This window comes from Spermophilus citellus (assembly GCF_964194105.1).
Source record: "Spermophilus citellus genome assembly, chromosome: 15".
NCBI classification, from domain to species: domain Eukaryota; kingdom Metazoa; phylum Chordata; class Mammalia; order Rodentia; family Sciuridae; genus Spermophilus; species Spermophilus citellus.
The window spans coordinates 36,357,335-36,429,423 of record NC_138195.1 but is presented as its reverse complement, the minus strand read 5'-3'; the positions used below and the strand labels follow the sequence as shown (position 1 = coordinate 36,429,423).

General features: G+C 35.5%; 1 protein-coding gene across 2 annotated transcripts; it reads left to right on the top strand.

Moving 5' to 3' along the window:
* Positions 1-20,244: 20,244 nt before the first annotated feature.
* Positions 20,245-62,714, top strand: TMEM26 (transmembrane protein 26; the record flags this gene model as incomplete). Of its 2 annotated transcripts, none has more annotated exons than XM_081267299.1 (6): positions 20,245-20,465; positions 37,031-37,109; positions 41,733-41,843; positions 44,453-44,673; positions 59,601-59,677; positions 62,323-62,714. In XM_081267299.1, exons 1-6 carry the CDS (start codon positions 20,275-20,277, stop codon positions 62,712-62,714), a joined length of 1,071 nt encoding a protein of 356 aa, XP_081123425.1. In that variant the 5' UTR covers positions 20,245-20,274. The 2 variants fall into 2 exon arrangements, with proteins under 2 accessions (XP_081123425.1, XP_081123424.1); XM_081267298.1 differs by having other exon boundaries at positions 37,031-37,157.
* Between the last annotated feature and the right edge of the window lie 9,375 nt (positions 62,715-72,089).

The window sequence follows — 72,089 nt, the reverse complement described above, 5'->3', positions numbered from 1 at the left end:
CAGTGAGAGTATCTTCCAGTCACATTTATATACATAGTTTTGCTTTCTGCTACAACCTCCAAGTAAGTTTTTAAAAATTAGTTTCTTACAATAATCTTAAAGTTTCAGAGGAAGAAATATTCTATCCCCTTGCTAGAATGTAGGTCTCTTACAACAATATGACCCAGAGGTAAGAACTTGGTCTGCTTTTATCCTATTGTGTCTCTTAGGCTCAGCATAAGATAGGCGCTCAGTAGAAACTGGACGATTGCCTGTTCTCTTTCCCAGTCATCCCCAACTATTGGCAATTTCACCATGCTGCTTTGAAACAGCATGATGAAACTTTCCCCTAAGACACAGAGGAATTTATGATCCATCTCTGGAAATGCCAGGAAAATACATCCTGATTTTTTTTGTTGTTGTTGTTTTGATTTTTAAATCCTCATTTAAGGTCTCTGTCTAGTCTGGAAATTTAAGAGAAAAGATAAACACAAGCAAATAATTATGGGACTTATCCTTTTTAAATAGATTTTTTCTTCTATGATACTGAGAAATACTCCAGGTTGTACTTCAGCTATTGTGTTAGTCAGCTCAGGCTGCCATGACAAGATAGCATGGATATGGAGGTGAATGTCCCAAAGTCAAGATTCCAGCAGGGGTGATTTCTAGTGATGTCTCTTCCTGGATTGCAAAGTACCTCCATAATGTCTTCTCTTTATGTCTTTGCATAGTCTTTCCTCTGATCATAAAGAGAAAGAGGGAGGAATGGAGGGAGGGAGGAAAAGAGAGGGTGGGGAGGAGGGAGCCTATTGTCTTTTCTTATAAGGATTCCAGTCTTATGGGATTAGAGCTTCACCATTATGACTTCCTTTAATCTTAATTACCTCTGCAAAAGTCCTGTCTCCAAATACAATTACATTTCAGGGTAGGGCTTCGACATATGAATTTGTGAGGAAGGCACAATTTAGTTCAGAACATTTTGCCTTCATAGCACTTAAGTGATGAGATATCAAGGAGAAGAGCAAACATCCCTCAGGGAATTCACATCTTCTTCTGGGGAAAGAGTTGGCATGTTTTTGGTTGTATGAAGGATAGTTGTAGCATGTGGTGGAAGTAAGACTTGGAAATTGTCCTTAATTTGAACATTATGTATGATTTAAGGAAATATGTAAGGAGTCAAGTTGACAGAGTGGAATTTTGATGGTTAACTTTACGTTATAACTCGACTGAGTCATGGAGTATCAAATATCATTTTGAATGTTTCTGTGAAAATGTTTGGATGAGATTAATGTTTTGATTGGTAGATTGGATAAAGGAACTTGTCCTCCATAATGTAGGGAGGCCTTACCCAATAAGTTGAAGAACCAAACAAAATGTAAAAGGCTGGCTTTCTCCCAAATAAAAGGGATTTATCCTAATAGTCTTTAGACTGAAACACAGGCTTTTTTTTTTTTTTTTTTTTTTTTTTTTTTTTTTTTTTTTTTTTTGCCTGGTGGCCTTTGAACTGAGACACATAATCTCTTCCTGGTTCTATGGCAGCCTATCAGCCTTCAAAGTTAAACTGGATTTAGGCTCTGGAGATTTTGCAGAATCCTGTTGATTTTGCTTCTTTGGAGAATTCTGACTAATATAGACACTCATTTCAAAGGCCAGCTATCTCTCACTTGTCATTTAATCATGTGTATTGTAAATGTTTCCTATTTAGTCATGTTTATATTCTGCTGTTGCAAAATTTAGGAATCAGAAAATGTCAGCCATAGTTCCTACAGTTTTCTGACTCCTAATGTGAGTCAGAAACTTAGTGATTACAAAATATTTAAGTGTCTATAAATATTTCCTAAATCCTCTAACCTACTAGCTGAATGACCTCCTGGGAATCATTTACCTGCTCTGACATCCAGTTCCTCATATGTAAAAATGTATCCCATTTTTAATCTCACAGAATCACTTTAGTAACTCATGGGATGGCACATAGAAAAATTTTTTAAAGATACAAAATGCCATCCTGTGAATGAGTTTAGTACTATTACTACATAACAGACACATGCATTCATTATTGTGCATTTATCTTGGATTAAAAATTCCAAAACCTGGGCTGGGGATGTAGTTCAATGGTAGTGTTTGCCTAGCATGCACAAGCCACTGGGTTCAAACCACAGTACCCCCCCCCCCACGAAATCCTAAACCTTAGGAAACATTTTTTTTCCCCTGTACTGAGGACTGAACTAAATGTCTTATGTGTTTTAGGCAAGGGCTCTACCACTGACCTACATCCCCAGCCCTTTTTATTGTTTATTTTAAAACAGGGTCTCACAAAGTTGCTGAGACTGACCTTGAACTTATGATACTTCTGCCTTAGTCTCCTGAGTAAGTGGAATTGCAGGTGTGCACCACCACACTGGAAATAGACCTTTCAATGACACACTCCTTTGGTTAAATCACGAAGAGCAATTAAGAGTACTCATGCAGCTATTGTCCCTTCCCACTGCCTTGGAAGACATCTGAAATCCACCAAGACACTTTCCTACTGAGATGTGAAGGGCTTTGGAATTCTTCTAATACCTGCTATTATTGGCAGTTACCATAAGTAGGCATATATATTGATACCTTGTTGCCATCTCTAACTTATTTCATAGTTGATCAATTCAGTGGTCAGCCTGCTGTCAAAGTGAAGTCTAGCTTACTATTAATTTATATAATAAAACATAGATTGTTGATAGGGTGGAGAAAATCTTATTTTCCACTGGTACTGGGGATAGAACCCAAGGCCTTGTGCATGCTAGGCAACTGCTCTACCATTGGGCTACATCACCAGGTGCACTCCCCCATCTTTATTAAATTTTGAAACAGGGTCTTGCTAAATTGCCCAGGCTGGCCTCGAACTTAGGATCTGTAGTCCTTCCACCCAAACCTCCTGAGTAGCTGGGATTACAATTCTGCACCAAAGTGCCTAACTAATTGTTACAGTTGGTAATGGGAACCATAACTTCTTCTTCATCAGTTTTGCTAAGACATTTCCAGCATAACCCTCAGTATTTTAAATCTTTGTGGTCAAAAACACAGATAATTCTTCTCTGCTTTGCAAATTTTCATGAACTCTAACTCGTGGGAGTTGCTTTTGCAGAAAAGAGTGGTTTGAAAGGAAAAGAGAAATCAGACAGATTATGTGCTAGGAGAAGAAATAGGCTAAACTATCCACCTTCCTCCCACCGCTATGATCATAAGGAGTCCTTCTGAGAATATTTTCTCAATCCTTGCTCAAATTACATGGAAGAAGCCAGAGTTCTCTGATTAAAGTAAGCAGAAGGTTTTATGTTTCCTTTTGTCACTGAGTCATAAAAAAGAAACAAACAAAACACATTCGGCTAAATCAAAATCTAACCAATCGCATAGCTTTATTAAACATAGCATCGGCAGAAAGAAAATATGTAGTCCTTGCCCAGGAAGGATGGATTCCAAGAACAGAGTAATTTTCTGGCTTTGTCTTTGATATCTATAAATTTTATTCTTTGTGCAACTCACCATGTTACTGAATAGCTGTTGATATTAAACATGAGGGGAAACTTACAAATGGACAGTGAAATGCATTAGGGATTACCAGATGTTAACTAGCCACACTCCAGGAGGACCCTACTCACATCTGTTTTTAACCTCAGAATGCATAAAACACTTTCTTTTCTCTCCTATTATTCTATCTCCTTATTTTTTGTGGCCAAGTGTATATTGGATACAAAACTTGTTCAGCCCAAAACTTGGCACATGAACTCTTGATTTGGCTGCAGTTGGGTTACCACCAATTTGCAAAATAAAGTATGAATAATAATCTAAGCTGTAAGAGTGCAAAGTAAAATAAATCTTTACCATCTTATCAGGGAATATAAATCAAGCTGGCATGTAAGTCAACCTTAATTTTTATGTAAAATTTCCAGATGTAGTTATGATTCTATTTTATAAATATAACCAGCATGTTATACATATTGAGAACTAAAGATGCCATGGATCTCATAAATGGCCCCTGCTTCATAAACTCGATCCAAGCCGAGGGCCATGGAATTCAATTGAGTTTGCTTGACAACTTTGCCTCTCTCCAGGTTCTCTTTATCTCTTCGCTCTTGTACCTTTCAATTCAACTTCATTGATCTCTACTTATTTGGGGGGTATACATTTGCCTCCTTCCAACCTACAGGCAATAGATTAGCTATTTGAAAGCAATTAAATTCAAAGGGGAATTATTTTTAGGATTAGTGATGTGGGATGTTGACCTCCACGATTTTTTATTCTCAAAGTAGGCTTGAATATTAGATGTGCTGATTTTTCAAACCTTAGCCACAACAGATACTTACTAATGCCCTGCCCACTTGCCATGAGGATGACATTAGCTTTCCATCCACTGTGTGAGAACCTTGCACAAACTAGCAAAACCACCTAGGATCTTCAGCAACGAAGTTGAGAAAAAGCCAGTGACTTTGAGTTATTATGTACCTACCACTCACCATGGTACAGGAACATCACCTTCTCTAATGCCACAGCAACCTGTTAGAGTGATGGTCAACAAAAAGAGAAAGGAAGCTTAGAGGTATTAATGTACCTGCCTGTCGTTACATACTCTTGTCAGCCTGATGCCAAAGCCCAGAGCTCACCTTGTTTTGCTACCTTCCAGCCATAGCAGAGGCGATCTAGTCCAGTTGTTCCTCTCATTTTGCAATCCACGGTTACTAAACCAAAGGCATCCCCACCCCATGTTCTCTCTTTGGAATGTTTTCATCTCTTTCTGCTTTGCAATCCTGCATCCCCAATGACTTCAATATCCCAGGATGTGTTCTCTTGGCACTCAATTGAGCTTCTGCCCTTTTCTAAGTGTTTCCCTCTTTCAGAGTCAATGCCACCTAATTTTAATATCCAGTACTTCTCTTAGCACCCCAGGTATCTCCTTTTACTCACTCAAAATCTTTGCATAGGAGTTAGTATCATTTTTTACCAAACTTGGTTTCAAGAGATTACCTTTTCTTAACTTTTTAGAAACACTGGATTTCCTTTCGTGCCGTCTCTATTTTCTTTGAATATGTGAAATTCCTCCATTTCCCTTTTTTGCCCCACCTGTCTTGGACTTTACATCTGATATTGGAACAATTGACAGTAGCATCCTTGGTTCCTTTAGATCCTCACACTTTGCTGACTCTGCCCCCCCACCACAAAAAATGGAATCCCAGATAAATGTTAGGATCAGATCCACTTTCTCTACCCATGGCCAGCTGAGGCCTGCTGGAGGAAATGGCACATTCTTATTATACACTGGTGTCAATCCAGCTCAGAATTGTTCATTAACCCTTTATCTACCTTTGCTTGGATTCCACTCTATTTCCCTCAGAGAGAAGCACAAGTCTTTAGCCCTCTCCTCAGGGTCTCTGTCCGACCCCACCCTTTGCTCTCAGCACATGGCCTCCAGTCCTACTTTGCTGTGATGTCTGAAGTCATCAGGTCTGATCCATGCCAATTTCCTGTCTCCCTTCAGTCCTCATCTTATCTAAGCTCACACCCTTCCTCTCTCTCTGCAATCGCAGAGTGCACAATTTCCTTCTCCTTTCCTCTTCCTCTCCATGTGGCTAACTTCCCACTCATCTTTTGAGGCATCTCACGCTGTCAATATTCCAAGAAGGGTTTCTTAAGGACAGTCCCTTAGTTGGGTTGGGTGACTCTCCTTGGAGCCTTCCCAGCACAAGATGTCTATTGCTGTGTTTATGACATTCTACCATGAAGGTGATTAGGTGCATCCTACACCAGGCTGCAAGGTCCTCAGGTGAGGGGCCAGAGTCCACTTGTGTAGGTATACTCTGCTGTGACTTCCCAACATTTCACAGATCCTGTTTCCCTCCAGCATTTGTTTTTTTGCCTATAAATCACCAATGTTTAATGCAGATCTATCACATACAAGAGTATTTCCTTAACACTCTAGACTGAAAACAAAAATCAAATGAGACTTGCTGTATGGGTGTAGCTCAATGGTAGAGCAATTGCCCTGCATGTGTGCAGCCTGAGTTCGGTCCCCAGCCCTATAAGACAAGAACACCACCCAAACAGAAAATACAAAGAAGACAGATTACAGATCCACAAAAGAAAATGTCTCATGCTTTTACATCTTACTTTTTACTAAATATATATGTGTGTATTCATATTTATATGTCCACACATACCTACTCATATATTTTCTTGTACCGTGTAATAAAAAATATCTTTTGTTCCTCATTTTTAAAGCTACAAAACCCAAATAGGCCATGCACACAAACCACTTTCCTTTCCTGGGCCTCAGTTTGTAAAGTCAGAAAGTTAGACTAAGCAAATTCTGTACCTTGCAGTCCCAAGACAATGATTTTTTTAATGACATTAAGAATAAAACATACTACTTGCATGCAAGAGAGCAGAAATACAATTGATTCTATTATTCTCAAACTGTTCTTAGCATATCACATGATACTTCCTTTACCTGCCATTTCTAAAATCAGTTTTTAAATTTATAAGCTGCTGTCACATAAAATGAAATAACCAAACAAAATCTTTTATGGTTTCCCCTTCATGTCCATGGGTTCCTCATCTTTGGATTCAAGTAACTATGGATCAAATATATTTGGAAAAACAAATTCCAGAAAGTTCCACAAAGCAAAACTTGAATTCGCCAATTTCCAAGCACTGCACTGCATCCATATACATGAAGTGGTGTGTAGGTATACTCTGATGCAACTTCCTGACATTTCACAGATCCTGTTTCCCTCCAGCATTTGTTTTTAGGGCCTTTCTTGCCTCACATCTCACTCCATACTATGTAATTAGACTTAGGATATTTGGATCTGCACTAAACATGCTCAGACTTTTTTTTTTTCTTGTCATCCCCTTAACAATACAGTATAGCAATCTGCATACCATTTACATTGTCTTAGGTTCTTATAAGTAAATCTAGATATGACTTAAAAGTGTTTGTGGGGAGATGTGATTAAGTTATATACAAATACTATAGTATTTTTTTGAAAGAACTTGAGCATCCATGAATATTACTATCCTGGTCATGGAACCAATCTCTATGGATACCAAGGGACTGTGCTTTTTATAAATTGTTTTACTTTCCAATAATATAATTTTAAATTTTATAATAGTTTAAGATTTATACAAAATTTGTAACATAATACAGAATTCCTGTATAACCTTTACTTATTTTCCCTTTTATTAACATCTTACAGTATCATGCTATGTTTGTCACAAATATGAAACAAACATTAGATTATTATTGTTAACGTACCAACCAAACTCCAGGACATATTTAGATTTCACTGTGTTTCCACTAATGTCCTTTTGTGTTCCAGGATTCCATCCTAGTCATCATATTACTTTCACTCACCATGTCTCCTTGATTTCCTCTGGTCCTTGAGACTTTCTGTCTTTGCTTATTTTTTGTAACCTTGACAGTTTTGAGAAGTACTGGTAGGTTATCCTGCAAAATGTTCCTCAATTTGAGTTTGATGTTTTCGTCTTGGTTAGACTGTAACAGATCAGATCTGGAATGTTTCCCAAAGGCTCATATGTTGAAGGCTTGTCTCTAAAGAAGGCATTTTCCTTTGGGAAAGTGATTTAAACATAAAGGCTTTGACCTCATCAATGGATTAATTCCTAATTTGGTGGCATTACTGGGAAGTGGTGTAAACTGTAAGAGGTGGGACATAATTGAAGGAAGCATGTCACTGAGAGTCTGTCCTGTACTCTACTCTTCTCTCCTTTCTCTCCCCACCCCCAGGCTCCGTCTCTCCCTCTGTCTCTCCCTCTCTGCTTCCTGGTTGCCATAAGATCAGTAACTTTATCCCACCATATCCTTTCATCATGACGTTCTTTCTTACTATAGTCCAAAAAATGATGGAGTCAGCTGACTTGAGGATTGAAGACTGAAATTAAATTTTCCTCCTATAAGTTTATTTCCTCCAGTATTTTGTCACAGCAATGAAAAACTAAACAATAAACTGAGGATATATCTTTGGAGGAGGAAGTTTGCCTAGTTAGAATGCCATTCTCATCACATTACGTCACAGGTACATGCTATCGATATGATTTATCACTGGTGATATTAATCTTGACTTCAGTGTACAAAACATTTAATATTTATTACTTCATGTGACTCTTTTAATGATCATGAAATGAATAAGGCTGATATCCTCCACTCTGTTTTTACTATAGGAGACTTTGAATCTGGGGTTGTAGCTAAGGTGCTGTGACTGTCACCTGCTGAGCTCTTCAGAGAACTTCCTGATCACCTCCTCTAAATTAGACATAAAAGAAACATTTGTAAGAAGAAGCAGCTTACAGTGCTTTCTAGTGTAAATTCACTTGAATGTTCCTGTGCTTAGCAATGTATGTGAGTCAATGATTCATGTTATCTTCATACTGTAACTAAAACCCTAGGCATTTTAACAAATTCGGATCAAAATGTCCAACCAATCAAATAATAAACAACAACAACAACAAAACTAAACAAAGAAAACATCATGATTTAATTTATGTTTAAAATGATCTTTTCTTTTTTTCAAATTAATTATTTTAGTTTAGATAGTCATACTTATTTTCTTAAAGATTCAGGTCTTTGTACCTGACCCCCCAAATCATTTAATAGCTTATTTCCTCATCTGTAAAACAGATTTGTGGGCTGGGGATGTGGCTCAAGTGGTAGCGCGCTCGCCTGGCATGCACCACATACCAACAAAGATGTTGTGTCCGCCGATAACTAAAAAATAAATATTAAAAAAAATTCTCTCTCTCTCTTTCTCTCTCTCCCTCTCTCACTTTCTCTAAAAAAAAAAACAGATTTGTGAGTACAAAAAGGTATATATATTGTGTGTTTTACAAAGTTGTTCATTTTTCAATCAGATAGGGAGAGGGTCTGATAACTATCTCTCTGGAGACAATTACAACTAGAACAATGATTGCAGCTGTTACAAATATATTACACAAACAATTATATAATGTTATAATAAAATTAGAATTTTAGTAATAATAGTAGCTAACATATTTAGCCCTCAATGTAAGGCAGACTTTGTGCTAAATGATGATCACATTTCATCCTCAAAAATCTGCAGGTTAAATCCTACTAATGTTTTCATTCTTTAGATGAGAAAACTGAGGCTGAGAGAGAGAGAGAGAGACATAGAGAGAGAGAGAGAGAGAAACTCACACAAGCTTATGCAAATCATATGTTTGGAGCTATATTGGTTTGCCAGGGCTGTAATAACAAAATACATAGACTGTGAGGCTCAGCCAAAAGAAACTTATTTTCCTATATTTGAGAGGCTAAAGGGTCAAGATGAAGTTATTATAGGTTTGGTTCCTTCTGAGCCTCTCTCCTTGGCTTGCAGATACCTACCTTCCCACTGTGTCTCCACGGTCTTTCCTTTAAGCATGGACATCCCTGGCATCTCTTTGGATGTTCAAATTTCCTCTTCCTATAAGAATGCCTCTCAGATAGGATGAGACCTACCCTAAGGAGCTACTATGGTTGGAATGTGTTCCTTCCAAAATTCAGATCATGCCAATGTGATAGTATTAAGGGGTGGGACCATTAAGAGGTGGTTAGGCTACAAGACTCTACTGGATGGGGCAATTCATTCATCCCTTTTGCCTTCTGCTTTCTGTCAATTAAGGACTCAGTGTCCTCCCCTCTGGAAAAGGTTATCATAAGTTAACTGAATGTATGAGTGTCTCAATTTTGGACTTCCCCAGCCTCCAGGACCTTCAGAATTATGAAAAACACATTTCTTGGTTTTTATATAAATTATATAAAGTATCCAGTCTTAGTTTGTTTCCTTTTTTTTTTTTTTTGGTAGTAGAACAGGGTCTCATTTTAACTTAATCACTTTTTTAAAGACCTCATCTCCCCATACAGTCTGAGATGCTGGGTGGGCTTCCATGAATGAATGGGATGGGGAGCACAATCATCCTACAATGGGAGCCCAGATTCAAACCCTGGCATACGACTCTAAAGTCAGAATTTTATCTACTCAGCTATCCTGATAGAAGAGCCTCACACTATTCATCGTAGTAAAAACATCAGCATTTTCAGTCTTTCTTATCATCCAGAAGATGAGGCTGGTTCTTTTTTTTCCTTTTTTTTATTGTTGGTTGTTCAAAACATTACATAGTTCTTGATATATCATATTTCACACTTTGATTCAAGTGGGTTATGAACTCCCATTTTTACCCCGTATACAGATTGCAGAGTCACATCAGTTACACTTCCACTGATTTACATATTGACATACTCATGTCTGTTGTATTCTGCTGCCTTTCCTATCCTCTACTATCCCCCCTCCCCTTCCCTCCCCTCTTCTCTCTCTACCCCCTCTACTGTAATTCATTTCTCCCCCTTGTATTATTTTTCCCTTTCCCCTCACTTCCTCTTGTATGTAATTTTGTATAACCCTAAGGGTCTCCTTCCATTTCCAAGCAATTTCCCTTCTCTCTCCCTTTCCCTCCCACCTCTCATCCTTGTTTAATGTTGGTCTTCTTCTCGTGCTCTTCTTCCCTAGTCTGTTCTTAATTACTCTCCTTATATCAAAGAAGACATTTGGCATTTGTTTTTTAGGGATTGGCTAGCTTCACTTAGCATAATCTGCTCTAATGCCATCCATTTCCCTCCAAATTCTATGATTTTGTCATTTTTTAATCCAGAGTAATACTCCATTGTGTATAAATGCCACATTTTTTTTTATCCATTCGTCTATTGAAGGGCATCTAGGTTGCTTCCACAGTCTTGCTATTGTGAATTGTGCTGCTATGAACATCGATGTAGCAGTGTCCCTGTAGCATGCTGTTTTTAGGTATTTAGGGAATAGACCAAGAAGGGGAATAGCTGGGTCAAATGGTGGTTCCATTCCCAGCTTTCCAAGAAATCTCCATACTGCTTTCCAAATTGGCTGCACCAATTTGCAGTCCCACCAACAATGTACAAGTGTACCCTTTTCCCCACATCCTCGCCAGCACTTGTTGTTGTTTGACTTCATAATGGCTGCCAATCTTACTGGAGTGAGATGATATCTTAGGGTGGTTTTGATTTGCATTTCTCTGACTGCTAGCGATGGTGAGCATTTTTCCATGTACTTGTTGATTGATTGTATGTCCTCCTCTGAGAAGTGTCTGTTCAGGTCCTTGGCCCATTTGTTGATTGGGTTATTTGTTATCTTATTGTCTAATTTTTTGAGTTCTTTATATACTCTGGATATTAGGGCTCTATCTGAAGTGTGAGGAGTAAAGATTTGTTCCCAGGATGTAGGCTCCCTATTTACCTCTCTTATTGTTTCTTTTGCTGAGAAAAAACTTTTTAGTTTGAGTAAGTCCCATTTGTTGATTCTAGATGTTAACTCTTGTGCTATGGGTGTCCTATTGAGGAATTTGGAGCCCGACCCCACAGTATGTAGGTCGTAGCCAACTTTTTCTTCTATCAGATGCCGTGTCTCTGATTTGATATCAAGCTCCTTGATCCATTTTGAGTTAACTTTTGTGCATGGCGAGAGGAGGGGATTCAGTTTCATTTTGTTGCATATGGATTTCCAAGAATCGTGTATCCGGCGAAATTAAGCTTCAGGATGGAAGATGAAATTAAAACCTTTCACGATAAACAAAAGTTAAAAGAATTTGCAGCTAGAAAACTATCTCTTCAAAAAATCCTTGGCAAAACATTACAGGAAGAGGAAATGGAAAATAACAATGAAAACCAACAGTGGGAAGTAGGACAGTAAACGGGGGAAAGTAATCAAAGAGGAAAACAATTCAGGTTTAGTAACATTAATAAACAAATATGGCTGGAAGAACAAACCATATCTCAATAATAACCCTAAATGTTAATGGCTTAAACTCACCAATTAAGACACACAGGCTAGTTGAATGGATCATAAAACAAGACCCAACAATATGCTGCCTACAGGAGATGCATTTGATAGAAAAAGATATACATAGACTGAAGGTGAAAGGTTGGGAAAAATCATATCACTCATATGGACTGCGCAAACAAGCAGGACTGTCCATACTCATATCAAATAAAATAGATTTCAAGCCAAAGTTAATCAAAAGGGATAAAGAGGGACACTATATACTGCTCAAGGGAACCATACAGCAACAAGACATAACAATCATAAATATATATGCCCCAAACAATGGTGCAGCTATGTTCATCAAGCAAACTCTTCTCAAGTTCAAGAGTCTAATAGACCACCATACAATAATCATGGGAGACTTCAACACACCTCTCTCACCACTGGACAGATCTTCCAAACAAAAGTTGAATAAGGAAACTATAGAACTCAATAACACAATTAACAACCTAGACTTAATTGACATATATAGATTATACCACCCAACATCAAGCAGTTACACTTTTTTCTCAGCAGCACATGGATCCTTCTCAAAAATAGATCATATATTATGTCACAGGGCAACTCTTAGACAATATAAAGGAGTAGAGATAATACCATGAGGCTGGTTCTTTAGTGACCGAAGATCTTCTTCATATAATGGAAGAAAACATTGAGCTGATACTAATGAAATTTAGTAGCTTTATTCTTTAGCCCATCGTTTACAAGCAGCTGGCTTTGGAAGAAGGCTCAGTGATGGAAGCAGCTGAGAAATAACACATTTCTGTTTGGGGTGTTGTTTACTCAATCCTCACTTATATCTTTAGTTATTTGTTCAGCAAATGTTTACTGAGTGCTTGCTATGTTTCAGGCATTTTTCTAAGGACTTTTGAAATATCAACCAATGTATTCTAACAGCAGACCAGAAATACTACCATTACTCTTTTTATCCATGAGAAGTCAAAACTTCAACAAATTAAGTAACTTGCTCACTGTCCTATCACTTAAGAAGTGACTTAAAGAAGGCAGCATCCTCCAGATGCCCCACCTGCCCTTCAGATTTTTCTAGTTTTCAAAATGTCTAATGTTGATAGTTAACACTGACCTTTACATTTTTTTTTTTTGCACTGGGGATTGAACTCTGGAGTACTCTATCACTGAGCCACATTCCCAGCCCTATTTTGTATTTTATTTAGAGACAGTGTCTCACTGAGCTCCTTAGCACCTCTCTTTTGCTGAGGCTGGCTTTCAACTTGCAATCCTCCTGTCTCAGCCTCCCAAGTCTCTGGGATTACAGGAGTGCACCACTGCACCTGGCCCTTTACTTCTTTTATGAGAGTAATTTTTTTCAGTTACAGTTAGCTTACTAAAGCTCTATTGGTCTTCATATTATACACAATGCAAAACAGATATAAGTACAGTTTCTATTTAATCTATGCATTCCAGAACAGTGAAGGAATTTGAGTTTTCTGTTTCAAATTTGTGAACTAGGAGCTAAATCTCCCTTTGAAATGGCAGGAAAAAGTTTTAAAACCCAGAAAGGTACAATAAAAGCAGTGCTAGAAACGATGAGTGGGTCGGATGGAAATTTTGAGGAATTTCAGGAGGACAGAATACAGATAGAATTAGGTCAGTGGAGGAGCCAGAGCAGAAGAAAACAGGCTATATATCAGAGCTGAGTACAATTCCTTTTTTTAGAGCCTCCAGGAAGCTCAAGTCTTATCTGGCAAGTACAAAGAGCAGTAATGTTCAAGTTATTTGTTAAGTACCTATATTGAGAAGAGTAGAAATGGTTGGAGATCATCTCTGCTTCCTATTAGAGGTTGTTACCAATTAGATATATATTTGGTATTAGGGATTGAATCCATGGTTACTTAACAGTGGAACCACACCCCCCCCCCAGCTGTTTGTATTTTTTATTTTAAGACAGGGTCTCTCTAAGTTGCTTAGGCCTCATTAAGTTGCAGAGGCTGGATTTGAACTTGCAATCCTCCTGCCTCAGCCTCCTGAGCTGCTGGGATTATAGGCATGTGCTACTGCCCAGTGATATTTTCCCTCCAATTAAAATCTGAGAGTTATTCTTTAAGGGAAGGGTTAGAGGATGAGGCTCCCTTTAAGAGTGTAGACAAAATCAGAGTATTCTGTAGATAGATATGGATCTTCACGCAGCCAGAAGCTGTGGAATGGGGTAGAGGAGAGAAGCACAAGCAGTTCTACCAAAGACTTAATGAGATACACCAAACACCTACTATCAGAGGAACTGTCCTTATCTCAACACCTCTACCTGTTTCTCTTCATTGCACTCCACAGGAAAGCAAACCTGATAAGTGGTCTCTGCCCCAATTCCAAGGACCACAGCACATTCAGTAGACCAAGAGCAACTGAGAATACCTGTTTCACATATACCCTACCTCCAGCCTAGTCCCCTATTTGCAAATATGAGTGGATAACAAAGAATTATCAAATTATCTGAAGATCACTAGATTATAAAACCCTAAAAGTGAAGGTTGGATTTGAATACACCAAGCAATTGACAAAATAAAGACAAATAGTTCAGGAAGATGGAATAATTAAAAACTATATGTTTCCTCAAGATACTTGAAAAGTTATTGGTATCTCCCAAACAAGAATAAGCTACTGTGGAAATGAGGTATCAATTAATAATTAAGGCTTGTTGAAAAAATAAGGTGACAAAAAATCACTGATGTAACTCAACCATAAAATAATCTGAAGACTAAGCTAGACATCCAGATGACACAATTAAGAAAAACTAACAGAATATTGATGAAAAAGATGAAAGTAAAAAGTATAAGGTATCCCAGAAAGAGAAAACAAGCAATAGAGAAGAAATAATAAAAGAAGCTACAAAAGAAGATTGACTCAACTTAACTAAAGATACAGAGTATGACACTAGAGAGGGTATATTAAGAAAAAGTCCAATATGTAGGCAGGGTCAAATAAGAAGCACTCCATGATAAAGAAAAAATCCTGAAAAATACTAGACATTTAAAAAAAAATACTTATTTACAAAAAGAAAATGATCAGACTTTTTAGTTATGTTGGATTCTAGAATATAATGGAGAAATGTTTTCAAAGTTCAGGGGCAAACCCACTATATCTAAAAATATATATTGAGAACTAATTATATATTTTAATAGCTTTTTGATCTTCATTTTTAAGGTCAATTAACAAGAGATTATAATCATAGCTAGAGAATAGAATGTTACTGATATAGAGAGCATGATTGGCAAGATTTAGATAATGGAGAATGAGTAAGAAGGTGTTGTGGGAGTAGTGGATTCTCCCCAATTTCAAACAAAGAAGTCAAGAGTTCTATAAGTTGGTAAATGAATAAAGGAGTATAAAATGTGTTTGTTTGTTTTGGTACCGGGATTGATCCCAGGGGCACTTAATCACTGAGCCATATTTCGTCTCCTTTTTTAAATACTTTATTTAGCGACAGGATCTCACTAAGGTGCTTAGGTCCTTGGCTTTGAATTTGAAATCCTCCTACCTCAGCCTCATGAGCCACTAGAATTATAGACGTGTGCCACCACGCCCAGTTATTTTAAAAGTATAGTTTTAATCACTAGAAAAAATAAAAATGGAAAGTGTTAGTGATGAAAAATCCCTCTGGGGAATAGACTTGCACTTGCCTGTAGTGATTGATGTTTTCCATGCATGGTATTACACATACATGCACACACACACACACACACACACACACACACAAACACTTACATGTAAGGGTGATGTCTGAATAGGATAATAAAGGAGCTAAGCGAAGAATGACAATCATCAGGAAACTGCAGCTTCTGAGATCAACCTGCGGCTTGGGTAGCCATAGGATAGATGTGACTGAATTGCATCTCTGTTTGAAAGCCACAGGTGGGTGGACAATTGTATGCCAATGTTTAGATAGAATTAGTTAGGGACATTTTGGCATTGTAGGTGTAGGGTATGTACATGTCAGCTCATAGCTGGATGGTATGAGGCAAGCTGCTCAACATGCCTACGATGTCCCATTTCTCTCCTGTTCAAACTCTACCCAGAATCTAGCAACACTAAACTTGTCTTTGCATGGGGATGGCCAGTGAAAGCACTGAGGTCCACTGATTGCCAGTGCAGTGATTTATGATGTGACCTGGTATCTAAAATTAAAGGAAGTCAGTTGAAGTTCTTTTCTCAGGAACCTGAACTCAGCATGGAGAAATTGGCTGGAAGCCAACGTCAGAGAGCTGCTATTGCAAAGATCCACAAACTGTACTCATGTGATCCCTGGTGCTACTTGAGTTGGCTTCCAGTTCTAGATGGCTAAGGTCCTGTTATTAGACTTCCTGTTCTTAATTCTAAGGAGTCTAGTTCCATTTTTAGATCACGCATTGCTTTCAAAAAACTACTACTTTTACTTGAGCTAGCACGGGAAAGTTATCTTTCTTGCAACTCAAATCACCCTAATTTGAAAAGAAGTCTGACAATGATGATGCCCACTTTGTACTGGGAGAGGAAGAAAAATCTGGTGATGGTTCCCCATGAGACAGTGGTCTGAGCAAGTTCTGCTTTAGTATAACCTCAAGAACTGGGTGCATGCTGCTGAGATGGCTTTTTCAAGAAGAGTGGATTTTTTTTTTTTAAAAATAACAATTACAATTTTTCCCTCTTTTCTAAATATTACTGGGCTATTAGGTTGAAGATCTCAAGATATTTCTCAAAGCCTCCAGTTCTTGTAAATGGGCTTAGGAGAAAATTAAAAAGAAAGAAAACTTTATATTCTTTTTAATGATAGTTCTTGTTTTTCAGATCCAGAGACAACAGAAGCTATACTGAACCAAATCCTTCAAAACAGAGAATTGCAAAGATGTTTGGAAGATGTCAGATTAACCTCCTTCTTTCTTTTCGGTACTCCTCCTAAGGAGCTCTTTCTGACAGGCGTGAGAAAGAGAAAAGAATTCCTGACAGCAGGCATTGCTCTGGTACCATCAGCCTGGCTTTGGAATCCTCTTCTTGAATACAGCATGTTCAGGTAACATCAGGCAAGGTAAACAGTGTGATTGTTGTGGATAAAGACACAAATAAGTCTGTTTCGTAGTCATGACTGAACACAATCAAAACATGAATATTGTACAAACCACAGAAGTGACCAACATTCCCTTATCTAAATTAAATTTATCAAGACCGCCAATCATAAAATTAAGTCCATTTTTGAAAGCATACAATCTATAGTCCTATTACCTTAAGCCTTAACATTGCCTAAGTTAAAGCCAATACTTTCTAGCAAGTCATTTCTAAAACTTTTTACCTTTCTAAAACCTTCTTGTTGACACACTCATGGGTCCCCTTTAAATGTGCTTCCCTTTATAAAAAAAAAAAAAAAGTAGCAAACCCATCCTGTTCAGTTCTGAATGTGCTCTTAGTAGGGTCCTGCTGAAAGGTTTTGACATGCATTGGGAATGACACATTTATCTGTTCTATTCCTATTTGTCCTTTTCTCAGAATAGCTCTCTGGACTAATTTTTTTTTTTTTTTTTTTGGTCCTGGCAATAATCTCCAATTTCTAACAAATAATACCTGTCAGACACTTTATGTGGATGAATATATCTGGTCCCCTAGTGAGCCTATGAGTAGATAGACTTAGCATCTACTTACTATCTACCAATTCGCAAATGAGAAACCTAGGTGTTATGGTTTGCAAATGAGGAAGCTGGGTGTTATGGTTTGCCTCTGGAATGTAACCCAAAGGCTCATGTATTGAAAGTTTGGTCCCAAATGCAGTGATGTTCAGATGTGAGTCTTTTGGAAAGTGCTTGGATCCTGAGAGTTCTGACCTCATCTGTGAATTAATCAACTGATGAGTTTATAAATAAGTGGACTATTGGGAAGTGATACAAAATGTGGGTGGTAAGGGCTAATTGAAGGAGGTCCTTAGGAATGTGCCCTTGGGGTCTACATCTCATCTTCACTTTCTCTCCCTTCCTAGCTGCCATTAGATGAGCAACTTTGATCCTTCATACCCTCTCTGCCATGAAATTCAGCCTTCTCACAAACCCAAAATCAAAGCAACCAATTAACCATGAACTGGAATCTCAGGAATAATGAGACAAAGCAAATCTTTCATCCTTTTTATTCTTTTAAGGAACAAGGATTTGAACCCAGGGGTGCTTAATCACTGACCACATTCCCAGCCCTTTTGATTTTATTTATTTATTTAGAAACAGGGTCTTGCTAAGTTGCTTAGGGCCTTGCTAAATTGCTGAGGCTGGCTTTGAATTTGTAATCCTCCTGCCTCAGCCTCCAGAGCCACTGGGATTACAGGCATGTGCCACCAGGCCTGGCTCTTTCATCTCTTAAATTGATTTTCTCAGGTAGTTTGTTACAGCAACAGAAAGCTGATTAACACACAGGGGAATAAAAGCTACAAGAGGGCAATAAAAACTGCAACACTCCTAAGTGACTGAGTCAGCATTCCCAGAGGCTACTTGGTGGGCACTGGATCTTTGATCTTTACTCCCTGCTGCTGCCTCTGCTACCTTTGTCTACCATGCTCTCCACTTCCTTTTCCTTGAATGTGCTCACTGCTATCAGTCTGTATGGAGCAGCACTATAATAACCCCCCCTCCCCGAAATCATTGCAGGGCTTCCTGTAAGATATTGTGAGACAATACAGACCATAGGAAAAGTAAATAAATACATTCTTACATATCTCAGTACCAAAAATAGCTTCTACATTTTCTCTAAGCAATTTGATTTCTTTTTCACCTAATAGAGATAATCAAATAACTTACAGTTTTTTTGACTTGAGGTATACCATTCTTTTAAATTGAATAAACCTAACTAGAAAAGATATTCTCCATGTGTTTTTATTTCAATGTTACTAATGTGGACAACAGAGCATTCCTGCTTGGTAGTAATCTGACTCATTTTTTAAAATCTCCATTTATAACAAAGAAAGGAAATCTGAGGTACAGAGCTTTGGAGACAAGAATACCTAATGATATTGTTAACAACTTAGTCCATTGTATTATTATTATTATTATTATTATTATTATTATGCAGTTACCTTCCATCTATAGACAACTGTACTGGGTTTCCATTTACAAATGATATAAAGTTTCTTTTTTACAACAAATGGATTTCAGTAAAAAAAAAAAAGTTTATTTAAAGAAAAATGTTAAGTAAATAGTATCACAAATAACAGCACTCCAAACAAACAAATAGAAATCATGAAGGTGATTTAGGAAAGTCTGACTTAAGCTTCCACTTTGCCTTGGATGCTGGAGAGACCAGAATTTAACTTAAGGGTCCTTGATCTCAAGAGTGCAGGTCTCCCTTCCAGGAATCTCACCTCTTAATCTCATTCCTGACTTTATCTTCTTTCTTCTCCCTCATTTCCCCCTCTGCCCTCTTATCTTGCTGCACTCCATCCCCACCCCTAAGGGGTTAGGGATAGTGGTGGGAGTCAAGGATGGCATAATAAAAATTATCTCTGTTTTTTGTTAATATTTATTTTCTAGTTGCAGTTGGACCTTCATTGAATACCTTCATTTTATTTATTTACTTTTATGTGGTGGTGGGAATCGAACCCAGGATTGAATACGTGTGAGGCGAGCACTCTACTGCTGAACCACAACCCCAGCCCCAAATTATCTGTTTTAATGAAAGCATTGGAAGAGTAAGTGACCAGGGTCACCCTTGCGCTGAAGGAGATGTAAGAAGCTCCAGGATAGCCCAGAGCTGCTGACTTTGTCTGGTCCTGGAAAGTTTCAATTCTTTAAACTGGGCAGGCGCTGCTGTGTTTCTAAAACTGCATGGACAGCAGATTCTTTGGCTTTCCAGCATGCTAGCTTCGAATCACCCTGAGAGCATGTTCCTGTGAAACATGGGAGTAAATTAAAGAGTACTTTGGTGGAAAAGTAAAGAGGAGGTGCCAGAGGGGGGTCCCCTCTCTCCTAGCGCCCCGCCCCATCTTGCTATGCAGCACCTTGACCTTCTGTCCACCTCCCTCTTCTTTATAGCTCCTCGGAGTGGGGAAATTCTTGTGGACCCCACGGAGGCCTGGGGGTGGGGATAGAGCACGGTGATGGTGATGGAGACTGGCCCCAGGATTGGGAGGGGGATGAGTGGAGCTGGAAAATAACGCCCAGGAGCCTGAGCGGCGCAGCCCCGCACCCTGCAAAACCCAGCAGTCTGGAAAAGCTGGGTTTGGATTCTCCCCTCTTTGAAGAGTTCTCAGGAAGTTTGGGGGGAGGGGCGAGTCACGCTCTCCTGTCCTACCGGCAGCGGTCGCGGGAGGGTAAGGAGGGAAGACAGCAGCATCAGGTCTCAGTGCTGTCAAGTCCCTACCCATCAGCGGGCTCTGGGCGCTTCTAGCAGGGTCCGCAGGGTTCAGGCGAGGTGCCTGGGGCCAAGCGCAAGGGCAGGCATGGAGGGACTGGTCCTCCTCTACGACCTCGTCACCAGGCTGCTGTTTGTGCTGCACTCCCTGGTCGGGGTCTGGCGAGTGACGGAGGTGATGGGAGATCCACGGTACTGGCTGCTGGCGCTGCTCAACCTCTTGCTCTTCCTGGAGACTGTGCTTACCGTCAAGTTCAAGCGTGGCAGAGGATACAACTGGTGAGAATGCCCCGGGAAAGGGAGGGAGCACACCGGGCCCTGGGTATTGTTCCTTGAGGCACTTGCAGGCAGCCCTAGAAGCTTGTCTCATCAGTCACCGTTTCTTTACTCAAATTGGGACCCTTCTCCCCTTTTGTCCTCTCTGGGAGCTTGGAACGTGCGCGCGAGATGCCTGTGCGTCTCTTGGGCATGACATGGGTACCCGGTGGATTCCAGGGCAACACTAGGAGCCCTGAGCGCAGCCTCAGGTTTAGAAACTTGCAAGATGAGGAAAAAAGAGAGAGAGAGAGAGAGAGAGAGAGAGAGAGAGAGAGAGAGAGAGAGAGAGAGAGAGAGAGAGAGAGAAGGGCTTGTCTGCTAGAACAGAGGGCCACTCAGATAGGGGTACCCAGGGGAAAGGACGTTGCCATGTGCCTTGTTTGTGAATTTGGGGTGTGTGGGTAAGCGCTGGCACTCTGAGCACATGCAGGTGTGGGAATGCTTTTCGCTGGGCATCCTGGATCTTTGCCAGAGCCGTGCGTGCCAGGCACCCTTCCAGGGAGAGCAGCTCTTCCCTGGGCATCTATGGTTTCAACCGCTTCTCAATTTTTCCTGGTCCCGGGTGCGTGCGTGCGTCTGTGGCTTCAGTGACTTTTCATCTTTCCAACCCCAGGCGTCCTGGACTCTCTGGCAAGGAACCAGCTGCAGGTGTCTGGGGTTGGTGATTTCGGAGTTTGGCTAACAGCCAGCCTATTTTGCCAGACCTGGTCTGTGTGTGATGCTGGAGAAGGGAGCAGCAGGTAGTGTTTCAGCCTTAACCTCAGTGTTCAAGAGTTACAGGCTGGGCATGGTGCTTAATTCCCAAAGTCTTGCATGGCAGTAGGAGAATTTATTCTCTTGAATGAGATTCTCTTGCCATTTACAAAGAGCATCCCCCACTGCCTCCATCCCCACCCATCCCTACACTCCAGGTACATTTTTATCCCAAACTTCCCCAAGTTAGTCCTCTTGCTGTATTATTATTTTTTTTTAACTATGAAGCAGGACAAATATTTAAAACACCGCCACCGCCACCACTAACAAAACCTAATGCGATATGAACTGAGAAAATAGTATTAGCTAATTTAAGAATTCCATACTATTTGGTGCTATAGTTAGGCATCATATTCAGAAAGGAAAAGACCTTCTACCGTTTTGCGTATGAAACTACAAAAGGCTGTGCATTCATGACAGGCCATGGATGAACATGTGTTGCCTCTGAATATGATGTGAATCTTGCTTAAATTTTCCACTGCTGAAAATATTCTAAAATTATCAATGCTCAAATTATTCAACAACAGTCTAATATAAGGAGGATTGCAATGTTACCACTACCTCCCTCCTCCTCATGAATACTTATTAGCATGAGACATTTGAGGTACTTTCCAGTGAGCCTTTTGGAAGTATTAAAGAAAAATGTCCTTAGCTTTCCAAATAATTCTCAGCATTAAAAAAAAAACTAAAGGGAAGAAAAGTGTACACGCGAAGGTCATGTAACATTGAATTAGTTTTTGGTGAATAGCTTTAATACACTCGTAGAAATATTGACTATAACAAAAGGATGAAGTCTGAGACTGAACAATGTTCCATGTCTTACCACCAACCTTAGGCTTCTGGGAGAAATGTTAACCTCAGAAGAGAAGCCACCTCAGCAGGACCAGGAATAACACCCTTCCTCTCCAAGAGTGGACCAGATCCATTCCAGTCATGTAGAAGTGCTATAGCCAAAGGAACTTTCGCTTCATGTCTGTATCACTGATTCAGACTGACCTGTGACTTATAACCAAGAAAGGAAAAACACTGGGGCAAAAGTGCATGGTGATCAATGTGTTAGGTTCAGTAGAGAACAGAGGATATACTAGTGTGGGCCTCAACACCAGACAGATGATGGGGTCAAGTATGGGCTTTCCAATTTATTTGCTGTGAGACATTGAGCAAGTTGCTTGGTGTCTCTGAAACTCAGTTTCTCATCTGTGAATGCTAATTTCATAAGTTGTTGAAGAATTATATAAAATAATACATACATATTGATGGTCAGTGAAAATGGTCATCTCTAAATCCTAGGATTTTCCTTTGTTTTCTTCTTACTTAAAATATTCTTATATAAACTAGTCACATTTTACGACTACACATATCAAAGAGATAGCCAGTTAACTATTTTCCATAGCAAAAAAGTAGAAACAAAACACCTTGTATGTCATAAAAACAGATCCATGATGTATACTGTACATTTTAACATTAATTCAAGAAAAACCTTGTTGACTTAATAGTTCTACTAATACTTGAAAATAAGCAAAGAAATTTAATGATTTGGCTTATTACAAAATTTCAGGAACAAGTGACTCTTTGGTAATGGCCTAAATAGAAATGTGATTAATAATGCGTTTTTACATCAAATATATTGGTAATACTTTGCTGTTGTTGTTAAATACACAACTGAGTCTGCCAATGTGGTCATTTGTTCAGTACCTAGCACCCACACAATGTTCTGTCAAAAGTTTGAAAAAAAAAAGAAAAGAACTGCTAAAAATATGAATAATCTTGAAATAACATAGTAACTATGAAAATTGGTTTGATTTGAGGCACATTTTATTTCTAGATTAAAGTTTTCTACTTAAAACAAGGCATAAGTGTTTGTAGTTGTTGCTTTTGAGCGTTAAGAACCATTTTCTACCAATAAATAAATAAATAAAATGAAAAACCTGAGCTGATGGAATCAAATAGAGATATCATAGCAATATCTATACCACCTTTAAATAAGAAAATGTTAATACATATAGATCTAACTGTAAAGCTATTTAATATAGATAAATTGACCTTTGACCCATAAGCCTTATATTTTAGAATATAATGTGCAGACTCAAAAGAACCCACATGTAAAATCATGAACAAAAACGATTAACTTCCACTGTGTTGATGGAAAATAAACCTGAAAATGAGTTGATTGTTCATCAAGGGAATAGCTGAAAAATTATATTTTCACACTATAGATAGAATATTTTGCTGGCATTGTAAATAAGGAGCTAGATTTAACCATTGGCTTTGAGAATTGTACATGCTATATTATTAGGAGACACAGGTTACAGTTATGTGTCTTATATTCACTTTTGAAAAAGTGGACTTGTAAGGGAATTGCTCTGTGTAGGAAAGGGGAGGAGAAAGCAGAAGCAGCAGCAATGTCCACAGGCCCTCCTGTGTTGAAAAACCGAAGAGAATAACCCCTGAATGGTAATACATACAGGACCACAATACATATAGGACAATAATATGTATACATATAGGACAAAAAAATAATCCCTTTTCTTTGAACTTCAGATCTGTGAACTTTTGGAATACTGTAAATATTGTTCTTTTTACCTAAACAAATAAAATCTATAGAAATCATAGCATAAGGGGCTGGGGCTGGGGCTCAGCGGTAGCACATTTGTCTGGCATGTGTGAGGCCCTGGGTTCAATTCTCAGCACCGCATATAAATTAATAAAATAAAGATCTATCAACAACTAAAAAAGTGTTAAAAAAAAAAGAAATCATGGCATAAGACATAGAGCTATAGAGGAAAATGTGAACTAAATTTCTTTCTTGTAAAAGCAAACATGTTACATGTGTCCCAGGAATGTTTCTTTAGCTATCCTTTGGAAAGGAAAAATGGAACTGGAGTTGCTGAGTTCAGCTATCTGGGGACAAGCAGCATTACATCAACACTATTAACTTGCCAGTTGGAGAAGTTTAATTTGCTGGAATCCTATAGGATCCAGAGGGTGAGCCAACAGCACAACCCTTGTTAAATTCAATAAATGTATGCTAGTAGAGTTTGCACTTTTTTTCACCTAGTATTTATTTCACCTGCATATTCACTTACATTTCTTTAAGATGGAAATTAGTATTACTTAGCTTAATTTTTTTTTCTCTTGATTTTATTATTTTCAGTTGTCTGGGCAACAATCCAATGGATCTGTGAATTACCATTTAGGTAAAGTCAAATACAAAATAATATTTCAGTTGCCTTCCAGCCAATAGTGATAAAATATTCCCTAGGGGATTGAAAAATTACCAAGATCATGACAAGCTTGAAGCCTGTTCGCTTGAAAGCAAGCAGAATGTGAGATTAAAGTAGAAATCTAAGTTGAGCCCACTAGCCAAAGTACAGAATTTTAAACACCAAACTTTCTTCACCAGAATTTTAAAAATGCAAGGGAAATATAATTTGAATCAACAGGTAATAACTCACCTATTGGGTCATTTTTATTCTGTTTTGATTTTGTTAACTCTCCTTACCTTTTCTTTTAGTAAGTTGCATCAGGCAATCTTTGAATTTCTTAATAAGTAAACATGATACTATGCTGGACACAAAAGATACAGAAAACAAACACATCTGAAACTTTAACATAAAAGGTGGCGTTTTGACTAAGTGCTCAAAGATGTGGGAATAAAAATAATGATGAATACTTAACATTTCCTGTGTTCCAGGCTTTACCAAGTGTCTCACACAGACAGTCTTATTCGATCTTGACAATAGGTGTAATTATTTTCTGTTTCTCTTTTTCCCCCCATTTTTAAATGACGAAACTAGGGCATATAATTGGCAATTGGCAGGGAGCGAGTAGGGAAGGCTGCAAGTGCTCAGTCTTATCCATTGCAGGCTGACAGTTTGGAGGAGAAAGGGTGTGATGCACAGTACAGGGTGGAGCAGGGGGAACTTTTCAGCCTTTGGGCTATAGCAGGAAAAAAATCTGTGAGATCTGCATCTGGAGAGCACAGGCCAACTGGAAAGAGAACAGCCTGGACAGGAAACTTGAGCAGATATGTCTGGAGGAAGCTTGGTGTCTTACCATTCTTCATTCAATTACAGTGTTTGAAAACTCTGCTATATATGGTGGGCATTGTTCATTTTGCAGAATATGGAAATAAAGAAAAGAGGCACATCACTGACCCTCAAAATCTCCCATGTTAATCAGTGAGCTCAGAAAATAACCAGAGAAGTAATGAATAAATAAATAATAGGTAAAAATAAGCAAGTGAACAAATGAGTACTTAGAACAATGGATGAATGTCCAAGTGGTATGGAGTACAGAGTGAGGGTGTATGCAGGGAAAGGCTGCACTGGGTGTTCATAGACTCTGGCTAAGGAGGTGGTCTGAGAGTTGAGGCCTGAGACATCAGAGGGAGTCAGAAATGGTAAGAGTGGTCCAGGGAGAAGGGAAAAGTCAAGGTGCCTGGATAATCTTCATGTGACTTGAAACGTTTCTAACATTCCCCGGCGTGACCAATAAATATCAACTTTTTTTTTTCTGCTCTTCCCTGTCTTTTCTCCTTCCTGTGTCCCCTGACTCCATATGAAAGAGTCTTACTAATTATTTTTTCCCCAGACCTGGGATTTACTAAATTTTAAAAAAATTACCATTATCTCATTTTAAACACGGTGTGTTAGAAATTGCCTGGCTCACAAGGTGAAAAAAACGAAAGATGAATTGGAAATCAGAAGGCAGTCTACCCTACATCGATCTCAAATTCAAAGCAATTTTGTGAAAAACTGAAGAAATCTGTTTTGATTACTCAATTACTTCTGGAAAGTTCAATAGTGAAGTACAAAATGTAGACTTGACAGATACATCTTAATACAAGTTTTGAGCAGTGAAGGAGAATTTTGTATGATGTAATTCTGTATAGAATGTGATAATGCATACTTTCCTCCACCAAAAAAAAATGTTCATTTAAATGCCAGAGAGAAAGTTGGAAAATAAGCACACTCCTCCCCGGCTCCTACTCTCACTGATATTTTTGGACCCCAGAGAGGACAAGATGGAAGAATCAGGAAAGAGATCCTGTGAGACTTCCTTAAGACCAACTTGGGAACTGCAAATTATCCCAGAAGATAGGCCATGTCTCACCCTCTTCATACTTCGTGTCCAGATTTCTCAAAGTCTCTCCTGAGCTTTTTAGGTGTTCCAGTAATTCTTCCCACTGTGCATTGGTACCGGTTTCTGTTGGTGACTAAAAGGCTCAGGGGTCACTCCAGTTAAACTGGGCTAACTGTGCTGCACAAAATAACCACACAAGAGACACAAATACCTTTTTCTTTGGGGTCGCTGTGACGGCTCCTCTGACCTTAAGGGTCCAGAGAGAGAGAGAGAGAGAGAGAGAGAGAGAACATGCTGACCCCTTTTATTGAGGAAAAGCTATTCAGATGAGGCAAGGGGTCAGGTTTCAGGGGGCTGAGTCTACCTTCATGATGTCCCCTGTCAGCAGGTTGACTGACACCTGGGAAGGCCACATGCAAGGACACAGTAAGAGAAGAGGGCACACACAAGGCACTTCCATGGAAGATTCTAACCTAAACAGAGCAAAGGGTTATATTAAAAAGGAAGAGGTGAGCGTAGCTTTACCCATGGGGCTGTAGCAAGACACACCCCTGCAGGAGACACTGTCCCTGGAACCCAAGAAGGGTGGGGAAAGCTCTGCCACATTTCTGTGACTGAGCTCCTCAGCACCCAGCCGGGGAGTGTGACCCAGTCATGTACAAGGTTGGTCTCCCACACATTGGATTTATCAGCCCTGTCTGTAAAGTGTATCTGGGGTTTTATATTTTCTTCTGGAATATTTATAGGTATATGTGTTTGTATTCTGAGCCTTGAGCTTAATGCATAAAGGGGACTTAAGTTTTCATTCTTTTTGAAAGTACACATTGAATGTTACCTGCAAAGGACTTATTAAGTAATTCAAGTTATGTTTGAGGAAAAAAAAAAAGACTCTCCTTAGATTGGTTCTATGATTTACTTTCAAGAAGTCAATATTTTTTTCTCGTATTTTACAATGGACTTGGGACCAGTATAACAGTTATGTCTGCATTTAGAATGGAATGGTTACCATTGAATGGTTACCATGCTTTCTTCATGAGTATATCTAACGTGTTTTGTTTTTGTGTCCAGATGTGGAACATCTTTATAAAATTTTAAATATAGGCCAATAGTAATATAGTTATAATATAATATAGTAATTCTAACATGATATTAATTAATATTAATATAATGTATTTAAGCTCTAGATTATTATTTTAAACCTATTTTAATGCACCTGTGTCTATTTTTTTTTTTTACTTATTCATAGAACCAAAATTTTAATGGGTAAAACAAGAACTTTAGAACTGAAAATTAAAGTTACTAATATTTTTATAGCTTTTTGTTCTTTTTAAAAAATGTTTTTAGTTGTAGATTAACACAATATTTTATTTTACTTATTTATTTTTATGTGGTGCTGAGGATTGAACTCGGTGTCTCACACGTGAAGGGCAAGTACTCCACAACTGAGCCACAACCCCATCACAGCTTTTTGTTCTTGGCCAAGAGAAAAACCGACTAGTGTGGACAGCTCAAATAAACCACTATAAATATATCCCTAGTTTTAAATTTTATGCATTTCTCCTTCTCAATGGCAGTAACATTATTATGCACACAGTATTAGGTCAAATGTGAATTGTTTAATTCACATTTATTCCCAGCAGGGAGAAATTCACATTTACATGAAGGTTTATTCTCCCTGTGTGCATGTCTCACATGACTCTAAAAGTTCCTGTGAAGTGCTGGTATCAGCAAAGTGAAGCTTCAGGAAGATAAATCATTTTGTTAAAACAAACAAACAAACAAACCAATGTTTCTTTTCTTTAAGAAAAAATAAAAACTTTAGTGTATGTATCATAAAATGCACTTGTTTGAAAGTCACATTGAAAAAATATAAATGACAAAAATTAGTTAATATAAATGCCAGTGTAGGTTTTATATGAACTTTTCTATATTATGTTGTAAGCAAAATCATGCTCTGAGTATTAGCCTACTTCCTGTAGTTGTTGAAGGAGGGGAGTTATATTTTACTTTCAGTCTCTGAAAGAGGTAGATACTGTACACAGTACTTTTTTTTTTTAAAGAGAGAGTGAGGAGAGAGAGAGAATTTTTAATATTTATTTTTTAGTTCTCGGCGGACACAACATCTTCGTTGGTATGTGGTGCTGAGGTCGAACCTGGGCCGCACGCATGCCAGGCGAGCGCGCTACCGCTTGAGCCACATCCCCAGCCCCTGTACACAGTACTTAATGTTATACACTTATTATCATAAAGATTAGTATATTTCGGGAGTAGTGGTGCACACCTGAATCCCAGTGGCTCTGGAGGCTGAGACAGGAGGATCAGACATTCAAAGCCAGCCTCAACAATTTATTGAGGCCCTAAGCAACCTAGTGAGGCCCTGTTTCTAAATAAAATTTTAAAGGGCTAGGGATGTTGCTCAGTGGTTAAGCACCCCTGGGTTCAATCCAGGTACCAAAAAAAAAAAAAAAAGTACATTTTTAAGGAAACAAAACAAACAATCCTCTAACATCAGTGTTGCTGCCAGCCCTGGTTGTGCTCTGTCGTATTCCTTTGCTTTTTTTTTTTTCTGTCACAAATTGAGCCTCTGACACATGCAATGTTTTAGTTCACCTGAAATAGCTTCCCAATAAATCATCTTTGCCATTCTCTGAGAGTTTGCTAACAATGGTGATGAAGATGATGGTAATCGCGATTATGATAATGGAGGTGATTAACAGTTATCAATTATCAAGTCTAGTTTATATCCATTATCTCATATAATCTCATGTAATCCTACAGTGTCCCTATGAATTAGTTCTCATCATTATCACAGTTCTCAGATGAGGACAGTGATGCACAGCATGGCTACATCATTTACGTAAGGTCACAACTAAAAATAATAAATGGCAAAACAATTCTAACATTTGGTGAGCACATTTGCTTTGCATGCATCATCTCATTTGATCCTCATAGTAGCTACGGTGGGGCCATTATTATTCCTATTTTCAGATGAGGAAGCCAATACTGAGAAGCTTGGAGAAGGATTCCTCTTCCCAAGAAAAATCATCTAGACTTTTCAGATGATGTTCATTGTCCTTTGAAGCAAGATGTTGCTCTTTTCCTTTAACCTGGGTACTTATCTTAAATACTTCCTATATGGATTACTTGCAGTACTAAGTTATATCTCAAAACAAGACCAAATTAAAAACATAAAACTTTCTAGCACAAAGAAAGAAAGAAAGACAAAAAGAAAAAAAGTAAAAAGAAAGAAAGAAAAAAGAAAAAAGGAAAGAAAGGAAAGAAAGAAAGAAAGGAAAGGAAAGAAAGAAAAAGGAAAGAAAGAAAGAAAGAAAGAAGAAAGAAAGGAAGGAAGGAAGGAAGGAAGGAAGGAAGGAAGGAAGGAAGGAAGAAAGAAAGAAAGAAAGAAAGAAAGAAAGAAAGAAAGAAAGAAAGAAAGAAAGAAAGAAAGAAAGAAAGAAAATTTGGTCATCCTGGGCTGAGTCATTCCTTTACTCCGTTATCCTATTTTTTTATGTTCTGCATTCAATAACCAAATTGGGTTTTGCTTGTAGACAGTACAACTACATAGCTTTTAGGATCAAAAATCTTTCTAATGGAGAAAGGTTCAAAGCTTTTATTTATTTTTTCTTCTTCTTTTCCTTCTCCAAAATTGGGTAGATAAATTTCAGGTGACCTACTAAGGGGGGACTAGCATGATTTTGCTTACAAAACAATATAGAAAAGTTCATACAAAACACACGTTCTTGTACAAGCAAATGTCCTTGTAAAGTTAAAGAAAAAGCAGGAGAAGGGTACACTAGATTGTCTTCATTTGGAACCTGAAATGAAGAAACAACTTCTTCTACAGAACAAAAATAAATACTATTATCTTTATATAGAATGAAAGTGTTACCTAAATAACATTTACAATTCATTTTATATTCTGAGAGAGCATTAAAATTCCTGTAGTCAATGACAACTGAAGTTCATTTATTCATTAAACAAGCATTTATTATACTAGATGCTGTGGTAGTGATCTGGAAGGAATATAAAATAAATGCAGCTGTATGAGAACAGTACAAAACAACAGTCTGAGAAACAAATAATTTTCCACAAATTATGTCCAGAGTGCAGAATTGCTGCAGAGTCGAGATTCAGTCATAATACTATCTGAGGGAAGTGAATTCTGTACTGGCCTTTGAAGTAGCTGGTGGGATGCAGAACTGCAGAGAAAAAAATGCTTTTCAGGCAAGAAAGCATAATGGTGGTACCTAGGGTTACATTTGGAACCAGTTTATTTAGGAAGATGTCATGTTGTTCTCTGCCAAGTTCTCATATTTTATGAGAAAAATAAAATATAAATCCTAAAATTAATTCATATTTTGTCTCATAACTAGCTTAATAGTGCAACACACTGCTGAAGTTCAAATGTGAGCTTGTGCTTTCTTTAGACGTACTTTCAGAAAATTTTAGGTTAAGTGAGGTATACTGAGTGCTAATTATGCTTTCAGTTTATACCATAATTTGGGAATATGACTCTATTTTTAAAATTTTCAATAAGAAATGAAAATTATAATTAAGAATGCTAATATTCACCTTCAGAATATGATTCTACTGCAATGGGTATTCCCAACCAATTTGAAATTTCTCTGTGTTTCTTGTGTTCTTGACCTACTCTCCCATAAGTTCACAGAGAAAACAAACCTATCATCTGATGTTGGTACATATCAAAATGTACCTGTCTATATTTAGTTTCCCATTTCTGTGGGGATTCTCATGAGCCTATGGCCCTTTAGTGGTGGCGTCCTTTGCCAAGGATCCTTCACACACCAAGGGTTCCTGGAGGGGAGGTGGTGGTGAGGTGCTATTTAAGAAAATAAATGAATGGTGGCTGGGGTCAGGGAAGTGACTTGTCAGAGAATTCAGAGACTGTGTGTTCTGAAAAAGCACTGGGTTCATTCTGAAGGGTTGCAGAAGATAGGTAAAATACTGAGGCTGTTGTATCTGCCATAGCCTCCCTGCACACGAATGGAATGCTCTGGCTAAACAACCTAGATGGAAATAATGGATGCTAAGTCCAATTAGAGAAACCTAGGAGATCACAGACAAGTATTTTGACCTAGTTTTTTGATTTTCATGAAAACAAACCTGTTATTATAAAGTTCCAGAAATTTTATCAAAGATAGTTAAGGTAGTTAAACAAAAGATTTTTAAATTTGGATCTGGGATCCTTACAAATCCACTGTTATATAGACTAGAAAACAAGAATTGAAATATAAAAATCTGGATTCACACTGAATTCATTTTTGAACATTATTTTTCCTTCCCTTAAATATTGTTATACACACACACACACACACACACACACACACACACATATGAATGATTGAAAGTCAGACAGAAAAATTAAACAGAACAGTGAGTGATATTATGGTTATCTTTTCCTCTATATGATTATTTATAATGTTATATGTTTCTAAAAATTATGTGTTTCTTTTTCAGTAATAAAATAACAATAATTGTCATTTTTAGAAAGAGAAAAAGTGGAACTTTAATTCTAGACTAATAGTGAGTTGAAGTAAATAAAATCCATTGCAGGACTAAATTGCTAAAGGTAACAAATAATCATCGTTGAAAAGTATTGTAATTTGTTGAAATGACAACTGTGTATGATAAATGGTATTTTGTTTTTGGATGAAATGAAAAAGGCAGTCAGTACAGCTTTTAGAGTTCTGAGCAGTGTTCAGCATGTAACACCTATTTCATTAATAAATAAAACAAAATAAAAGAATTTGTTTATATATATATATATATATATATATATATATATACATACATACACATCAACAAATATATATATATATATATATATATATATATATATATATATATATAAAACAAAGAAAAAGATTCTTTTAGATATTGTTTCTGTTTGTATATTTTGGGAAGAATTGATAGCTAGGTTAAGAGTTGTTAAATATTTTTAAAAAGTGAAGAAATTATTTTTTTGGAAAGTTTACTTTAGAAAAAATTGTCAAGCAAACTACTTTGGCATTGAAGTGTTAATATTGGGCAACTCCAGTATTCTGGCAGAGTAGTAGTCTTCAAGAATGTAATAAATCTGAGTTTCTTAGGGCAGTTCGTTCATTGGTAATATGGTATTATCAGTTTCGTTCATTGGTAATATGGTATTATCAGTTTTGCAAAAATTTCCTACTGAAATGTGTCTTATTTATTTAGTCATATATTTATCAGTTTTGATTGGTGTAAGATATTATATTTTTATAAACAATTTTCTAGAAACCTGATGAAAGTTATTTCTGAGTTAATGAGAGCTCTTTATAATATTAGTCTTCAAACAAGGTGCTTGGCATCTACTTACTCCTGATGTCATATATATATTGTGTTTCCCTCTACAACTAAAAAATATTTATAAAAAGAAGTTAATTGGATTAGCCAAAGGGGAATGAAGGCAAAGGAGGGGGTGGGAATAGGAAAGACAGTAAAATGAATTGGATATAACTTTCCTATGTACATGTATGAATATACAACCAGTAAAACTCTACATCATATACAATCACAAGAATGGGATCCTAATTAGAATAAGTTATATTCCATGTATGTATAATATTTTAAAATACACTCTACTGTCATGCATATCTAAAAAGAACAAAAAAACTTTCTTAGTAGCAGAACAATATTAAACTAGTTTCCTTCAGTAAAATTTCAAGTAAAAAAATCAACTTATGATAGTATTTTGAGAATCACAGTCAAACCTAGCACAGGGCAACAAAACAGTAGAAACGGTAATTTAATTAGGTCCTCATTGAATCACTGGATATTTGTGGGAGCCCACAAATGTCAGACACTCTGGAAAGAGCAAAGGTACAATTATGAGCAGACATAATTGTGCTTGTGTTGTTTGGAATTGCTGGAGGACAATGATGAAATGATACCAAATACATATGCACATCCATATATATAATTATCAATTTTGAAAATCCATGGGGTAAAAATGAACAAGGACAAGAAATATTTTCCTGGAGGAGTCTCATGTCATTGGCATGACCTGTAAGGAGAGAATTGGTAAAATTCAGGGAAAATTTCCCAGGGATACAAATGCATGTGTGGGGGCCTGAGCTAAAAAGGTACTTAACTTTCTTTTCATTTTCCCAGGACAGGAGGAACACTGTCACAGGAACACAGTGAGGAAGAATGGCAAGCAACACAACCCAGAACATAGGCCTAGCCCTGATTGTGCAGCCTCCTGGAGTTTGTGATGGGCAAATGCCCAAGCAAACCATGGCTGTGTCAACCAATAGTTGCCTTAACATTGAATGTGGAGTTAGGCTTAGTTGTGTCCTCAGCAGTGCAAAAAGCATCACTTTATACAAGCAGACTTAGATAGCAATAGTTGTGAGAATCATGATTTAAAAATGGAATTGACTATAAATTATTTGAAGAAACAGTCTGCTAGACAGGTATTCTGAATCCTCTTTAAACACAGGTACCAATATGTAGCCCTGAGTAAACTTGCAGAGCTCAGACTAGGGTAGGCAGCAGCTAACTGCATTTATTGACTACCTACAATGTTGACTGCATGGTACAACTGTCTCATTTATTGTTCATAGCTATCCTTTGGAGTGGGTACCATCCCCCACCCCATTTTAAAAATAGTACATTGAGTCTCAGGGAAGGTAATAAATTTACAAAGATGAATGAAAGGAAGGCATAGGATTCAAATGTTTGTGTCCTCTAAATTTGTGAAATTTCTACTGGATCATACCTAAGTGCAATAATTCTTCAAGGGTCACAGCCTGAAGAACAAACTTGGACATGAAGAACAAACTTGCACCATCTGTTATTTTTTCATAAATGCAGGCATTTGAACATTTGAGCATTTGCTTGCTGTGCATATAGATTGAATAAGGTATTATGTTGCCATGGGGGAGAAGAGAAGATAAAGTAGGAAGAGGGAAGTTATACAAAGACACATAGGGTTCAGGACCTGCCTCAAAGACTTACATTAGGCAAGCTATGTCTTATATATACATTATTATAAAAGTACAGCATGTGTTGGTTAAGATTAATTGCTGCTATGCCCTGAAAATATGTAGGATATTGGTGGACATACAAGTCCACCAGAAGGCATTCCGATAAGAGAGTTTTCATTATTGGAGGGCGGCGGGGGGGGGGGGGAGGGCACTTGCTCTAACGCCATTTCCAATCCTCTCTTCTCAAATTAGCCAAAATAGGAAAGCATAGAGTGCATGGTTCTGAACAGGGACCAGTGGTTGGTTAAAGAAGTCTTGGATTGAGTTTAATATAATCAATTCCTAAGCCCTTGATATGATTTCTTCTCACTTTCTCCTTTCATCTTTATGTCCCATAAATCTAACAAAGACAGAATGAAGTAAGAACTATCCCAGACTCTTCCATCCAGCCTATTACTTTGGGGGTCCGTGGGGGTTGGGGGTATCTAAATATACACAGTACATTGGGACTACTGAGTTGCTTAGCTTGATAGGATGCAATAGAGGAAGTGGAGATAAGACCCAATGATAGAGGCCTTGAATATTGAGTTATGGAATTTAGATTTTCTATACAGAAAATCTTGAATCTTGAGTTGTATGTGTATGTTTATGTAAATAATTTCCTAATTAAAAGAAATATGTTGAGATGGAATAATATTTTTTTCCAATTAAACAAATAAATCTTATGCTAGAAGATATTAAGGGTCATTGTTATTTTTGTTTTTAACCTCCCTTCAAAAACAATTATATAGTCAAGTCTATTCTTTCCCCCAGATTATTTTTGTAATGATATTGTTAGGGAAGTTAATCTCAAAATTAATCTTAACAGGAGTCAGCTAACAGTCCAGCCAACATTTGACCTGTCTAAACAAAAATCTGCATATTCCAACTGTCCCTCTGACCAGAATTCACTTCCTCCTCCTTTTCACACAGGAAATATTCTGTCCTGGTGTTTCCTTTGATATATAAGGTCAAAGAGTTAATTGCTCTCACTTTTTTTTAAGAGCATGCTCAACATGGACTTTTTATATTTCCCTGAAGCCCAGCCATCTTCCAAGTCAGATTTTAATAATATCTTGACCCATAACCTTTTGTTTCAAAATTGGTTTTGGCAGGAAATCAAAGGTAGGGGAGTATCTATATTAAATATTGATTTTTTTAAGGATTTCTTTTCTTTTTGCCCTTTCTGCCTTCCTCTCTTCAGAAGTTGACAGAAGATCTAATGAAAGGGTTAAAAACCCCTTTTAAAACTCCATCCTAAAATTTCCTCTTTCATTTATCTTTATTTACTTTTCTATGGATTATAATACTACTCTGTAGGTAAAATTTCATCTCAAAAGTATAAGTGTGTCCTACAAGTATTTTAATAAAATATATTGACTTTCAATTTTGACTTTGAGATGTTCTATCAAGCAAGAATCCAATCTAAAATAAAATGCAATTTGAAGAAATAAATTTGGGATTTATATTAATTTCGTCTTATTTCATAATAATACTAGCAGTACCCATCTGTTATTGAGTGCCTTCCTCTGCCAGGCACTGTCTTACAGATGATACAACATACTCCCTGGGAAATCCATGTGACTGTGATGGGCTGCATCGTGTCCCTTCTAGATTCATTATTGAAGTCTTAAGACCAAATTTGACAGAATTTGGAGATTAATTTGGTAATTAGGGTTAAATGAAGTCATAAACATGGGGTCCTAATCTAATAAAATCGGTGGTCTTAAAAGGAGAAGAAAGGGAGCGAGCTCTCCCAGCACAAACACTGGGGAAAGGCCACTAGAGAGGACATGGAGAAGTCCTGTCTGCAGGCCAAGAAGAGAGTCCTCACCAGAGCTCCACCATGCTAGAGCCCCGATTTTAGGCTCCTCGACTCCAGATTATGAGAAAAATCAGCTCTGTTGTTTCAGCCGTGCAGTCTATAGTATTTCACACAGCATCCCACATTGACTGATGCAGACAAGGACTGTTCCCATTTTGTGGATTAGGAAACCAAGTAAGATGTCCATGGCAAAGCTGATCTTTGAACCTGAGTGTGTCTGACAACAAAAGCCTGCTGCTTAGATTCCCATCTGAAATGTTGAGGCAGAAAATAATGAATAGATATTTAGATAGCCTTTAAAAAATTCCCAAACCTTTTGGCTGTTGTTCATATTTTTATTTTATAAAAAAACAATGCATTATTCTCATTTTTCATTCTTATCATCTGTTATTTTTGTGTACTAGCAGGGTGTTATTATTTGAGCTCTCAGAATTCCAGGTTAATGTTGAAAAATGTAGCCAATCTTCCTGAAATTGCAATGTTGAAAAAAAAATCTGAGGTTTACGAGTGCTGTATTTGCTTTTTGTAAAACATATTAAATGCAAAATATCCAGTGTTGTGCCTGAAACTAATTGGCAGTGTCCCATTAACCATATTAAAATTAACATCTATTAATTGGATTAGAAATTCAGTGAGAATGACAGCTGCTAGTGCCTTTTACAGTTACTGTGTTTCTCTGCAATCCATATGGCAGAAATCACATAATGCTTTTTTTTTTTTTTCCTGTAGAAATAAACACTTAAGATAAAAAGGTTGACTTGATGTGATTAGGGTGTGGGCATTTGTTATCCTTCCTTTCTTCCTTTTTTTTTTATATAAAAGCTGAACTATCTTGTTTTTCCCTTTCACAGGTTTTCACCAGCTATATTTTTATATCTGATTAACATCGTTCCGTCATTATGGCTCCTTGAAATGCATCATGGGACCCAGGTACTTCCTTTTGGAAATTGGAATATCCAGAGGCAAACTGCTTTCACAGTATGATCTGATTTATTTCAGCAACGCTCTTTTTCAAGAGACAAATTATCAAAAATAGAATAAAAGGTCATTTATAAAAAGAATGGATTCTGTGATCTGTCAAAAAAAAATTAAAATATTATTTCACTTAAAATTTAAGATTACACAATTAATTAACATCTGTGTTAGTGACCGTGTTTCTCAGACTCCTTCCCTTGCTCCACGCATGATAGAGTTCATGTGGAAATTTGATTTTAACCCTGGAAGCTATAGGGAGTTGCTGTGGTATGCCAGGAATCTTCAGGTCACAAAAATGTGACATCCTGTAAAATGACATTCTTAGGAATTATAAAACAAAAATAAACCCCTCTTTATCTGTACTTTGCTATGTAAATACATTTGGATTTATGGGGGCTTTTTAAAATACTGTTAATGCAGAAGAAAGGAGATTCTTTTGGGGGGTCTCCTGGGCCATCTTAGTGAAACAGAAAACCTATTCCAGAGCCCTGACATGCTGGCTAAAGCGGGGAAGATGTGGAAACCATACAGGGAAATGTGAGCTAACATGTAAGAGATCGTGAGGACCTAGAAAATAATCTGGCTTCCACTAAGAGTCACTAATCTTTATGTAGAGACATTTTAATTGAGCTGCTTCCTACACAGACAACTCTAGTCAGCAGGCTTGCATTGGGTTCAGTCACTTACCGTTGATGGTGCTTTTGAGAAACTGAGAGGGCCAGTTAGCAAAGCCCTTCGGACTCTATCTTGGACTTCACAATTCCAGTTACAGGGCTTTTGTTACAGATGAACTGTGGTTATTATCTAACATTTTAGTAACTTCATTGATAAATGCCTTAGACAGAATCTCTGAGAATTTGTCCCTGTACAGATTTCTTTGTTATAGGTAGTCATTTAATAGCATGCTTAGGTTGCCAATATATAAACTTATCTAATAATGCTTGCTCCAAATTGTAGGCACATGAGAGGGGAATTTAGCTCTGTGGACTATCTTTGAAGAAATCTCCAAGCAAATACAAATAATGAAGCAATAGAGAAAACATTTTCCTCCTTAAATCTTCTGGCTGAAAATCATTAAAGTGATAAACCATCTCTAGTTCTGCACCAAAAGTTTCTTTTTTTTTTTTTAACTATAAATTTGTTGGTTCAAAACATCATGGCTTTTTTGAAAAGTATCATAAGGAGTTAGGGAACTGTTTCAATCTCCTTACTACTTACTATTTTGAAGGGTATGGAAATAAGCTCCAGTGATTTAAATCAATTTTTTCCCTACATATCCAATTCTATGACATGGCTATCATCCACAATAGCAATTCATTTTACCAAATGCTTTTATAATATAAATGCATTGCACAGTTAATTGATATACAGGTCAAATCCCATTACAACAAATAGCATGCAACCAAAAGCTCTCTTTTTAATAAAAAAAAAAAAAAAGATTTTTGAGCCCCGGGCAGTACCTCTCTAATTTTCATACTACAAAAGAAATTGAACCGTTAGTAGTAATGGATTTGACACTGAGAATTAAAATGAATGCTCAGAGATTGAAATGGGCAGTGAGCTAGGATGGAGATGGTAAAAGTGAGAGAGACAAAAATTATATATATATATATATATATATATATATACATATATGTATATATATATATACATATACATATATATATAAAATACATATATAGTATATATATGTATAGATATGTTTTCTCTCTCATATATATGTATATAAGATTGCAATAATGTGACATGCTGTAAAATGACTTTCTTAGGAATTACAAAACAAAAACAACCCCCCCTTTATCTGTACTTTTATAATTTAAATAGAATCCATATATATATGCTCCCATAAACCCAAAGGCATTGACGTAGCAAAGTACAGATAAAGGGAGGGTTGTTTTTGTTTTGTAATTCCTAAAAATGTCATATATATATATATATATATATATATATATATATATATATATACACACACACACACACACACACACACACACATATATATGCATGCATATAAATGAGAGAAAAATATATCTATGCATAATTTAAATAGAATCCATATATAAATGGACTCCATTTAAAGAAATAAGAAATAGCAGAATAAAGTGAAGTATAGCAAATCCCTTAGCCTACTCATTTAGGAAATTAAGAAATTCTGGTTATGATAATCACTTTTCTTTTTATAGCATTCTATATTTCAGAGTGCTTTTAGATATATTTTCTCATTTATAATAAGTTAGGCATGGTGTATACATTTCTATTTTATATGAGAAGACCTTGAAGATCACAAAGTTTAGGAAATTTTCCTAAGGACACATAGGTAATCAACAGCAGTGCTGGGGCTTATATCCTAATGGACACCCAATCCATTAAACTCCTCTGCCTTTCTCAGTTGTCTATCCTATATTTTAAAGGAATTTGCATTAGTTTGCATCTGAAGTTTTCATGATAAAAAGAGTAATTTAATTTCCTTTCACATTTTACCATTTATTCTATATCTTCAATGTTCTAATCTATGATATGGCATGAGCAAAACATCTGACCTGTTTCATAAAGATATTTCCCCTAGATCACCAATTTGGTACCTTCATTCCAGAAACTAGTGGAATGCATGGAAACAAAACAGCTATGACAAATGTGACCTTAACCATTAGTGAGATTTGCTTATGAAGTGGCATAATTAAACTAATGGAAATGCTCTGGTCTAATGGTGTCATAGACTGGTTTGACCTAAAGAAATGCTGTGGGGCTGGGGATGTGGCTCAAGCGGTAGCGCGCTCGCCTGGCATGCGTGCGGCCCCGGGTTCGATCCTCAGCACCACATAAAAACAAAGATGTTGTGTCCGCAAAAAATAAATATTAAAAAACTCTCTCTCTCTCTCTCTTAAAAAAAGAAATGCTGTGGAAATTATTAAGATATTAAAGGTATAGTTCATGAAAAAATAGCAGGCTGGTACCCAAGTCATCTTCATAAAATCACTATGCTGTGATTAATGTAAACAATGTAACTACAAAAACAATGTAAGTCCATTTAGGCTGAAGGAGTCAAATCACTTGTTCATTGCTGTCTTTATGTAGGTATACTTAAAAAAAAGTCTCATTAATCTCTAACAAAATAACATAAGTGGAGAGGAACTCAAATAAGTCTGAATACCATAATATAGACTGCAAAACTATTTATTTCCAAGTTGGCTTATACTGTACTAAAGAATGACTTTTTCCTTAAATAACAAAACTACTGTTGATTTTTAGTGATAAGAATGTCAAAAACATACGAAGGTTACCACTTTTAACATAATCATCTGCTTTCACGCCTTCAAACAGAATGGTCAAAATTTGTGTCCCATTGACCAGTAAGTTCTTAGCTACGGTCACAAAACTACTCTGCAATGAGGATTTGGATCTAAACTCAAAAATTAAATTTTTTAAATTGCCACTATTTTTTCTTAGAGTTTTAGTTTCACACACTTACACATACATACACAGAAAGTGTGCAAACAGCTATATTTTTGCTCCTAGAGATATGGCACATGGCCATTTTTAAAAATCATTCTTGTCATTGTCATTTCACCCATAACAGTACTTACTTGGGTGAAGTGCAAAAAACAAAACAAAACAAAACAAAACAAAACAAAACAAAACAAAACAAAAAAAAAACAGCTTCTTGCAAGTCTTTTCTATTTTTTCAAGAAGAGCATAGAAGAATCAATGACTACCCAGTAAAATTAAGAAAAAAAGCATGTTATAGCTTTCAATATTTTATCCTCTTAAGTAATTTTTCTATAATATCAAATGTGTAATCATGGCTATGGGGTGGTAATAGTGATAGTGGTGTGTGTGCGTGTGCTTAAAAAAATGTGTTAGAACTGCGGATGTTTAAAAGTTCTTCAACCATTTTTTAAGCCAGTTTATAAAATATGCATGGGCTACAGCTATGTTTTCAAGTGCTGTCTCTTTCCTCTCTTATATATACTTTTTCCATTTTTATCTGCAGGATAATAATCTTGTGCATTTCACTTGCAGAAATTAAATCATCAAATTTTCCATACACCTAAATCAACCTAAAGTTAAAATGTCTGTACCTCTGAACATAACCAAAAAAAAAAAAAAAAAAAGAAAGAAAGAAAGAAAAAGAAACATGTTAGAGTATTTGACAGGAAAGATTCAAAATAATTGGTTTATTTATTTAAGCAGAATGGTGTTTTGGATAATGAGGCTTCCAGGTAAGAAAGAAAGTAAGTGTTCTGACCAGGATTACATTTTACGGCTGTTGGTTCATATTATACTTATTCCAGGGTTCAGTAAAGGGATTCCAGGTATCAGTTATCAATTCAGCAATTCTCATGGTCACTCAGAGTGTCTGCTTCCTCAAGAGCCTCAAAGACAGGTAGTTAACCCTCTTCACAAATTAACTGAAAAGGGGTTTTCTATCTTAAGTCTGTATTTACATATTATTAAGTGCTTATGTGTCATGTATAAGCATCACATATCTGCTCATAATATCTTGGAGATTAAATTCATTTCAAACTCTACCTTATTGCCTTTTTTTTTGCATATTGACACCTCCACAACCATTTTTAGCATTGTGATGTTCAATCTGAAGGACTGTCACAGAACATCAGCAGAAGAGAAGATACTGATCCCACCCTGATGTCTAAGGAGAAAGTCAATGGAGTGAATATCATTGAGACGGTGAGAGCTTTTCCTACCATTTATGAAAAGATCTATCAAACATTTATCAAACGGTTGGACTTCAAGAGCATAATGAGCTGTCCACTTCTAGTTTATTCTTCCCTAAATACGTTTACCAACTTAATTGTTTGGGTCAGAAAATTCACAAAATAATTGTATGTTATCTATTTTTAAACATTTTACATAATATATTTTAAACATTTTACATAAATTTAATACTGTATGTAACCTACAGTATTAAAAGACAATTCAGATACTATATAATGGAGATATATATACTGAAAGATATGATATTCTAATATTTTAATTATATCATTAATACATTTGCATTCTAATTTTATATATATATATAAAATTTTTTTTAAAAAAGTATTTGTTTTTCAGAACAGTTTAGGTTCACAGTTAAATCAAGAGGAAGGTACAGAGATTTCACATTTGCCCTTTGCCCTCACATATGCACAGTCGCCCCCCCCCCGCCCCCGCCACCATCAACATCATGCACCAGAGTAGTATATTGGTTAAAAATTGATAAATCTACATGGCCATCTCATTATCACTAAAAGTCCATTGTTTACACTAAGGTTTATTCTTGAAATTGTACATTCTATAGGTTCAGACAAAGGAATAGTGGCAGGTGTCTACCATTATAATATTATATAGAGTATGTTGACTGCCCTAAAAGTCTTGTGTTCATTTATTCATCCCTCTCCTTCCTGCCAAGTACTGACAGCCATTGGTCATTTTACTACCTTTTTAGTTTTACCTTTTCTATAATATTATGTAGGTGAAATCATCAAATATATAGTATTTTCAGACTTGATAGCTTATTTCATTTTAGTGCTGAATAATATTTCATTGTTCAGTTTATTTATCCATTTGCTTACTGAAGGACATCTTGGATAAGCATTTTGTAGTTTCTTCATGTATATATAATGTGTGTGTATGTGTGTGTGTGTGTGTGTGTGTGTGTGTATGTGTGTATTTTCCTCTAAATATTTCAATAGGTTTATACCAAAATATTTCATTTTTGAGGGGGATAATGCAAATGATATTGCTTTTTAAATTGCAAATTCTAATTCTTTACTAGTATGTAGGAAAAAGTTTGACTTTTGTATATCAACCTTTATTTTGCAAATTTGCTTATTAGTTATAGGAAATTTTTGATCAATTTTTTAGGATTTTTTTACATAGACAATTTTGTTTTCTGTGAATAAGAATAGTTTTACTTGTTCCTTATCCATGAGTATACATTTATTTCTTTTTCTTGTCTTATTGAACTAGCTTAGACTTCTGTCCTATATTATTTGTTTAGGTATGTTAGAAGGGAGTTTTAGCCAACATAGAATGACTTTCTTTTTCTTCAAGGGTTTGGTATTTGGCAAAGCTATCATGGCCTTTTTCAAAGTGGTATAAAAGAGAAAGAATCAAGGAATTCCTATCACTGAAACATGTTCTTGAAAATAATGTATTGATTTTGTCAGTAAGAATAGAATGAACTTGGGTTTTAATTCTAATTCTAATCCCAATTTATCTATATCATGTTGGACAAGTTACTTAGTCTCTCTCAGTTTTTCATCTGATAATTAAAAAATTAATATCTTCCCTGCTAATGTTGTTCTTTTGTGAATTAAATAAGATGCATGTGAGGTTTCATAGAAAAATATAAAGAAGTGTACAAATGAAAGACTCTTGACCTTGCATGATTTCAATCAGGTTAGCATCTGCCTTTTCTTTTATTCTCCCTGTACTTGTTCATTTGATATCAATAAGTGATCAAGAGGGATAAGTGAGCAAGAGGGGGTAGATTTTTGCACAAAATATTTATCACTTGCATGAATAAGTTTAAATTATCATTCTTAAGACCTAAGACCTAGTAGTCTTTAAAAACTTGTAACATAATAAGGTCAAAATATACTTTAAATTTTATTTAGAAGGTAAATGAGCAAAAGAGTTCATAGGAAATGTATTAGTAGAATATAAATTTTTCTGAGTCTAAGAATAATAACAGATGAAAATTTGCTTGCTAATTAAAACTTATTTTATAATAGGTTAAATATTCAGAATAAAAATAATAACTGCTATTCTCTTTCTTAAGATAACATGATAAACATTATTACATTTTTGCTGTCTTGATAAGATACAGTTTTAAGGCAATAATAAATGAAAGGGAAGATTGTACCATGCTAAAAATATCTCCAGGTTAGTAAATTCAGATTTTAAATCTGCAAAAGAAAACTACAGGACTCCTTTTGTGATTTTAATATAGAATTTATAAAATTTTTCTATGTATTATACTTTGTTATAGAGTATAATAAAATGAGCAATGATCTTTAAAACATTGTAAAATTGGCTCTTTAAATATCATATGTGCAATCTCACTCAGAAGTATAAGGTTTAAATTACTTGCTAGTTGTAGCCTTACCTTAAGGCTCACATTAGATGTATATTTCTTTTTTCTGTGTGCAGCAGAACAGAGTGTTATTTTCATCAGTAAAAGAAGGGTTAACTCCTGAATACATCTACAGATGCAAACTAACTTGAAAGCTGTGGTGAAGAAAGCATCTCTCTACAAGCTCATAATCCTTCTGTCTGACATTTCTGTTAAACAGGCCAAAGTTTTTGTACATAACTTATCTGCAGTATGTGAGACGACTTGGACTTTGGGACTCCATCAGACATTCCTGTTACTGCTAATAATTGGAAGATGGCTTCTACCTATTGGAGGTGCCATCACTCGAGACGAGCTCTCAGAACTTCTCCTTATGTTTGTGGGAACAGCTGCTGACATACTGGAATTTACCAGTGAGACTCTGGGATTAAATAATGTGAGGTAAGTACTGCAGTGCTTCTTTTCAAGGTTAGTACCATGCACCTCTCTTTCTGTTAATTTGTATCTCGTATGAACAAGAATTTGAGTATTTCATATGTTCAATGTTAAGATAGTACAATTTGTAGCTATTTAGATACATGCTTGGAACTGATATGATGTTTATAGTATTTCTACCACTACTACCACTACTACTACATAAAGGAGATTTCTACCAGATAAAAGGACGCATAATATGGCTTGTGAATGAGAACAGAAAAGCTATGCATGCTTGTATGACTATAGGTCAAGTGGGGCCATTTTATGGGGAAAACTTCTGTAGTGGAAAAATCATCCCTAATTCCTCTTTCACATTACCAAGTACCAGGAACTGATTGTAAAATCCTCTCCTAGAGCACAGTGTAGCTGTAATTCCAAAAGACATGGAGAACTCTCTCTCTTCTTCAGTTGGAGAATTTACATTCCCTTGTGTGAATGTAGAATGGGGCAGATGAAGTTTTATTTTACAAAATTTTATTTTTAGTCAGTTTTGTTCAAAGCGCCCAAAGGCTTTTTGGTGTAGATGCCTATAAATTAAAACTTATTGAGTTGGTACTTTTATTTTTGCCACAAGCAAATAAACTCAGAATCCATGATCACATCTGTTTATGGAACTACTTTCTTCCCATTAGGGATTTAAGTCTCAGTGCCTGAATGTACTTTAAGCTTGGGTTGTTTTGCACTATGCTATAAAAATAAATTGGAATGAGGCTGGCTTTTAATGCTACAGTTTACTTTATGCTGTGTTTCTCAAACAACATAACATAAAGCTGAGCAAAATATACTAACTTATTGAGTAAACTTAATATCTCAATTATAGTACAAATTATATTTATAACCATTGGTTATCTTTATAAGATCATTTCTTGTTTCATTTATATTAATTTTTCTTTTCGATTATTAAGTTGACATATTCTTTTAAAAAGAATCAAATCTAAATTGGTACATTGTCTTCAAAGTGTTTATTTCTGTAGTTTTAATGCCTTATATTTTGTCTGTGACTTACACTGTATAATTTATTTTTAAGTAGTTTAATGATAATTATAACACAATGTGATTCTAAGAAAAATGTGAAAATATCATGACAAATCACATAAAAATAATAAATATCTACAGTGACAGGGACATGACAATACAAGGATAACAAACTATAGCTTTCTAGAAATAAATATATACATGTTAAATATTTAGGGAAATGGGGGCGGATATGTTTTACAGGCCAGTCATAAAAATCTGAGAAATACCAAACTGAATTATTAGACTCTTTATGAGTCCCATCCAGAAATGACATCAAGAAGCAATTTATAGATCTGTGGTTGCCAATAAATGTTGACTATTAAATAAGTTTATTTAATTCCCCAGTCTCAAAAAAAAAAAAATCTTTGAAAATCACGAGGCCTTTTTTCACCAACAATGGATTTCTTGGGTAACATGTGCCAGGCAGGGTGCCAGGCAGAGAATGGGTAGCACACGGTGAATGGTGAGGCAAGTGCTGCATGAAGGATGCTCAGTTCTACCCAAAACAAGTCTATTTCAACTCAGTGAGGATTTAGGTAACACATGATATTTCAGGATATTTAAATCCCCCGATTCCTTTCGGGGTCTGCATATCGCTCTGAATACTTTCACAAATGTCTATTTTTGAAATTTTTAAACATGTATCATATTCCAAGCAAGCTATATCTACAGGTTCTACATATGCAGATAGAAAATATTTTAAAATGTATATATAGTGAACATATTCAGACTTTTTGTCTGGTCATTTTTTTCCCTAAACCATACAGTGCAGCAACTATTTACATAGCATTTACATTATATTAGGTGTTGTAAGTACTCTAGAGATGATTTAAAGAATATGGGAAAATGTGCACATAATATCTGCAAATAGTATGCCATTTTATATAAGTTTTAGTGTGTTTAGTGGCCTTTTGTAATCTCTATTCTACTCCCATGTACCTCCATTACTCAAATGTCCTCTACACCCAAAGTCAAGTCCTAAAGTATATCTAGAATTTTTCTCGTCTCCTAAAAGCCAGCTTCCAGGGTCTGATTTCCTGTCTCAAGTCCTGCCTTTACTATAAGAATTGACACTGTGAAATGTCTGTCTTTCAAAGGAGATCTTTAATCTCTTCCCACTGAGACATAGCCTTCTTCCTTTATCAGGGAGAATAAACTAATGTTTAAGAAAAGATGTTTATAATAAATTGGTTACTTCATTGTGGTTTGTTCAGCATAGCTTATTATTATGACATTTTATTTTCTCTTATTTTATTCTATATTTTGAGCTGACATTTTTAGAAGAAAGCCTACAATACAATAATGAGGTATGAGAACTACATCACAAATATGTCATATATATATTTGTTTGTTTTTTTTTTGGTTTTTTTTATTGATTGTTCAAAACATTACAGAGCTCATGATATATCATCTTTCATACATTAGACTCAATTGGGTTTTGAACTCCCATTTTTACCCCAAATACAGATTGCAGAATCACATCTGTTACATACTCACATTATTGCATAATGGCATATTAGTGACTGTTGTATTCTGCTACCTTTCCTATCCCCTACTATCCCCCCTCCCCTCCCCTCCCCTCCCATCTTCCCTCTCTACCTCCTCTGCTGTTGTTCAATTCTATCCCCTTTTCCCCCCTCCCCCTTGCCCCTCATAACCTCTTATAATTTTGTGTATCATTGAAGGTCTCCTACCATTTCCATATGCTTTCCCTTCTCTCTCCCTTTCTCTCCGGAAGGAAGAGCATGAGGAAAAGACTAACAGTATATACTTTTTTTACTTGAGAAAGGGCCTCACTGTTTTGCTAAGGTTGTCCTGGAACTCACAAGTACTTGGGATCATAGGAGTGAACCACCATGCTCCACCTAAATCTCTTTCCTATATTTTAAATAATATGTCAGATATAATTTTTGAAGAATAAATCAATTTACTCCTTTGGCACAACTAAAGTTCATCTGATTAATTTTATGAATTTATCTAGGTGTCTAAATCTTATGATCTTACAATTTTTTTCTAACAGCTTTATGGAGTAAGAGTTTAAACACCAAAAAGCTGAATTATTTTAATTCTAAAGTCTAATGATATTATCAAATTATAAATTTGTGGCACCATAAATAAAATCTAGATTTAGAATATTCTCATTACTCTAAAAAATATTATAGCTATTTGCCATCAATTTTCACTTCTGCCACCCACCATAAGCAACCACTAACCTACTTTCTGCCTGCACAGATCTTTATGTTTTAGAAATTTCATGTAAATGGAATTATAAAATAGGTATTCTTTTTTGTCTTTTTTTTTCATTTGGCATAATGTTTTAGGGTTCATCCATGTTAATCTTTCTGGTTCTTGTTTTAATTGTTGCATACTATTCCATTTTATGCATGTGCCACATTTGTTTATCTGTTTAGTGGATATATATGTGCATTACTTATAGCTTTATGCTATTAAGAGTGATGTTGCTGTGAACATTCATTTACCAACATTTCCATATGTTTTCATTTCTCTCCCATAATTACCTAGAAGTAGAAGGACTAATTTTATTTTACGTGCATATTTAACTTTAAAAAAAAAACTGTCACAGTGTTTCTAGAGTAGCTTTACCATTTTATATTCCCAACCAGTAATGTATGATAGTTCCATTTTCTCCATATTCTTGCTCAGACTTTTTTTTTTCATTTTGGCTCTAATTTGTATTTAACAATGAACATTATTCATTATCTTTGCACATGGTTATTAGCTACTTATATATCTTTTTTGAAGTGCCTATTAAAATTTTTGCCCACTTTATTTTATGAAGGAGTATACCAGGGATTAAACCACAGGGTGTTTAACCACTAAGCCATATCCCCAGACATTTTTATTTTTTATTTTGAGACAGGGTCTCACTATGTTGCTGAAGATTTGAAGTTGTGATCCTTCTTCCTCAGCCTCCCCAGTCACTGGGATTAGAAGTGTGTGCCACCAAGCCTAACAAATTTTTGTTCATTCAAATTGGACTATTTTATTAGTGAGCTGTAACAGTTTTAAAATATATTCTAGATACAAGTCCTTTATCAGTTATATAAATGCAAGTATCGATACCCATTATTCCACTTATTTTTATAATGTTATCTTTTGAAGAACACAGTTTAAAAATTTTGATGTCCAAAGCTGTCAATATTTTCTGTTTTCTATCATGCTTCTTGGTATCATATCTAAGAAATAATAAATCAGAAATTAAAAATTAAAAATCAAAAATACCTTCTCTTCAATTTTTTAAAGGAACTTTTGAAATTCTTTTATTTATTTTTATTGTCCAATTTGACTTCATTTTTGTGTATAGTGTGAGGTAAGTTTCCAACTTGCTTTTTAAAAAATATTGTCATTGTCCCAGCCCTGTTTATTGCCCGAGCTGGGATTAATTGTTCCAACAATATTTTTTTTTAAATATTCTTTTCCTATCATGTTGACTTGGCATCTTCATCAACAATCAATTGACCACAGATGTTAAGGGATTTTGTCTGGACTTTTTATTGTGTTCCATTAAACTACATGTTTGTTTTTATACCAAAGCCACACTATCATGATTACTGTAGCTTTACTGTCACTTTTGAAATGAGATACTTGAAGTCCTCTGACATTTCTTTTCATAAAAAAAAAAATGACTTAGCTATTCAAGGTCTTTTGCATTTCCTTCAAATTGTCATGATTACCTTATTCAGTTCTAGCAAAAGCAAACAAAATAAAAAGAAAAATTTGTGGCCTTGATAGGAAATAACTAAATCAGAGGGTAAGTTTGGGAAGAGTTGGTATCTTGTCAATATTATGTCTTGTTGTTGAAACGTCTCATTTTTGTGTAAAGATGTTCCCTAATTTGTCTTAGTAACATTTTGCTATTTTCAATGTACAAGTCTCACGCTGCTGTTCCAAAATGTTTTTCTCCTATATATTTTATTTTTTGAATGCTCTTGCTACACAAGCACTTTCTTAATTTCATTTTCATATTTTCATTGCTATAGACACAATTTTTTTGTATGATGATTTTGTACCCAGTAACTGTGCTAAATTGCTTATTTGTCCTATGCCTCAATGTGTTCTACATATAAGATCATTTGTGAATAAGGACAGTTTTTATTTTTTTCTAATCCATATGACTTTAGTTTCTTTTTCTTGAAATAGTGCACAGCAAGAAACTTTTTTTCAATATTGAAAAGAAGTAATGTGTGAATATTTCAATCTCAAGAGATTAATGTTTTGTCTATTAAGGATAATGTGAGGTTAAGTTATACATAGATCATCTTTATCAACTTGACTAAATTCCCTTTTATATTTGTATTACTGGAAGTTTTTCTCTCCCCTTATAAGTGTTTATGGGTGTTGAATTTTGTTAAATCCCTTTACTGCTTTTTTTTGAGATGATTTTGTTGTTCTTTATTCTATAAAAGTTTATTATATTAACTAATTTTTAGATTTTAAACCACTCTCAATGTATTTTTAATAAATTCTACTTAGTTATGTTGTATACTCTTTTTTAAATGTTCCTTGGATTCAGTTTGCTAACATTTTGCTAATATATATATCAATGCTCCTGAGGAATATTGATTTCTACTGTTCTTTTTCTAACATCTTTCTCTGGCCTTTGTATCTGGGTTATATTGACCTTATTAAATACCCCAGGAGCATGCTCTCCTTTACTTTGAAAAATTTTGCTATTTCTTCTTTAAGTATCTTTAAGTATTTGTATAATTATACAAATACTTAAAGAAGAAATAGCAAAATTCACCTAGGAAGACTTCTGGGCCCAGGCTCTTCTTTATAGAAGTTTTATATGTTGTTTGTTTTAATATTTATTTATTTTTTTAGTTGTAATTGGACACAATACTTTTATTTTATTTATTCATTTTTATGTGTTGCTGAGGATTGAACCCAGGGCTTCGCATGTGTTAAGTGAGCACTCTACCGCTGAGCCACAATCCAGCCCGTTTGCTTGTTTTTTAATTCGCCAAATCAAGATCATTGATTCTAATAGGTCTATTTATATATTCTCTTTCTTTAGTTAATTTTGGTTGTATTTTTCTTTCTAGATGTTCAGTTTCATTTGTTTCTAATTTATGGCATAAAATTGTCCATATTATTCACTTACTACATTTTAAAGTCTATGGAATCAGTTGTGATACCCTCTTTTTCATTTCTCGGTTTGGCTATTTGTCATTCTCCATGTTTTTCCTAGAGGGGAGTTGTTTACTTGTTTGTTTTGTTTGGTGGTATTTACTGATTTTGTCAATCTTCAAAAATAACCAGCTTTTGATTTTATTGATTTTCTCTATTTTCATTTTAATCATTTCTGCTCTGTTGTTTGTTTTATATCTTATGCTTGTTTAGGATTTAATTTGTTCTTTTTTTTTTCTAGTTTCTAAATGTGGAAACTTTAACTATTGATCTGAGACCTTCTTTCTTTCCTCATAAACATCCAAAGCCATCCATTTCCCTTTACGCAGTGCTTTTCCAGTGCATTATAAATTTTGACAAATTATCCTTTTGTTTAATATAATTCAAAATATTTTGCAGTTTCTCCTGTGATTTTCCCTTGTGTATTTATAAAAAAGAGATTTAACTTCAAATATGTGGATATTTTCCAATTTTTTTTAAAAAATTACTTTTATTATAGTCTGTAAATATAATTTAAAATGATTTAATATTTTTAATTTATTAAGATTTATTTATCTAGGATATAGCCTACCTCACAGAATATTCTATGTGTGCTTGAGAAAAATGTGTATTTACTTGTTTAGACTTTCTCATAGATTAATACTAACTTTAGTTCCAGCAAAGCACATCAATATTTCTCCATTTGATCACAGCTCTATAGCTTCATTTGCTTCCTTACCCATAACTCCATTTCATCCCCCTTCTTTTTGCTATTATGGTTGTGCATATATATGTCTTTGTATGCTACAAACCAAACCACATAGTTATGTCATTATTATTCTTTATAATCTTTTGTTTTTTTTTAATTTTTTTATTGAGAGAGGAGAGAGAGAGAGAGAGAGAGAGAGAGAGAGAGAGAGAGAGAGAGAGAATTTTTTAATATTTATATTTTAGTTTTCGGTGGACACATTTTTATTTTATTTTTATGTGGTGCTGAGGATAGAACCCAGCACCCTGTGCATGCCAGGTGAGCACGTTACCGCACGTTACCAGACCAATCTTTTGTTTTTTTAAAAAAATAAAGTTAAGAGAAGAAGCTATTTATATGGTCATATAATATTTCATATGTCTTTTCTGTTTTCCACTAGATTTTCTATTTTGATACTCTTCATTCCTTCAGGTGGACTTAAATTACTGTCTAATGTAATTCCCTTCATCAGAATGGACTTCATTTAGTGTTTCTTCTAAGGCAAATGGGCTAATTAACACACTCTTCTGTCTTTCTTTACATGGAAATGTGTTTATTTTGTCTTGATGTTTGAAGAATAGTTTTGTTGTAGATGAAATTCTTGGTTTACCACTTTATTTTTCTTTCAGGATTTATATATACTATCCCATTGTCTTCTGATCTTCACTGTTTCATATTAGATATTAATCATTAGTTATTTTGTTGGTATCCCGCACATGATGAATCAATTTTCTCTTCATTATTTTCAGGGTTTCTTTTTCTCTTTGTCTTCTAGTTGTTTGACTGTGATATACCCAGGTGCATTTCTCTTTGCTTTTCATCTTTATAAGGCTTTGTTGAAGTTGGATCTGTAAATTATTTTCTCTTTAAGATATTTCAGCCATTATATCTTTAAATAACTTCCTTGCTCTGTTTGCTTTTTCTGCTGGGAATCCTATTAAAAATGCACATCCTTGACCATGTTCCATCAATTGATTTTTCTTCAATCTGTTTTACTTGCTGAACTTCAGATTTGATAGTTTCCATCGATTTATCTCCCAGGTCACTGGTTCTTTCTTTTTCCATCTCAAATCTAGACATAGAGTAAAAAAATCAGAGTCTGTCTAGTGAATTTTTCATTTCAATTTATATATTTTCAACTCTAAAGATTCTCTTTGATAATTTTATATTTTTGCTATTTCATTATTAGATTTTTTATTTAAGTCACTGACATCAGATATTCCTTTCATTTATAAAACACAATTCATTCTTTCAACTATACTCATTGTCTGTTTTGATGTCTTTTTCTGCTGACGTTACTGTCTAAGCCCCATTAGGGTGAGTTTCTACTGACTGTCCCTCCACTGCAGTGTAATTATAGGTCCCACATTTCTACATTTTGCATTTCACATACTTTCTTTGTGGAAAACTGAACATTTTCAAACTTCCCCATCATCACCTCAGGTTTCTTCCTTTGTTGCTTTAGTTTACCTAATCCTAGGAATCTACCTCTCCTTGGATTGCAATCACTGATGTCTCAGGTTTTTAAAATTCTTAGTTCTATTTTTAGCTTAGCATTCCAGTGGCCACATCAAAACTTGTGATTAGTTGGTAATTTGGGCAGAGATTGTCATCAAATACTGATCCTTTATGATTTCTACCCTCTGATCTGTGTATGGATTGAGTAGCACATTTAAAGTTCAGGAAGATTCCAGGTATACTTCATCTTTTAATTTAAACTAGATCCTTCTGGGTCTTCTTTGCACTGCCAGCGATTTCTTAGTCAGTCACCATACAGGAAGGAGAACTTATCTAGGCTCTTTATAGCTCTCTCACTTTGACCATGTCTCCATGATATTTAAAGTTAGCTTATCATTCGGCTGTTGCACAGAGAGATCCACCCGTGGAGTTGAAACAACCACAGGGATTCATGACAAGTTCTTTGTAACCCCGAAGGAAGGATTTCAAATCTCACACATAATAGCAGGAAGGAGTTTATCAGAAGGGAAAGGAAAAATGAATAAAGACACTGTCAAGGACAAAAAGTAGAGTGGGTGGTTCCTCTCAGAAAGGAGAGAGTCAATTTAGACCCTCATTGTCCAGTTTCATTCTAGATTCCCAGGGAAGTTTCCAGAGAGCCTCACCCAGATCCACTTCATGTCATTTGACTGGCAGCAAATTTGCTTCAGACTTTCAAGTTCTTGCTGTGTGTGGTCTAACCCCATGGAGGGGAAATTTTACTATTATAGTGACATTCTGACGATCTAAAAGCAACCCGGGGTTACCTTGGTCTGGGCCGACTGGTTCTAATTGGAACTTGTTCTTACGGATTTAATAGTTGGTAGGCTTTTGCTTCTGATTCTTGTGTCTTTCTGAATTCTGAAATCTGGTCTGCATAAAGGTCACAAAAGTTCCCCCTTTATGGTAACTTGTGTTTATTTTTATTGACAGGGTAGGAGCATTTGAGCCTGCATTTCTTCTACAAGATAAAAGGTTGTTTGCTGAGAAATGTACTACATCCTATTGACTTAGGCTAGGGCAGGGCCAGATTAGCTTTGATTCTTCTTTTTTTTTTCTTTTCTTTTTTTTTTTTTTTTTTTTTAAGAAAAGCATGTGGGAGTCAGCACAGTAGACCCCGTCTACAGAATTTACTCTTAAATTCATGTTCCCACCTCTCACATCTGTCTGCTACCTATCAATCCCAAGTGGGATTGCAACCTCAAAATAGAAGAGCTGTGGATTTTCCCTTCAATTTCCAAGGAAGTTTGTTACTTATATTGACCACACCTCTGAGTGTGAGATTTCATACTTCTTTCCAAACCTCAGGCCACAAGGGGCCTCTGGTTTTCATCGCCAAGCACTTTTTGGTAAAACTACCATTCCTACTGATCAAGATGGTCTTAACATGTTCACAACTTGAATTAACTTTGTGTGCTTTTACTGCCTAGAGTCCAGGGCTTCCTTTTTCCTAGAGCTTTTATTTAAAAAAACAAAATTGAAATTGTAAATCTTTTCTCCATCTCTTTGAGATGTAAATCTTCTCCCAGAATCTTGAGGGTTGAAAAGCCAAGAATGTCTTTTTCAAGGATCTAAGAGCCAGGTCTTTTAAATGCAGTAATGTATATAGTAAATGTAAAAAATATCATGAAGAAAGATAAATTCCAGTCTATGTGTCAGTGTAAGAGCACAACACTAATACATGACAATTAGCAAACAGAAATGATCTAATCACATTGATCAACCTCCAACCTGAACTTTTCCACTAGCTTGCCCCAGTGCTTAAAAAATCCTACCTTTTGTTTCAGCAGAGTTGTGTTCAATCTATCTCCTGAATTAATTCTTCCTTGCCTGTTTAATTCCGTCCAGTGCAATTTTTCTTGAACACAGTCAAGCTGAAGATATGACAATATCCATGAGTAAAAATGCTGCAGATTCTCCCTGCTCTTTACTTGAAGTCCGACATTTTCATGAATAAATGCTAATCAATTTGTTGTTTGTCTCTGGTTGCATTCCATAGCCTGGAATGGTTATTTTTGACAATTTGTCTGGTGTTATACTTACTTGTTGGGGGAAAGATTTACCGACCTTTTGACTTTGCTGTACCCACCTTCTGACATTGTCATGAGTCTGAATTCCAATATCATTTCCAGAAGGAGTTTTGCTTGCCATTCATAATTTGGAAATCATTGTGCAATCTTTTGCTGAATATAAATCATTTACAAAGAAGAAAATCTATTTTCATAACATTACTGGTATTTCATTGTATTTTAGTACACAAAGAAGAATCTTACTGTATTTTTATTGTATTTTTTCTTAATTTCTCTTTATTTTGTTTAATGAGACATTTCTTCGAAGCTAGTTTACACTTTGTTTTCTTTCTTTTTCCTTCTCTCATGTATTTCTTATTTTCTTTATGTTTTTTGTCAAGTGACTTCTTAAAAGCTAGCTAAATTTTCTTCACTGATTATCATTGTTTATAAGAATATTTATATTTCCAGAAAGAATTAGTTAAGCAAGTTGGAAAAGTATGACTTTATTTTTAATTTGCAGCCCAGGATGGGGTGCTGATCCACCAAATGCCAGTTTTTATCCTTCCAAGTAGAAAACTGATACATCAATAATCATACTTCTCAAGTTCTTTTTCTCTTTATGAAGGCCATTGCCTGCCATGCTCCTCAGTTGACATGCATGAAGGGGGATTATACACATGGAACCATGGTGGATAAATCCACCCCCAAGTTCCTTTGAAAATCTTGACTTTTGCAACTTTAGCTCAGTGATTTATTTTCATTCCAACATTTAACCTTTTTGAGTAATTTCACTGTGTGATTCAATAATTCATATTTGTCTGCTTTAAAATTTTCAGACCCACTGTTACAATGTGATTTTTTTTAATTTTACCAATATCTTTCCCAATACCTATATTCTTCCGTATTTTATATGTGGATAGATATATATGTGTAAAAATAAACATTCATTATTGCAAGGTTAGGGTAAGGTTAGGCTATAATTTGTCCCTATTTCCTAAGAGGATACAATTGAGACATGAAAGAATATAAGAAGCAAGTTAACATCATCAGCTTTATCATCATCATCAATAATAATAATAACAACAACAAGAATGTTAAGAACTATGTAATGTTTTGAACAACCAACAATAAAATAAAAAAAAAACAAAAACAAAACAAAACAAAAAAAAGAATGTAATGCCTATTTGTCATTTGCTGTGTGCCAAGAAGTTCTTTAATGAGTTATTTAGCACTTAAAGTAGCCCTATGAGCTGAGACTTCCATTATCTCCATTTTATAAGAAAATATATATATATAGTTTGAAAGTCTCAAAATTACCTGTAATAAAATAAAACTGACTTGCAGGGTTCTCTCACACTTAACCTGTGTTAGGTGTTGTTCCAAGATCTTTCTATCTTTAACATAGTAAAATAATACACTTAAAACAATCAAATAAAATCTAATAGCTATTGTTATGGTTATCCTCATAGTGCAGATGGGTAAAATAAAGCATGCAGATGCTACACTACTTTTATATATTCATGTAGCTTATAATTGATAAAGCCAGGATGAGAGTCCCTCATCCTATTTCTCTGGAGAGAGTGGGAGCTGACATTTAAATTCTGATCACTTTCTACTAGATCCCATGCATTACCACCACATTCTACTGCCTTGCAGACAAATTGCATATGAGTTTTTATGAGAATTATTGAAGTTTGGGATTGCAAAAGACTTCAGAAGTGACCATCTTAGGAAAAATCTATTTTGCATCTACTGAAAAGTCCTCTCCAAAACATTAACAAGTTCTTCTGTAGGTCTATTTGAAAAATCATATTACAGGATATATGGATTTAAGTAGCAACTTATTCAGGTTTGAGTTAATATTATTAGAAAGTATTTTCTTCTGTTGTGATGAAATTTGGGTTCCTACAGATGCAACCAGATGCTTTGAACCTGAATTGTCCCTGTGAAATCACAGATATGTTTACTTTCTTTTCCCCATTGTAGCCCTTTAAACATATTAAATAAAACTTTAAAGGAAACTTGTATGGTTTTCAGTTTCTTAAGCAATCCACATCTAATACAACTCCAAATTCCCTTACCATAGTTGTCTCTCCCCATTGGAACAAATAAATTTACAAATTTACCATGAAGCATAATACATAATATTTCAGGTGTGTTCTGAGTATTATAAAATAGAGTAGGGTTAAAACTTTCCATTCCATTCCTGGAAATAGCATAATGTAATGGTAGAAATTTTCTGCTCTTAATTCTTAAAACCATGTTACTTTAGACAATGTACCTTGATTCTCTATGACTCAGTTTCCTCCTTAGTCAAATGTGAATGATAATTATGCCTACTTTGTAGAGTTGATATGAGAATCAAGTGAGATCATGAAGTGATCATTTAGAAAACTGCCTATTACACAAGTCTCAAGGTTGGAAACTACAGGTAACATTATTTTAAAATCCAGGCACTTATTGTGTATAGAAAATGAGTATAGATACAGATGTTACAAAGAGAGAAATATGATGTCCACGTTCCAAAGGCACTTCCAGTTAAAATTCTAGATTTTATATTTCTTGTGAGTTGGCCAATTGCATTTGATTTTGGAAAATCATAAATCAGTTCACCCTGTGGATTTATAATTATGTAAGAGTAAGGGAAAACCCTGGAGCCTTTTTCAAAGCTGCTTCTGAAATGCTCTCTCTTCTATCCTTTCTTTCTAATTTAGGTTTATCCAGTTCCATCTTTTGGAATTCTGATTGTGTCTTTCTAATTCCTGATTTTCTGCCAAAGTTCCTAGTCACATGTGCCTGTGAGAAGCCTTTCTCCCATCAGTGTTGTCAACCTGGCCCTTGATGGAATGTGAAGTAGAACAGAATCAGAGAAAGATCTTGCAGCAACTCATCAGAGGACTCCTGGGGAGTCATTTACATAGTTAGGAATCAGCCTTAAAGTACTCACACCCAGAACATTTCTTAATTTTGTTAATAGGACCGTTTGGGAAACTTTCTCCAGGAAGCTTTTTATAAATCCAAATGTCTATCATCAATTTATGTGGCATCACCTGCTTGGTTATCCAATTCTATTTCTAAAAAGGAAGCAGATGAAATAAGTTTAGAGCAGTGCAATTGTTCACAGAGAACCTGTGCTGATTCTTGGTAATTACTGTCTTTTTCTATAAGGGTTCTCAGAAATCTTTTGAAGAATCACTTGTATAATCTAAATAGGCATTAAAACTAATGGGCCTTTTGTATTTTAAGATATATTTCTGCTTCTTTTTGGAAGTTGAGGCTTTTTTTTTTCCTGTCACCAATATTGTCTCCACCATTAACTGCCAAGACGGATCACGATGGCTCAGAAAATCTCATTTACAAATTCTCTCAGAGTTTTGAAATTTTATTTTTCAGGGTCTCAACACTTGAAGAATTTATCCCTCACAATCACCCTATTAAGTTTGGTTTCAATTACTCTTCCCCGATGCTTTTCTAGCCCTCTCCAGTTGAAAATCTCTCTTGACAAAAGAGAAACAAAAATCTGTTGTTCATCACTGACTTCAAGTTGATAACTTCATTTGTATTCTTGCTAAAAATAAAAATGACATTGGTACTTTTAAAATATTCTTTGCATTTCCATTACCCCTATTCTTTCTGACTTTAGTCTTCTACACCATTTTCTTAGCTCTAATATATCTGTATATTGGCCCAAGCACAGGCCCTTGTGTATATTTAATGATTCCTTCAATAAATGTATGTTGAGTCCTGAGCTGGGAAGTAGCTCAGCAGTAGAGTGCTTGCTTAGCAAGCATGAAGCCTTGGGTGTGCGTGTGTGTGTGTGTGTGTGTGTGTGTGTGTGTGTGTGTAACTATATCTATATATTTATATCTACAGCCTGTTACTTTCCAGGCACTGTTCTAGACACAGAGGATACAGCAGTAGATGAAATAGACATATTCCTTGTTTTACAGTCCAGTATCTGGTATAAGTCTTTATTTATCAAATATTTATTTATCACCCCATTTTTTTCCACCTAAAGACACTTTTCTTTTACATGCTTAACTTTTTAATTTTAAGCATTATCTTACCCTTTGGGAGACATTTTCAATTAGACACTTATAATCCTGGAAGAATCATCAGCGTCTCCCCCTGAAATTTCTTGAAGTCAGACCTCTCAACATCCATGTCAATATCTAACATTTCCTCCTTACACTTCTCTCCCATAATGTTTCCATTCTCTTGTAAAACTGATGAGCAGTGTGGGAACAAGGGGTTTTGTCATAATTCATGCTTATATTGAGTGTAAGTTTTAGATTTTTTATGTTTCATTTCTTTTTCATTATTCCTTTATGCATGGATTTTTTCATGGATTTATTATATCACCTACATATTTTTCCAAGTTGTAAGAGGTTTATTAAGAATAGATTCATATGTGGGTTGAGAAACTTTCTCTATTCTGCATGTGATCATATGTTTTATTACTAATTTAAAATTTTGTTGCATTCTAGGAACAACCCTAAGCTAGTCTGTATCATCCTTGCTTTATGGACATGGAGTATGTTGCAGTTTCCACTGGACCTGGCAGGTAAACGTCTTGATAATTATGCAAAGAAACATCAGATTAAAACCCTTGATTGCAAACTCTGCTAAAGTTAATGAGACAATTGAGAGAATTATCATTTTTGATATTCCAGAGTTAGTTACAGTTCAGCTTAGGAGGAAAGTAGATGGAAACATTGGAAAGCCATGAGTGGATCCACTGATGCATAATGAGCTGAAGATAGTTCAGTGGACAATCACACAACTTTATATTCACTAAAATAATGGATCCACCATTTATGATCTGTAAAATCCCCTGAAATTTTTTTAGTGTGTCTGTGGCTCAGTTTCTTCAACCATGAAATGTAATTATAATCATGACAGGGAGGGTTGATGGCTCTTGTGATAAACATAGAGTTTTTATAAAGAGTCTAGCAAGTTGCTGGCGTAAAAGTAGTATCTCTTTGATATTCGTAAGGGATTATTTTTGTTCCTAAGTAAGAGCCATGTATTGGGGGAATAATAGATATTTGAGGGCCACAAATGAAAAATTAAAATTTTTCTCCATGGCAGCCCTTGTATTGACATTTGATTTTACTTGAATCCATATATAAACCTTAAAGACTTTGCAAGAAGCAAGGTCTTTCCTGGACAGTTCATAGTAGTAAGGATGTACAGATGCTTTGCCCAACATGGTAGCCACTTGCCACGTGTGGCTCTTCAAATTTAAGTTAATTAAAGTTAAATAAAACTATTGGTTTAGTTCTTTAGTCACACTAGCCACATTTCAAGTGCTCAAATGCCACATGTGGCTCCCATATTAGATATGGATATGGGAGTAAAAATGTGGAAATTTTTACCATCCCAGAAAGTTCAGCTGGACGGGGTTGACATGGAGCCATACCACAGCTTTTTGGTACCATGGAGTTTTGCAATTCTGCTGGGTAACTCCTCACTTTGGAGAAATTATGGGATTTAATTATTACATTTTTCTTAGTCTGGCTTTTTTTTAAAATACTCTATCTGCTGGTCTCAGGGTTAGAATGAATCCTTAGGACAGGCATATTTAACTTTTTTTCTGTCTTTTTTTTCAGTTCACTTTGATAAGCTCCGATAACTGAGACCATTTTAGATCTTAGCTTCCACTTTGCAAAACAAACTTGTCATCAGAACAGATGGAAAGAGTTGCTGGAACTTTTTCAAAAAACCAAAACCTAATTACTAATTAATAATGACAAACAATTATATTCTAACACACACACACACACACACACACACACACACACACACACTGATTTTGTTAGATTGTGCCCTAGAAGGTGCACAATCCTTATTAATCAACTGACAGAATATTAGCTGGTCATCTGGTCTGCTGATAGAATATTCAGGCCCATCACTGTTAGTACCCAATAATAATTTTAGGGCCCTCTTAGAGCCACTTCTGGACTCTTACTTCTTAGGAAAAGCTGTTACTGATTTTTATGTTGGTTTTTCTTCTGTCATTCACTATGCTTATCCTCACCCTCTCATATCTTGTGGTTTATAGCCTTGCTAAGAAATTTTTTATTTAAGAAAGAAATTTTGTGAATTTTCAGGGGTGATAATGTTATGCAGCTGTTAGAAAAACAAAGACCAAATGTTACTTCTGACTAAATCACTATTGTATTTTCCAACAAACAGTACATTATGTTCACCCATATCAAAGCAGCTTCATAATATTTGCAGGCTCCAGTAAAGGAATGCATTCTTTGTTTGAAAACTCCAAATGGAAGGCTTCATTATTATAAAAGGATTATTTTCTGTCCTTGACCCTGAATTAAATTTACATTTTAGAAATTAAAACAAAAAGGTTCATCTGTTGATTGGACCTCCTTTTGTACAACTGGAAAATCAGTAATTATATCCAGGCTTTCTAGGAAACTGTGAAACAAAAGCATAAGAAATTAGGACAAAATAAAATAACAATGGCATTTATTTGGACTCTTCCCCCATTAGAAAAATGTGTTTGACATGAATTAAATTTGAATTTGATTATAAGCGCTTGGATTTTCACAGCACATTTTACACATATGACTGAGTCAGTCAGAAAGAAAATAGGTAGATACTAATGAGAAGTTCTAGAATGATCTGACTCAGGTACACTTTGTCAAATTTAACAGTCAAGGAAGCCACTCATCATTCCAAAGGGAAGATTGAATGAGAGAGGGAAGAGAAGCAGAGGTGTCATTTCTAATTAAAACAAAATGAACCAATGAGTAGAAAACCCTGTCCTCACACAGTTTTCAAAGGAAGAAACTGAGGCAAGAAATAAGCTGTTCATTATCTCGCAGCCAGACTCCCCAAGATGAGGCCTTGAGTCCACTTCTGAACAGTCATCCTACAGTGCAGGCCTCCAAGACACACATGGCAGTCTCCTTAATTCTTTATTCTCTGTTTAACACTCTATTTAACTGAGGCTTCCTCAGAGTGAGATCTAGAGGCTGATTTGAAATTTTTTTTTTTTTCAGTTAATGAAACCCAAGCATTGGGAAGGACCAGAGAGCTTTCACCTGTTCCAGACAAAATTAAATCAGAGTTATTTCCCACCATTTACTAGTAGAGGGCCCATGGTTATTGACTTGTCTGATTTCATCTGTCTTCCATTTCTACATTTAAGAGAGGTACGCTCATGGGTCTGTCTTATGTTTTCAGTACATCACATCGAGTGCCCCTTGGCTGTGACAAGGCGGGGATACATCAAGCAGTTCTTCTGCCAGTGCAGTTCCTCTTTGTGGAACATCGGAATCAGCATCTTCATACAAGATGGCCCGTTCCTTGTTGTGAGGCTCATACTGATAACCTATTTTAAAGTGATAAATCAAATGCTGGTGTTCTTCGCGGTGAAGAATTTCCTCGTGGTGGTGTTGCACCTCTACCGCCTGGTGGTGTTGGCCTTGGGATTCCGTGCTTCCCTGAGGCACCCGTCAGAGGGCCCCAATGCACAGCACAGATACCTGGCTCAACCCTCTGGGTCAAAGGAAGGCCTGTCCATTCCTTTGCAGGCCTCCCCAGTCACCTCGGAGGACTGCCATCTGACACCATAGTGATTTCTTCTCTGCAGCATGCAGCTACAAATTTTGACTTTTGGTTTCTTCTTACAGACGTGTACACCTTCTTCTTTTCCCCCAGTCTTTGCATATGGTAATTTTCAAAGAAACAACATGAATATAGTTAAGTGATCTTAAGTCAAAGCAGAAGAATTTTCTCTTTTTTTGACGGAATGGAAGGAGCATTTGATTAGTGGCTATGGCTACAACCTCCTTGTGATGGTATCAGATGTGATAGTTGTTCAATAGCTAAGTGATTTGTTTGTGTTGAACTGTTTCAAAAGCTATGGACAGGGTTGCCGTGACATGCCCTGGAAAGATTTAGTGCAGACAAACTGTCGCAGCTGTTACCTGAAAATATAGAAGCTTTGAACTTTGGCTGCATTGTCAGACTATCTCGTCTAATCTTTTCTGCAATGTCCCTCTGACATCAAAAAATGTACATTCAGTGAATGCAGAACAAATGAGGGAAAAGTGCCTTTAAAATTACCTCATTGTGAGCTGGAAGCAGAGAAAATCTCTGCCCAGCTTCCATATCATACAGAGCTGTATTCATCGCTACACAGGCCTTCCCACGAAAATCATTTTTCTGGGCTGATGTGGTATTCTGTCATGGCACATATGGTCTTACAGAAATGTTATTGCTTTTGGCTTGGGTACTACAAAATTCACAGCAAGCCATTTCAGTTACGTATCTACTGGTTGCAAAGCAGCAAATACTGGTAAAATGCTAGAATAGTCACAATTTCCACTCTGAATACGATTTGCAGCATTTATTCATCAGTGTTTTTCTGAACCCACTTTACCGTTTTCTGTATTGCCAAGTCGCATCATGTGTGCTGAACCAGGACAGCTCAGGAGCCATGAATAAAGGTGTTTTGGGTCCTTAAGTGTTACCATGGTTTCTGGTGTCTGTCAGCAGCAGCAAACATAGCTGCAGCTCCTTGAATGGCCACCACTGAAACTGACTTGGGCTTTGGTCTCCAGAATGTGGGGATGGAGGGTTGCATCAGCCCCACCCACTGCCCTTGACGGATGCTGGTGTCAGTAGCAACCTACCATCGCATCCTGGGAATCAGGAAATGCGGTTCATTTGCTCACACTGGGACTTCGTTTTTCCACTATTGAACTAGCCATTCTTTCCCTTTATACATCTCTGTACTCTGTATGATTCTTTTAAAGTGATTGTTGTATTTAAAGATAGAGTGTAAAAATTTACTTGGTCATATAGCAATAATTATTTGAGGCAAACAATTCCAAAACGGTTCTTTGAGGGTTCAAAGAATAAGTCTTCCTATACTAGTATGCTTAGAAATTCAAAGGGACATTTAAGGCAGGGTATGCCCTTGATTGGGTGTGGCCTGTTGACAACTGTTTGGGACAATTTTATGTACAAATCTGGGTGTGACATGATACCCATTTAAATAATTAGATAAAAAAGTTTTAGAGACATATACTGTTTTTATGCAGAGCAATGTATATTTTCCAATAAATTCTATTTCTTTTCTTCCTCGTGCTTCTATTTTTAACATGATTGTAAAATTACAGATGAATTGAACAGAATACATTTATAATTTTGCACAATAATTTTATACAAGATCAGGAAATTATATTTATATGAAATACAGAACTTGACAACTTTTAAGGGCATGTTATTTAAATTGCTTAGCAATGGAAAGCAAAATAATAACTGCTATTTATAAAAATGCCTCAGCAGAATCTGTTTTTGTGTTGACTATTTTATGTTGAATACTTTCTTCCACAACATGTATGTGCTGCTTATTATTGCAGATTTGCCCATGGCATACTTTTCATGTTTTAATTTTTTTTTTTATTCCAGCAAAACAAACATTGAGCCTCTAAAAATAGATAAAGTATAAAGTAGTACGGCTGTTGCAAAGATATTTTTAAGTGCTTTCAAATCTGAGACTTGGCTTGGTTTCTGAATGAGTTTCTAGTGTTTAAATAAAGTATTTTGTAATTAGCACTTCTCCAAAGGCCTGGGAAAGAAAAAGCCTGTCCAAAAATCTGGTTTTATTTAGAGTGCCAGGAAGTCAAAGAGCACCAGGACCATCTAGGCAATTAATGGTGGCAAAAATAGACACATGTTTTGCAAGTTTTCCCAGGAAAATCTGCTAAGGGCAGCATTTGTTAACCTAATTGCCAGTACTCCCACTCCTAAAGACTGACTGCTTTTACAGTGGGGAAAATAAATCTATATTTGTTTAGTTAATCTGAAAAGATCCCTAAGCCCAGGTTGTATCACTGATGAAAAATTAAAAATGTACTAATTTGATTGTATATTTTTATTATAAACTGCTAAACATTGTAATGTTGAAGACTTTCAAGTGTTTGCTATACAGTGGCTAGACGTCAGTTATCTCCTATATGTTGACACCTTAGGACTTGTTTCCAGTTTATTTCTAATAAGATAATATCTCACATCATCTATATAGTGTGATACAAGCCATGTCAACTCCCAACCCCAGATACAGCACATTCCAATTCCCAACCACTGAAGAAAAGGGGTTATTTGTTGTTGTGGCTGTTGTTGCCATTGTTGTTATTTAACTGTTTGATTTAAGCTCAATCCCACATCCTTTCTACAAATACCATTTGTGAGAAAATCACATTGTATCTGTTTTAATAATACTGTTGTGAGAAAACCACACTGTATCTGTTTTAATAATACTGTGCAGAAACACCTCTTTTACCATCTCTTGTGTTTTCTTTGCCCTTTTGGAATTAATCTCAGATGACATGATGGCATGATAATATTAGTAAACTGTTTTTCCTTTGATTATTCTGTTAATTTTTATGTAAGTTGTGATAACAAAATAAAAACCTTGAATTGGTCAAAAACATCTTTTCTAATCTTCCAGTGAAGAGTCTTAGATAAATTCCCCCGTTGGTTCTGTTGTTCCACTCGACCTTATATAGCCATAAAGATACAGCCAAGAAATATCAGAATTGACCATTGTAAAATTAGATATTAACTTGTTATTTGAAAGAAAAATTTCAGAGCTCTGGGGCGGCAAGAATTGGAGATGCACATGCTCTAGGATTTCTACCAGCTTTCAGAGTTGAATGTTGATGCTCATCATCTTTGACATTTAATGTTGATAACTCTTAACCAGTTCTCCTGTTACAAGAGAGAAAGAACTGCAAGATCCAGGCTGTCTCCCTTCCATCTTCTCCAAGGAAGTCTAGTTAAAGATTCTGCAGAGCCTTAGAGATGCAAAAGTAAAATCAGTCTTGAATTACGAGACAGAGACAATATGTGTGTGTATGTGTGTGTATATATATATATTCATATATATATATATTTTTTTTTTCTAATTCCACACTGCTTTTTACTAAGAGAAATTCTAATTTGCTCTCAGAAATATCTGATTAGAGTTAAACCAGGCAGCTGGAGGATTTTTTTACAGCTTTGAAGCTCAAATAAATTTGTATATGATGGGAATAACTAAACAATGTTTGAAATATTAACTGCCGCAGCCTTATAGTTTATGGGTGTCCATCCTCAGAATCTTTCTTACTGGAATACTGTATATTTTCTTTCAGTATTTATATTTATACTATTTTTGGGCTTTGTATGATTGAGCTTTGTATTTTGTGATAGACATTAAATAGTGTGTGAACAATTTATCTCAATGTCTATTTTTTGCCTACTTTTCATGTCTTTGTTCTCTACTGTAATTCATTTCCTTTATGGTTTTTAAGCTCTGGCTTAAAAAATAACTGATCTATTTAGAATATGATTAAAGTGGCATTTCAAACCAGTGAGGAAAGAATGACCAATTTTATAAATGATGTTGGGAAATTTTGCAATCCATCTGGAAAAAATAAAGTTAGATTTTTATCTCATGTAATATATAGAGATAAATTCCAGATGGATTAAAGATTTTGATGGAAAATGAAAACAATAAATATTAGAAGAAAATATGCAATGTGTCTTCAATGGGAAAGGTCTTCTGAAGCAAGACATGAAACTCGTAAGCTACAAAAGAATAGACTGGCAGATTTTTCGACATAATTCTTTAAAATTTATGAGTAGCAAAAGGTATATATATATCACTACTATTTTCTTTACTGGAGAAAAAAATCCATACAATCAGATGAGAAATGAGGACATAAATTGAAAATAAGAAGTCAAATTTATAATTTTTATTCATATAAGGTTGAACATCTAAAAAAGCATATTAAACCTCAGTAACTATTTAATAGTTAACCTGACATCACTCAAAATTCAGTTGCTTTTCTAGATAAAAAACATAACATGGAATATATATTTGGAGAAGAGATTTCCTTTAGTTATATGAAATAAAACTAAAAAATACATAGGAATAAATTTAATCAATATATAAGATCTATATAAAAATACTTTAAAATGGTTTTGAGGGTCATGAATAACTAAACAAATATATACATTCTATTAGAGAGTAGTAGTAAGAAGCCATGACATTTTAAGAAGCATCAATTTTCATCAAGTTGATCTGTAAATTTAACACAATCCCCATAATTTTATCAACAAGATCTTAATTTTCAGTAATTACACAAGCTGATTCTAAAAGTGATAAAATAGCATGAAATAATAGCTGGAAAATAGTAAAAGATAAAAAAGAGAGCTTTCAATATACTTAAATATATTATACAGGTATAGTAACCAAGAGAATTTGGTTCTGGCACATGAATACGTGGGCAAAAAAGTCATCAAAATAAAGTTCATAAATAAACTAAATTACATAAAGAATTCTGATATATGGTAAATCACATGACAGGAGTTGAATATTATAAATGATTTAGGCTTTGGAAAATATCAAATTGGATATCTACTTCAATCTTTATGTCCAAAACATTTCCATATGTATCAAATACTTAAACACTCAAAATTTTAAAAAGAACTTTGCTTTTATAATTGCAATGATGCTTTTTGAATCAATTGTAAATCATGAAGGTATTGAAGACGTATAAATTTCTGCTCACTGAAAATTTTAGCTTAATAGAAATATCATAAGTGAAATAAAAAGCTGAACAACAAAATGTGTAAATATATTTGCCACAAATATTCCTAAACATTAGTTTTCTTAATGAACCAATAGTTCTTATGAATAAGAAAAAAAAGTAAAAATTTATTGGAAAATTAAGAACAAAAGTATATGATTTACTACAAAAGGAACAAAGCAATGCAAATCAAATCACAATGAAATACCATTTTTCAAATGCAAATAGAATACAAAGCAACCGTTTTTCATTTTTTGGATTGTCAAAGATCCACAAATGTTTTCAGAATGCTGTATAAGGGGGGACTCAAGGGAAGCAAGTATTTCTAGACACGACTGGTCAGGGTTTTATAATCTTACTGTCTCTGGGTGAGTATAACCTCACAAAAGAAAGGTTGGTATAATTTCTTTAGAAGACAACTTGGCAATATCATTCAAAGGTAAAAATACATTTATCATCTGACATAGCAACTCAGCAAGAATTCTAAAATTATACACGTACAAGTATGTTTGCCTAGGGCTACATGCCAAGTATATTTGCATAGGGTTATTCAGTATTTTCCATAGTAGCAGAATATGGGGTCCATCAATGTGTCATGGTTATATAATGGAACCTCTGAACTATATAAAATATCACATAGAATTTTTTAAAAATGAAGTAGATTCATAAGTGCTGATAGAGAACAATTGTTTAAGTATTTTGTTAGATAAAAGTAAGGATGGAAAACAAGTAAGTATATTGCTCTTTTTTAAAAATATTATCTATACATTTATAAGTGGCTAATAAAAATATGAAATGATGCTTAAGTTTCTAGTGATTATGACATTTCTGCCTCTCCTTGTTTTCACTTTCACTTTTATGCTTTTTTATAGCTTTTTAAATTTTTTTATAATTTAAAAGCAATTACAAATAAAATAAACCTCAACAATTTATGATCTTTATGTGAATCTGTCGCAATATACAGATGCTTTGAAATCAATTTGCAAATAAAGTAAAAACATATCATCTATTTTTTTACCAGGAAAATGGAGACTTTGCCATTATAACTAAGGATGGTCTTTTAAAACATTGGTATTTCAGGGGTTTAAGCCATGTCCAACTTTGCTTGACTTAATAAGTGTCAAGTATTTGGGAAATGAGATCATTAGTAGATTTGTAAGAACACAGAAAAATCAAATTGATCAAAAAGAGTTGTTGGGTCTTTCTTTATGAGTACCATGGAGACAATTTTGCAACCATCACTCTGAACCTTCCTCATTCACTGACATTTATGGAGCCAAAAAACAAACCAGAGAGGAATTTAACTTTGAATTACATAGTCAAATTCATTTCCCCAGGAGAGACTGAGAAGCAAAAAGAGCCCTAAAAGAAAAACAAAACTTCAGAAAGAATCTATGCATCCATTCCCATTTCCAAATGGGAATGGATGCATAGATTTCAAAACCCATCTAATATATGTATATAAACTTTTTAATTGTGTCAAATATTTACTAAATGTGCAATTGATTGTGATAACTGATCAAATGGGTCATATGCAAATCTGATCAAATTATTTAAGAAAAAAAATTCTAAACCAACCATATGTCAGATACCACATAGTCTTTGTATCCAAACTAAGAATTTTGGCCAAGGAAAATTGGATCTACAAGACAAAATATGTTTTCTCTGTGGATGCTGGTGTTCAGCTTCTGCCAAATGCATAGCTGGAGAATTCAGATGGTTGTGATTCTGGAATCTTGGGAGTTGTTTCTACCTTCTGGCAAAAAAATGTTCTTCTCTATTATTCAAGGTTCCCACATGACCTAAGTGACAGCTAACAGCTGGGTCAAAGCTATAATTATTTCATCAGCTGTCATGGTTGCAACTAATTCTTATAACTAGTGGTTTTTATTGATATCTCTACCATCCCCCAGCCTCTTCTTTGGACTTCATGCCTGGATTAGTGTCTCCTCCTAGTTACTTTGCAATTATTACAGACCCAATACATGTATTCCACATGCAGAAATATTGGGTCTCCAGTTGCACAGGCACCCAGGCCAAAACCAGCTATGTCTGTGACCCTTGCCTTTTCTTTCTCACACTTCCTTCCTGAGTAATCCCCACATTCTGTCAGTTATGTTGCTTATGCTTCTTTTCAATCTTTATCCCATCATCTCTTTTCCAGGTGCTACTCTCCTAATTTGCAAACTTTCTTGCCTGAGGAATTGCAATCCTTTTCCAATTGGTTTTTCAATCTCCTAGATAAAACCTGGATAATAATTTTTCTAATGTCATTTAGAACTGGCTATTTTAAAGCACACATTTGATCATGTATCTCTTCTATTTGAAACATTCTGACGATGTCTTATGGCCAAAAAGATTAAACCCAAAGTTCCAAGATAATCATAATCATGTACGACCTTTCATAAACTGGCCTTCATCTCCCTCTCCAATGTCATTTTCCACCACTGCAATCCCTGTCGCCCCATACACATACACACACACACACACACACACACACACACACACGGGACAGCCACCCTAAGAAACAATTCATGTTCCCCTAAATCTACAATTATTCTTTACATAACCACATGTCCACAAGTCCTTTTTTTTCAGCAATATTCATATTGCCACCATTTCATTACTCATCTCTTTTCTGCTCACCTCTACCCTCTCATGGGTGGCCAAATTCCCCCTTCTAGATTTGGTGGATAAGGAGAAAGAATAATCCCAGTGGTCAAAATTGTTCTGCACCCCAAGGTAACTCAAAGATTTGAGTGAATGTAGGCAACTTTTAGTCCTGAGAGCAGAGATATCCTTCCATCCTGGAGACCTGGTTTCTAGCATTTCCTTTGAAGCAACAATGCTAAGGAAGACAATGTGGATGTAGAGCTATGGGATTTACTATTTATCATATGGGGTCATAGACCCCAACTAGAGTCTGTAGGAGAAGCAACAGGTTAGTGGTCCCTGAAAATTCCCTCTTTATCTCAATTAGACTATTCTAATACCTTGTTTTTGTACTGCTTGAATGATGCCTTTCCCTGCTCTTTATAAGATTGGCCCTTCTTATAGGATCTTCCAATCAGTGTTCACCATCTTCTTGGGAAAAAAAATTGACAAAAACTTTAGAAGGTTCACCTCAGATATCACATCTTCTTACTTGAAGAGCTTAGTGGGTCTTCCATTTTACTGTGTATTTTACTCTGTTCTGGTCTCTATCTCAGTGCTTATTATAATGTATTGTAATGGTTTATTTGTATGTCCATTTCTGCCATCAGACTGTGAACTAGAAGTATAATCCATGTCATATACACAAAATCACAGACACACTGACAATTGTCTGTTCCCAGAATTCACCAAGCTTTTTCTATCTCAGTGACTTTGTACTTGCTGGTGCCTCTTCTTAGGATTCCTTTACTCTAGCCACACCCCAACCCTGAGCTAGCTCTTTCTCATTTGAATTCTAATTTGCAGACAAGGTCCACAGAGAAGCTATCATTTTTTTTCCTTCCCCAATAAATATCATCACATTAATCTCTAGTTTTTTTTCCTAGAAAAATTATTTTTACTTGATATGTTCATTTATTTGCTGTCACTCTTGCCTATAATGGAAATGCAAAGGTCAAGGGTATCCATCTTATCCATCTCTGTGTCTAGTGGTTAGCACGCAATAGCTACAAAATCCCACTACTGATTATGTTGTTTTCTGTGCTTATTTACACCAATAATTCTTTCGTAAAACTAAAATCATATTTCATATTTATCTGTATGCCTTGCTATGTTCAGTTATTATCATTGTTTAAGAATTTACTTAAGTACTCTTGGAGCACATGTTGACCTACTCCTGCATATGAACAAAGAAAAAAGACGTGATGTCCATAAACCATAGGCTTTTCTATGCTCTGCGTACTCTGTGGCCAACTCACTCCCACAGTGATGTGAGAACCGTCACCTACTGGTTCTCATATTTTCTCATTTTCGGCTCCTTCTATATCCATGGGTTTGTTTACTGCTTTACTCTCTAAGTGTACAAGTCCTATCTTGTCCATCCAGACTAATCTCTTCCTTTGTGACTTCCCTTTTATCAATAAACCATTTGACTATAGAACCATCTTTATGCCAAACTTCTCTTCTGCCTTTCTATGTAGAAGGTCTTCCAGCCCTTCCAACTCAACACGTTCACAGTTGATTTCAGAACATCTCCTCTTGCAAATCTGTCCCTTTTCATGACTTCTCCATTTCTGTTAACAAAACCACTACCCTTCCAATCATTTCAGCTCAAACTAAGGAATCATCTTTGATTAACTCTTCTCTTTCACATATTTGCTGAATATTATATCTCATTTTACACAATGAATATAGTTTTGTTGTTTTGTTGGG